Genomic DNA, 72,089 nt, shown 5'->3' on the forward strand with positions numbered 1-72,089 from the left:
TGGACAAATATTGCATCAGATATAACTTGGCAAGATTCTTTAACAAAACCTTATTTGGTGAAGACTTTTAATAGTCATGTAAAAGAATGCCTGAGAAAGTTGTAGATGCATGGTTATGAGTCTAAGTGGGAGATTGTTGGGGCATATACTATTAACCATGCATTTGGATATAGTATATTCTAATAATTATCATGGTTAAAAGTCTAAGTGGGAGATTGTTGGGATATATACTATTAACCATGAGTTTGGTTTAGATATAGTATTTATTATGAAATAATTGTTTATTCAGTTTTAATAAAGTTTTAAATAGATCATATAATAGTCTGTGTCCTTTGCTTATATAGTAGATGATTTAGTGTATAGAGTTTAGCTTATACACGGAAGATTAAATCATCGGTTCTTATAAGTATAAAGTTTGAGTTCACAATCTAATGATGGAATTGGACAAACCATCAGGAATGATTGTAGCACAAGATTAAATATAATTAGTCTTGATTATGGGAATGGTTTAATTCCAACTTCTTGTGCTAGTACATTTTGTATGTATTGAACGGACCAGGTAGAGATAGGTATTTTATACTGACTTAATAAAATAAACTCTCTAGTCATTAAATGTACTTATACTCTTAATCTTGATATAATTATTATTAGCTGTGTATATTATTATTGTTTTGATTTATTAAAAGGCGAGATTCTTTCGTGGGTCAATATGCCTGGTAAATTGGATAATAATAATATACATTGGCGAAGTAATAGTTAGTTGATGGAATCCATGTCTTGGTTTAGAGATTGATGATATACCTTTATGAAAGCTTATAAGTTTGCATGTGTAAACCCGACCGGTGGATTTTGTATCCGACACATGAAATAAGTTAAGCGAAAGTCTAAAGAAAATAATCAATAAATTAAATCGTCAGTAATTTAATTTAATTGATTCGTATCTGAATCTTAACATGGGGAGTTAAATAAGATTTAATGGATGAATTTCGAAATTGAATAAGGAGTGTAATTACGAATTTTTAGTGGAATAATTTGTAATTAATTATGGTGGATATTAAATTCGAAAATTACAAATTAATTCCATAATTGGAAGCCTTGTTAATTAAATTCTGTGGTCCCTATTGTGCCTAAATAATAGGAAATAAAGGAATCCTTTTTCTGGTGGAAAAGAAAACCCAACAGGTTTTGGAAAAAAGGGTCTTAACCCTTAAAACTTGTGCTATAAATACATAAGGTTTTCCACCTAGAGGGATGAGTACATGGTGGCTGAAATTTTCAGCCAAGTTTTCCTAGAAATTTCGCCCACACGAAATTGCTATTTTCGGGTATTATTTGGGTAACACAGTAGAAGACCGTGGAACGTTCGAGGATCACGATTGTGCGGGTGATGGAGATTCCATTGAGAAGTTATGGAACTGAAGGCTCACATGGTAGAAGAGATATGTTCACTCTTCAAGAGGTAACCCGTAAAATCCCGTTTATGCTAGTTGTCTAAATTACATGTGATTTTGATACCGGGATTGCTTCCGCTGCATATAATAATCCATCAGTAATCATTCTCTTGGATCACTCCCCAAGATTCCATCATGAGCAGGGAGAAGCTTCTCCATTAGCAGATTCAGCTTGCTGCTCAAATCCTCAAATTTCTGGTTCGTCGAGGCCATGTGCCCCTGTAATTAATTGTCCACTATTTTGATGATTTCTTCAATAGATTTCGATCTAGTCTCTGTAATTGTCATTTTTCTTATGGCCAAGAAAGAGATTTGATACCAATTGTAATGAACTGTAAAGAAATTCAGAAATGACATTTCAATAGTGATGATTAGCGGAAGTCAAATGGGTTTTATTAGCTCAATGAATCAAAGTACAATACATTGCCATGGCTACACTATTACAACTTCAATGGAGTTTGTAGAAAAGAAGAAGAAGAAGAAAGTAAGAAAGAAGAAGAATCGAAGAGAGGGAGAGAGAAAGTAGTTGAATCTGGTAAAACGTAACTGATTCTGTTGGGCCTTCTCCTACTAATAGATTCTAGAATATTCTTCCTTTGATTTCCACCCTTAATTCATAATAAGCTTGTAATCTGAACCACACATCTTAAATGATCATGGACGCTCCCGATGATGCCACGTCACTCTTCTTATTCTTTTATCCTAACCCTACTTTCCTTATTCATTTCATTCCCCTTCACTTCTTAGCCGACAACCTTAGGTCTTGACAAGTTTGCCTAATAGTCGAGTAGTAGTTGATGAATTCTACAAGTTGGTTGTCTTTGTGATGATAATACGTTGCTTGTTATGCAAACCTCATAGTGAAAATAATAAATAAATAAATAAATACTCCAAAATTAAATTTGATCATGGTTTTCTTCTGATGATGGTGTCGTCATACCACGTCATATCCCAAAGCCTATCTGAGATTTTGAACGCCACCAATATGTATGTAGTAAATAATTACTATTCCAATTTGTATGGTGATAATAAAAATAAAAGGACTATGATATTAGCCCAACAACAAGAAGTCAACAACTAACCAGCTACAACTTCTTCAATTAATTAGTCTTCTAGAATATTAGTTAGCACTCAACATTGAGTTAATTTCGTGAAAATAATACTCCTTTTGTTTTCATTTTATATGACAGTATTTGATTGTGTATAGAATTTAAAAAAGAAAGAAAATGTTATAGAATTTATATGTCATTAAAAATGAAATAAAAAATTTAAAGTTAAATTATTTTTAAATATATAAAATTAAATATATTAATTTTTTTTAAGCAGATTAGAAAAGAAAGGCTAGTATAAAAGAGGAGAAAAGCTTAATAAGGATGCTGGTAAGACGTAAAAAGAGGAAGTGGTTGCCTCGTCAATTTAATGGCTCCAAACGATAATGATTAGTTATAGAATTTGAGGAAAGAGAGAGCATCATTAAGGGCTAAGACATAGAATGACCTCATAACAGAATTCTCAGTGCTGCTATTTAGACTTCAGTAATTAAATATACATTGTGGTTGTGATAAATTAAGATGAAAATGAACACCACACTGTATTAAGAGTAATCATCAGACCTCTCTCCTACTTAATTTGTCAATACACCATTCGCCAAACTATGTCGGAGCGATAGGAGAATCATATTCTTTTGTCCTTTTTTCCTTTTTTCCTTTCTATCTTTGAAAATAAAAATATATACTTTAACGGGTCGTTTGGTACGATGGAAAAACAAAAATAATCCTGGGATACAAATTTAGTACCGCTTTATTCTTGTTTGGTTATTAAGCCTAGGACAAGTTATCCCAGTATTTAAAATAGTATCGGGATAATTTATACCATATGTCAGAAGGTGGAATAGTAATTCCAATATATGTTATCCAAGAATAAAGCTGTAAAATTGATAATCCCCGAGTTAATATAATATATCAAATAGTCAATAAATAATAATTTCAGTATAACTAATTCCAACATAACTTATAAACCAAACGACCCCTTATTTTGATGAAGGGATATATATCTGCAGCCAGGGGCAGAGCCATAATGTTAGTTGTGTGTTCGGTCGAACCCAATAGTTTTTGTTTAATCCCTATAATTGTATAAAAAAATTCAATAAATATGTAATAATTATTAATTTAGAACTCATAACTTAAAAGGATTATAATTCCGAACCTATGAGATTCAAATCCTATTTCCGACTCTATTTGCAGCAAGATTTGTCTGCAAGATATATTCTTGAAAAGAAAGAAAGGTAGAGGGTGGAAATATCGAAAAACGGATTGTTGATAATATACCTTAGAATTTTAAAGGTGAATTGATAGAGTCAAAGCAGCAGACAGCGATGAGGTAACACGTCCACGCTAATGACAACCACCTCAAACCAGCAATTACTCAGAAATGGGTGGATAATTAACGTGTTTTAACCCAATCTAAAAGATTAAATTGTACGAGAATATACTTTTAATTACTAAATTATGTATTCGACCATTTTCTCATCTTCTGTGCCTTCTTTCCCTATTTCATGACCCGAATTTCTCATCGTCGGGATCGTGATGGTGCCTAACTTTTCAGTTGTTAGGCAAACCAACAATTAGAAATTTAGTACGCCAACTCTTAAACGATTCAATAAATAACAACAATTATATCATAACAGATTTAAGAAGTGCGAAAGTTTATAATAACCCAAATATTTATACACAACTACCCAGAATCTGGTGTCACAATTCATGAACTTCTAAGAGTCACTACAAATATTGGCTGAAGGAAAGTACAACTGTTTTCGAATAAAAGAAACAGTAAGCTGAAATAATTAGAAGGGGATTTCAGAGTCTGCGAACGCTGGCAGATCTACCTTGGGTCTCCTGTGGGATTGAAGTCAGCAGCTCAACTCAGGTCAATACGGTCCAGTACCGAAATCTGCACAAAAAGTGCAGAGTGCAATATCAGTACAACCGACCCCATGTACTCGTAAGTGTCGAGCCTAACCTCAGCGAAGTAGTGACGAGGTTAGGACAAGACACATACATAAACCTATGCAGTTAAATAGTATACGAGCAATAACAACTAATAGAAGCAAAACAGATAATAACGGGAGGGGAAAAACATGTTGAGGGGAGTACAAGATAAAATAGTCACAACAAAGAAACACAGCAAACAACATGCTTTGCACCAATGGAAATATTAAACATAGCCAAAAAAGCAAGTGCACGACATCACCCTTCGTACTTTTACTCTCATCCTCACCATAATAAATGAAACAAATGATGATAATGAATATAAAATGACACAACATCACCCTTCGTACTTTACTCTCTTCCTCATATTGTAATGAATATGAAATGGCACGGCATCGCTCTTCGTGATTTACACTCTTCCTCACATGATAATGCATATAAAGATTGCAAGGCATCACCCTTCGTGCTTTACACTCTTCCTCACATGATAATGAATATAAAGATGGCACGACATCACCCTTCGTGCTTTACACTCTACCTCGCCAAAACAAGTACAATAACAACAGAGAGATAGAATTATCAATAACAAGTCTCACTTCAACATTTAGTTCCACAATATCAACCTCAATTTTGAGTCAATACTAAATCACTATCAAATTCCCTAAAACATGATAAGAGTTGCTCAACATAAAGAATAACTAGTCTAAGTATGAACAATATGATTAAAGAATGCCACAATTACAAGTATAAGACTCACTCGCATGTTATGGCTTGGCAACAACGCATAGGTACTCGTCACCTCACCTATACATTGTACTAAACAACCAAACACATAGCACATAGGCAACAATACCTAATCCCTCAAGCCAAGGTTAGACACAACACTTACCTAGCTCGAACGGCCAACTCAAAGCTCAATCACCGCTTTTCCCTTCACATAAACCACCGAACCACTAGAATCTAGAAATTTTACCAACCAAACAATTCAATTTAAGCTTTAGGAACTACCCACGATTGTAAGGAATTCAATTTAGGTCATTTTTGAAAATGTTAACACCCGGGCCCGCTTGGTCTAAACCCGAAATACAGACCAAAACCCAATTACCCATTCACCCACGGATATATAATTGGTTTTGGAATCCGACCTCAATTTGAGGTCTAAATCCCCAAATTTTGAAATCCCTAGTTTCTACCCAAAAATCCCCAATTCCACCATGAAAATCATAGATTCTAGGTTGAAATCTTGTTAAATGAAGGGAAATATTGAAAAAAAATAGTTTAGAATCACTTACCTATGATTTGGGGAAGAAATGGTCGTTGAAAAATCGCCTAGAGGGTTTCTTGTTTTGAAAATTTTGAGAAATGAGCAAAAATCCTGTCTAAGTTAGGTTTTACACAGCTGTAGATGTTGCATTTGCGACCTGAAAATGCAAAGAGACCATCGCAAATGCGAGGTCCTTCACATCTCTGTTGCTTTCGCAATTGCGAAGATAAGTTCGCAATTGCGATGTGAACCTCTGCAAATGCGACAAAAACATCGCATTTGCGATCACTGCCCCTCCCAGCTTTACTTAGCAATTGCGAAGACTGTATGTCCCAGCTTCTTTTCATATTTGAGATGAGAAGCTCGCAAATGCAAACCAAACAGTGGTCGCAAATGCGAAGCTTGACCTCGCATTTGCGAGTCTGAGGCCTACAACAAGACTAAAGAACACCAACAGTTTTTTCTAAGTTTCAAATCACTCCGTGGCCTATCTGAAATTTAGCCCAGCCCTCGGGGCTCCAAACCAAATATTCACACAAGTCTAAAAACATCATACAAACTTGCTTGCACGATCAAATCGCTAAAATAACACCTAGGACTATGAATTTAGAACTAAATCACATGAATTTCCCAAGAACACTTCAAAATTCCTATTTTCACAATCGGACACCCGAATCACGTCAAAATAACTTCGTTTCTCACCAAAATTTACAAACATGACTTAAATATTATATTGAACCTACAAAGGGCTTCGGAACCAAAATAAGGACCCGATACCAAAAAGACCAAACATTAATAATCTCTTAAAAACTATTAAATTTTCAGACTTACAATTTTTAATAAAGCTTCATAACTCGGGATAGGAACTTCTGAATCCGATTCCGGGTATGCGCCCAGGTCTCATATTTTGATACGGACCCACCGAGACTGTCGAAATACGAGTCCGGGTCTGTTTCCTCAAAACGTTGACCGAAGTCAACTAAATAAACTTTTAAAGGTAAAAATTATTATTTTCGTCAACTTTTAACATGAAAGCTTTCCACAAATATGCCCGGACTATGCACGCAAATTGAGGAGGGGTAAAATGAGGTTTTAAAAGCCTCGAAACATAGAATTTGGTTTTTAAATTATAAGATGACTTATCGGATCATCACATTCTCCGCCTCTAAAACAACCATTTGTCCTCGAATGGACATAGAAAAGTACCTGGGTTAGGAAAAAAGTGGGGATATTTGCTCCGCATATCGGACTCGGACTCCCAGGTAGTTGTCTCAACAGGTTGACCTCTCCACTGCACTCGAACCGAAGGATAACTCTTCGACCTCAACTGACGAACCTGCCAGTTTAGAATAGCTACCGGCTCCTCCTCGTAATCCACATCCTTGTCCAACTGGACAGTGCTGAAATCTAACACGTGAGATGGATCGTCGTGATACTTATGAAGTATGGACACATGAAATACTGGATGTACCGCTAATAAACCTGGTGGCAACGCAAGTCTGTAGGCCACCTCTCTCACTCGTTCAAGGATCTCAAAAGGCCCGATGTACCTAGGGCTCAACTTGCCCTTCTTTTCAAACCTCATTAAACCCTTCATGGGTGACACACGAAGCAACACTCGCTCTCCGACCATGAATGCAAAATCACGGACCTTACGGTTGGCATTACTCTTCTGCATGGATTGAGCTGTGCGAAGTCTATCTTGAATGATCTTAACCTTATTCAAGGCATCCTATACTAGATCTGTGCCCAATAACCGAGTCTCTCCCGGGTCAAACCATCCAATCGACGATCGACATTGTCTACCATATAATGCCTCATAGGGGGCCATCTGGATGCTCGACTAATAGTTGTTGTTGTAGGCAAACTCTGCAAGCGGCAAGAACTGATCCCAAGAGCCTCCGAAGTCAATAACACAAGCGCGGAGCATATCCTCTTATATATGGATAGTACGCTCGAACTGTCCGTCTGTCTGAGGATGGAATGCTATGCTCAGCTCAACTCGCATACCCAACTCATGCTGCACTACCCTCTAGGAATACGAGGTGAACTACGTATTGATCCAAAATGATAGACACGGATACGCCATGAAGGCGGATGATCTCACAGATGTAAATCTCTGCCAACCGCTCTTAAGAATAGGAAACTTCCACAGGAATGAAATGCGTTTTGGTCAGTCTATCAACAATAACCCAAACTGCATCGAACTTCCTCTGAGTCTGTGGGAGTCCAACAACGAAATCCATAGTGATACGCTCCCACTTCCACTCAGGAATATCTATCTTCTGAAGCAAACCACCAGGTCTCTGATGCTCATACTTTACTCGCTGACAATTTAGACACCGAGCTACATATGCAACTATATCTTTCTTCATCCTCCTCCACCAATAATGTTTCCGCGAGTCCTGATACATCTTGGCGTCACCCGGATGAATATAATACTGGGAACTTTGGGCCTCTTCTAGAATCAACTCATGAAGCCCATCCACATTAGGCACACAAACCTGACCCTGCATCCTCAAAACTCCATCATCTCCAACCATAACCTGCTTGGCATCCCCGTGCCGCATCATGTCCCTAAGGATAAGCAAAATGAGGGTCATTATACTGCCTCTCCCTGATGCACTCAAACAATGAAGATCGAGCAACTGTACAAGCTAGAAAACGATTGGGCTCAAAAACATCCAACCTCACGAGCTGATTGGCCAAAGCCTGAACATCTAATATAAGTGGGTCTCACACTGACTGGAATGGACGTGAGGCTGCCCATACTAGGTGACTTCCTACTTAAAGCATCAACCACCACATTGGCCTTCCTGGGATGATACAAGATGGTGATATCATAGTCTTTCAATAGCTCCAACCATCTCCTCTGCCTCAAATTGAGCTCTTTATGCTTGAACAAGTACTGCAAACTCCGATGATCCGTGAATACCTCACACGACACACTGTAAAGATAATGCCTCCAAATTTTTAGCGCATGAACAATGGCTGCCAGCTCTAGATCATGAATAAGGTAATTCTTCTCGTGAACCTGCAGTTGTCGCGAAGCATAAGCAATAACCTTGCCATACTGCATCAATACCGCACCAAGTCCAACTTGGGATGCACAACAATATACCATATAATATCTTGAACCTATGGGTAACACCAATACCGACGCCATAGTCAAAGCTGTCTTGAGCTTCTGAAAGCTCGCCTCACACTCGTCTGACCATCTGAACGGGTCACCTTTCTGGGTCAACCTGGTCAACGGGGCTGCTATAGATGAGAACCCCTCCACAAACCGACGGTAATAACCCGCCAATCCCAAGAAACTCTGGATCTCTATGGTTGAAGTGGGCTAGTTCTTGACTACCTCAATCTTCTTAAGATCCACCTAAATACCCTCTACTGATATAACGTGACCCAAGAAGGCAACTGAACTAGACCAAAGCTCGTATTTTGAAAACTTAGCATATAACTGGCTGTCTCTCAGAGTCTAAAGAACGGCCCGAAGATGTTGCTCATGCTCCTCTCGACTGGCGGAGTAGATCAAGATATCATCAATAAAAAGAATGTTTCTAGGGCATTTGTCAGCCCAAAAGACATAACTAGAAACTCATAATGCTCATACCGAGTCGAAAAAGCTATCTTAGGTATATCAGACGCCCTAATCCTCAACTGATGGTAGCCAGACCTCAAATCGATCTTTGAAAACACTTTGTCACCCTGAAGCTGATCGAATAAGTCATTAATCCTCGGCAATGGATACTTGTTCTTGATAGTTACTTTATTCAATTGCCGATAATCTATGCACATCCTGATTGACCTATCTTTCTTCTTTACAAATAACATGGGCGCACCCCAAGGCGAGATACTCAATCTAATAAATCCCTTATCAAGAAAATCTTGCAACCGCTCCTTCAACTCTTCCAACTCTGGCGTGGTCATGCGGTATGGCAGAATAGAAATGGGCTGAATGCCCGGAACCAAGTCAATATAGAATTTAATATCCCTGTCATGTGGAATCCACGATAGGCCTGCAGGAAATACCTCTGGAGACTCTCGAATAACTGGCACGAAATCCATGGAAGGAACCTTTGCACTAGAATCACAAACATAAGCCAGATAAGCTAGACAACCTTTCTCGGCCATACGCCGAGCCTTCATATAAGAGATAACCCTGCTGGTAGAATGACTATGAGTCCCTCTCCACTCTAATCGAGGCAACCCCAGCAAGGCTAATGTCTTGGCGTGACAGTCCAATATAGCATGATAAGGTGACAACCAATCCATCCTCAAAATGACATCAAAATCAACCATATCAAGAAGTAGGAGATCTACACGAGTCTCAAGACCCCTAATTATGACCAGACACGAATGATAGTCATGATCTACAAAAATATAATCCCCCACAGGTGTGGACACATACACGATAGCATGCAAAAAATCACGCGGCACAACTAAATATGAAGCAAAATAGGAGGACACATACGAATAAGGAGAGCCCAGATCAAATAATACTGAGGCAACCCTACTGAAAACTGAAACCGTACATGTGATAACCACATTAGATAACTCAACCTCAGGCCTGGATAGAAAAGCATATCATCGGAGCTAGGCCCCACCAGTCTGAACTACATCTCGAGAACGGGTCCTATTTGACTAGCCTCCACCTCTAGCGGCCTGACCTCTACCTCTAATGCGTTGGCCTCCACCTTTAGCTGTCTGACCCCTACCTCTAGCTGGCTGAGCAGACAGCGAAACACCCGGTGCTGGAACCATGGCACGAGAACCCTGCTACTGAGAACTCCTCGATACTCGAGGGCAAAACCTAGCAATGTGCCTTGGATTGCCATAAGTATAACAAGATTTCGGTTGTTGTGGCTGATGACCCTGAAACTGACCTTGGCAGCCTGAGTAACCATCTTGAAAACTCTAAAGCGGAGGTGCACTGATAGGAGCTGGTGGTGCACTGTAGGCTAGTTGATCATGATGTTGCATATGAGGGCGACGACCACCTGAAGCACCGTGAGAAGCCTGAAGTGCTGAATAAAATGTCTTGGGAGGATGGCCTCTGCCAAAAGTATCCCGGCCTCTAGATAAGGCCCCACTGAATCTACCATAGTGATGGGGCCTCTTGTCAGACCCCTAACCACTCCCCTAGGCTAAAACCATCTCAACTCGCCTAGCAACATTTGTTGCATATTGGAAGGAAATCTCACTTCCAGTCTCCTAAGCCATCTGCAATCTGATAGGCTGAGCAAGTCCCTCAATAAACCTCCTCACCCTCTCTCTCTCGGTCGGAAGTATAAGAAGAGCATGACGGGCCAAATCAACAAATCGAATCTTGTACTGAGTAACGGTCATACTGTCGTGCTGAAGATGCTCGAACTGCCTGTGATAGTCCTCTCTCAATGTTACCGGAAGGAACTTCTCAAGAAATAGCTTAGAGAGTTTGTCCCAAGTCAAAGCAGGCGACCTAGCTAGTCTAGTCAACACAAAGTCATTCCATCATCTCTTGGCGGATCCTATTATCTGGAACACGGCAAAATCGATCCCATTGGTTTTTACTATCCCCATGTTCTGCAGCACCTCATGGCAGCAATCAAGGTAATCATGTGGGTCCTCAGAAACTGCCCCACGGTAATGAACTGGAAAGATCTTGGTGAACTTGTCCAATCTTAATAAGCTCTCGGAGGACATAGCTGATCCACCAGCGGCCTGTGCTGCAACAACTGGCTGAACTGCTCTAACTGGCAGAGCTACTAAGTCTGGTACTGGGGAGCCATCTGCTCCAGAGTGTGAGTAGCAAGAGTCTGTGCTCCTTCTTTAGCCTGAAAGATGGCTGGTGCTACAGAAAATATGTTGGTCTAGGCCACACTCTCCATGAGGCCCACTATACGGACCAAAGAATCCCGGAGTACAGGGGAAGCAATGAAACCCTATGGGACCTGAGCTGGTCCGGCATGAACAGTCTGGGATGAAACCTCATCATCAAACTCCACCTGAGGCTCTGACCTGCCTCGGCCTTGACTTCTGCCCCTCGTAGGAGTTGCCACTAGGGGCTCTGGCTATTGCTCAGATGAAGACGTGGTATGTGTTCTTGCCATCTGCGAAGGACAAAAGTAGAAGAGTTTGATTAGCACCGAGAGAACAAAATTGCATGATAGAGAAGAACATAAGTGAAATTGTTCCTAAACTCTGTAGCCTCTGGGAGATAAGTACAGATGTCTCTGTACTGATCCCCCAGACTCTACTAAGCTTGTTCGTGAATTGTGAGACCTAAATAATCTAGTGCTCTGATACCAACTTGTCACGACTCGGATTTTCCACCGTCGGGATCATGATGGTGCCTAACCTTTCAATTGCTAGGAAAGCCAACAATTAGAAATTTAGTACGCTAAATCTTAAACGATTCAATAAATAACAACAATTATATTATAATAGATTTAAGAAGTGCGGAAATTCATAATAACCCAAATGTTTATACACAACTACCCAGAATCTGGTGTCCCAATTCATGAACTTCTAAGAGTCACTACAAATACTGGCTGAAGGAAAGTACAATTGTTTTCAAATAAAAGAAACAGTAAACTGAAATAACTAGAAAGGGACTCCAGGGTCTGCGAACATTAGCAGATTTACCTTGGGTCTTCTATGGGATTGAAGTCAACAGCTCAACTCGGGTCAATATAGTCCAGTATCGAAATCTGCACAGAAAGTGCAGAGTGCAGTATCAGTACAACCGACCACATGTATTTGTAAGTGTCAAGCCTAACCTCAGCGAAGTAGTGACGAGGCTAGGACAAGACACATACATAAACCTGTGCAGTTAAACAATATACAAGTAATAACAACTAATAAAAGCTAAACAGATAATAACGAGAGGGGGAAAACATGCTGAGGGGAGTACAAGACTAAGAAAATGGTAACAGTAAAGAAACATAGCAAACAACATGCTTTGCAATAATGAAAATATTAAACATAGCAAAAAAAACAAGTGCACGGCATCACCCTTCGTGCTTTTACTCTCATCCTCACCCTAATGAATGAAAGAAACGATAATAATGAATAAAAAATGGCACGACATCACCCTTCGTGCTTTACTCTCTTCCTCACATGGTAATGAATATGAAATGGCACGGCATCGCCCTTCGTGCTTTACACTCTTCCTCACATGATAATGAATATAAAGATGGCAAGGCATCACTTTTCGTGCTTTACACTCTTCCTCACATGATAGTGACTATAAAGATGGCACGGCATCACCCTTCGTACTTTACACTCTGCCTCACCAAATCAAGAACAATAATTAAAGGAAGATAGAATTATCAATAACAAGTCTCACTTCAACATTTAGTTCCACAATGTTAACCTCAATTTTGAGTCAATACTAAATCACTATATATCAAATTCTGTAAAACATGATAAGAGTTGCTCAACATAAAGAATAACTAGTCTAAGTATGAACAATATGATTAAAGAATACCACGATTATAAGAATAAGACTCACACACATGCTATGACTCAACAACAACACATAGTTACTCGTTACCTCACCTATACGTTGTACTCAACAACCAAACACGTAGCACATATGCAATAATACCTAATCCCTTATGTCAAGGTTAGACACAACACTTACTACGCTCTAACGGCTAGCTCAAGCTCAATCATCACTTTTCCCTTCACACAAGCCTCCGGACCACTAGAATCTAGCAAATTACCAATCAAACAATTCAATTTAATCCTTAGGAACTACCCACGATTGCAAGGAATTCAATTTAGGCCATTTTTGAAAAACGTCAACACCCGGGTCCACTTGGTCCAAACCTGAAATTCAGATCAAAACCCGATTACTCATTCACCCCCGAGCCAGGATATATAATTGGTTTTGGAATCTGACCTCAATTTGAGTTCTAAATCCCCAAATTTCGAAACCCCTAGTTTCTACCCAAAAATCCCCAATTCCACCATGAAAATCTTAGATTCTAGGTTGAAATTTTGTAAAACGAAGTGAAAGATTGAAAGAAACTAGTTTAGAATCACTTACCTATGATTTGGGGAAGAAATGTTCTTTGGAAAATCGTCTAGAGGGTTTCTTATTTTGAAAATTTTGAGAAATGAGCAAAAATCCCGTCTAAGTTAGGTTTTACACAGCTGTAGTGTCGCATTTGCGACCTTAGCTTCGCAATTGTGAATCTCGCAAATACGAAGGGACCATCGCAAATGTGAGGTCCTTCACTTCTTTACTGCCTTCGCAATTGCGAAGATAAGTTCGCAATTGCGAACATGAACCTCTGCAAATGCGACAAAAACATCGCATTGCAATCACTCCCCCTCCTAGCTTTACTTCGTAAATGCGAAGAATTCTTCGCAATTGCGAAAACTGTATGTCCCATCTTCTCTTAGCATTTGCGATGAGAAGCTCGTAAATACAAACCAAACAGTGATCGCAAATGCGAATCTTGACCTTGTATTTGTGAGGTTTGAGGCCTACAACAAGATTGAAGATCACTAATAGTTTTTTTCTAAGTTTCAAATCACTTTGTGGCCTATCTGAAACTCACCCGAGCCCTGGGGGATCCAAACCAAACATGCACACAAGTCTAAAAACATCATAAGAACCTGCTCGCGCGATCGAATCATCAAAATAACACCTAGAACTAAAAATTTAGCACTAAATCACATGAATTTCCCAAGAACACTTCAAAATTCCTATTATCACAACCGAACACCCGAATCACGTCAAAATAACTCCGTTTCTCACCAAATTTTACAGACATGACTTAAATATTATATTGAACCTGTATCGGGCTCTGGAACTAAAATACGGATCTGATACCAATAAGATCAAACATAATAATCTCTAAAAAACTATTAAATTTTCAGACTTACAATTTTTAACAAAAAATCATAACTCGAGCTAGGGACCTCTGAATTCGATTCCGGGCACATGCCCAGGTCTCATATTTTGATACGGATCCACCAACACTGTCAAAATATGAGTCTGGGTCTGTTTATTCAAAAAGTTGACCAAAGTCAACTAAATCAAATTTTAAAGGCAAAAATTATTATTTTCGTCAACTTTTAACATGAAAGCTTTCTGGAAAAACGCCCAAACTGTGAATATGAAAATTGAGGAGGGATAAAATAAGGTTTTAAAGGTCTCGGAATACAGAATTTGGATTTTAAATTATAAGATGACCTATCGGGTCATCACACCCTAGCTTAGGTATGTATTGATATTTGGCTAAAAATCCATGTTTTTATATGTAACTTACCTTGCACTTAGAGGTGGCAAAATGGTTCAAAGAAAACAGTTAACCACCCATATTATCTATTAAAAAATGGGTTGGATAATGAACTATTTAAAAATGGGTCAAATATGGATAAGAACCATATTATCCATTTAGAACCAATGGGTCTAGCTTTTATATTTGTAAAGTCTCAAATTGAGGGTTCCTCAAGTTAGGGAGACTAAGAATTCTCCCAAAAGTGATCATATGCAAGAAGTCATGGATAATATGGTTACCCATATTATCCGTAGTTAACCCGTTTTTTATCCGTCTTAAATATGGATCGGGTCGGATAATTTATCCGTTTTTTCATTATTCGTTTTTTACCCGAACCATATCCGACCCAACCTACCCGTTTGCCACTCCTACTTGCGCTATAATTCGATCTTATTAATTTTTGTGTGAATATTTGTGAATCGAGCTTAATAATATTATTTATATGTGTAGGATCACTTGGAAGTGATTCGGAAGTTTTCATGCAAAGTGAAGTAAAACAAGGAATAATCTGGAGAAACTATAAGTTTGGTTCCCAAGTCCGGACAGTGAAGAGAGGGTCACTTCGCATGACGGGGACTGAAGTAGAAGAGACCAGAAAAGTCCGGACAGCGAAGCGAGGTCACTTCGCGAGATCGGGACTGGAGCAGAAAATTTCAACTTCTCCTAGACGAATTAGGAGAAGCCCAAATCGCCACCACTAACCCTAGCTACTATAAATACATCAAGAAAATGTGTGTGGGAGGGGGGGGAGTCATACTTTGGACCGAGAGAGAGCACAGAGCCGCCGTTGAGGTCGGAATTCATCATATTCCATCTTTCTTCCATCAAACTTAGTAATCTTTACTTTTTTGATGATTTGTTATTTTGCTATCATGTCTATGTGGAGCTAAACTTTTTGTTGTAGGGTTGTGGTTGTCATGAATATTGTAGTTTATTAATTACATTACCGTTAATTCGAGTTATCATCTTTGGTTGTTTCTCTAATTTTGTGCATAATTACTTAAATATTTGGCCAGCAGTTGAGTTCTATTTACTATCTATGCTATGTTTGGGAAAGTCATGTTTAGATTAAAGTAGAATCAGAGAGAGCCTGTTTTTGAACCCGTGGCTTGAGGAAAGATTTCGCGGTTAGGATAGGAATATACCTAACAGTCTTGCTTAGTTGAATACCGTATAATAGATTCATTACCATAGTAATATAGTGTTGATATATTATGGATAGACGGATAGTATTATGGGAACATGCTATTTATATAAACGATCCGGTCGCAACCATTGATAATCTAGATTAACAAGTGTGGTTATTGAACCCAATATAATTGATAAATCGACCACAACCCTGGAATCTTTATCTCCTCTGATCAAAATCCAACCACAATCGCTTGCTCCCAATTAATTTTGCTAATTACTTATTTAATTTCCGCAATAGTAGTTTAGTAAAAAAATAATATTTTTGATTATCTTGGATAGTAATTGATTTTAATTAGCTTAGTTAACGATTAATCTAAGTCTTTGTCGGTTCGCCTTTCGAGTCACTTTATTACTTGACGGTCACGTATACTTGTGTGTACTTGGGAAACCAACATGTATAAACGTAACTCAATCTTTCGTTTTATATTATCTGTGATAAATATCCGAAAATGACTCCATGCAAGGCCAGGATTTCCATCGCGCATATTTTGAGTGCTACACTTCCTCAAGACGGTAGAGTTCCTACTATGTGACCAAGAGATAACGGGTTCGAATTATGGAAACAACCTCTTGCCGAAATGCAGAGTAAGACTGCATACAATAGACCCTTGTGGTCTGGCTTTTTCCTGGAGGGATTCCTCACATAACGAAAATTTAGTGTACCAGACTACCTTTTTTCACACTTTCTCAAGGCAGAAATGAAATTAAAGCTTTCTGGTTATAGCATGGAGGCAATTCAAATAGCCTAACTAGATTTCCATGGACAAATTATACTTGGTACGTATGTCACTAAGTAATTATGCAATATGCACAGTTTATGACGAAGTGTTAGATATACATGACCTTTTGAAAAACTAAAATCCTCAAATAAAAAAATAAAATAAAAAAGGAGGTATGCGATGGAAACATATAATGATGCAATGTGCTATACTAGTTGGTATTGTAGTGACTGAATTGGAACGAAGGTGGAAATAGCTTTGAAAGAAAATTTGTATCTTTATTTCAATTCTATAACTATCTGATAGACTATCATGAATTTGGAAAGCGCAATGCTCCGACCCCATCTCTATCTCTCTTTGTCGTTGGTGTTAGTTGCACGAGTAAAGTGAGAGATAGATGCATAAAAAGAGTGAGAAAACTACCAAAAAGTATGGTCTGATGGAGATTATATATAAGATTCTTCCACTCTTACTTAGAAGTTTTGAGTTTAAATCCTATAAATAAATAAATAAAATCCTAATAAGAAATAATTTTCTTTTAATAAACTTTTCATGCTACTTCCCTTCTTATTTATATTTTTATTAATGTGATACTTATGTTTTCCTGAGTTGAGTGTCTATTAGAAACATTCTTTCTATCCTCATAAGGTAAGGGTAAGATCTGCATATATACTACCCTCTTCGGACCCTAGGGTGTGGAGTAAGAGTGGATATGTTGTTGTTGCCATATAATTATAAAAAAGGAGAGACAGAGAGATTTTCTTAGGATAATGGTTGTTTAAGAGGGCTTTTCTAGAGATATTAAGGTCAAGGGTCATAGTTTCTTGATGCAGGATTACCCCACCACTGGATTATGGGAAGACAAAAAGCCCACTAAGAATATGTGGGACCCAATACTTCTACCTATAATAGGGCCCACAACCTTACCGGCTTACCCTTTTGGTCTGGTCTATTAATCTGTTTGATTTCATTTTTCTTTTTTTTTCATAAATATTGTGTAAAAGTCCTCTATTGGCCATGATACCAAACCTTTTCATGCATTTTTGGACCCAATATATTGTGTTCCTAACTACTGCATATAAATCATAGTGTTTCCTCCCTTGCCATTTTACCTCTCTTCTTCAACAATTTTCCAACCCTCTTCTCTACACTCACTTCAGTTGCTAGCTATCCATTTTAGGAAATCAAATTAAGCTCGATTTTTGACACAAAAGATGAATCTATCAGTTAATGGTCAATCACAAGTGCCTCCGGGTTTTCGTTTCCATCCAACTGAGGAAGAGCTTCTTCACTATTACTTGAGGAAGAAAATTGTTAACGACAAGATAGACCTTGACGTAATCCGTGAAGTTGATCTTAACAAGCTCGAACCATGGGACATTCAAGGTGAGACCCATCATCAAGTTGTGCATTTTTCCGTTTATATGATCCTATTTTCTGTATGGCTCAAAAAGATTGACCATTTTTTAAATTTGAAAATAATTTAACTTAATATGTGTCAGAGAAGTGCAAAATAGGATCGACGCCACAAAATGATTGGTACTTCTTCAGTCACAAGGACAAGAAATATCCGACGGGGACTCGCACAAATCGTGCCACTGCTGCAGGGTTTTGGAAGGCTACAGGTCGGGACAAAGTAATATACGGCAATTGTAAAAGAATAGGAATGAGAAAAACCTTAGTCTTCTATAAAGGACGTGCCCCTCATGGTCTGAAATTAGATTGGATTATGCATGAGTATCGTCTCGACGACAACAATACTCCCCAAGAAGCCGTCAACTTTTGTGTACGTACCCCAATCTTTCTGATGCAGTATATAACATGTCTTATTTTCGAGATTACAGAATTTCACTTTTTACATATTGTAGTCTTTTTTTTAAGATTACAGAATTTCACTTTTTACATATTGTAGCATGTAACCTGTCTTATTTTCAAGATTAAATTTTTTTACTAGCATGTACCCTGTCCTTTCAAGATTATAAAAGTACTTTTTATGGAGGGTTACCTATATATATCTTTATAGTGACCTGATAACGTAAGAACTCGTTTAATTTACATATCCAGGCCTCTGATTCAGCTGCTCAGGAAGAGGGTTGGGTGGTTTGCCGTGTTTTCAAGAAGAAGAATCACCATAAGGTACTTGAAAGTCCTCAAATCTCCTCTGTCGTCACTAGGACTCTTATTCAGAATCAAAACACCGATGGCGTACTTGATCAAATACTCATGTACATGGGAAGGTCATGCAATAAAAAACATGATCAAACCAGACACATGAGCAATATCCAGCAGTTCAACAACAATGAAAACATTCAATTTGATACTAATAATATGCAAATCAGCAGTCCTGGAATTAGTGAAGGGCGCAATTTCTTACACCTTCCCGAGCTGGCGAATCATCGTCAAGTTCATCAAGATTGCAGCTTTGATGAGATCATGTCGTCAACAGGAACTGATCAACATTATTCTTGCATGAATAATTACCACGAGGAGAGCGATAAAAAAGCCGACTGGGTAGCCCTAGATCACCTGGTGGCTTCTCAACTTAATGGCCATCTCCAAACATCAAGCAACAACTTATACTTTCCTCTATCTCATGAGGCACAGCTAACACAGAATGATGTTGATGATGATGTTGAATTTCTTACCTATTCACAATCATCACCATTAAGCAATTTGTTGGTATAAATCAAATTATATACTACACCAAACTTAGATAAACTAATATATATTACTACTATATCCAGTTAGAAGTATGTACGTGCGTAGTTCAAGTAGGTCCAGATAATAGCACCTATTCTGAGTGATGAGATAACGATACTACTTGTTTCCTTTATATTCAAATTGATTACGAGCCGTTCATATTTTCTTTGAAAGGGGACATAGTCAACTGGATTATCTTTTCCTAATAACGTTGTCCCCTGTTTGATCATTATATTGTCTATACACAAAGATACTCTCTTTCATGGTCTTTAATTTCGGTTGATGATTTGGTCATATTTCCCAATTATATCATGTGTAGTATTTATTTTGTTCATCTAGCACAGATTTGTCATGAACACAAAGATTATAAATTATTAGATCTCTACAAAAAATAGTATATAATCTATTAAATAATTAAAACTATTCCAGATAAACTATTAAATTTATATTATACCAACAAATAAATTATTAGATTCTCCAAATAGTAGGGTAGGTGTGCACAAAGGCAAGTAGTCGTGTTTAGCACGAGTAGGTACAAAATGGTCATGCTAAGCATGAGTATATTTCAAGTGGCCTTGCTGAATACGGGCAAGTTCCAAGTGCTCGTGCTAAGCACAGGTAGGTCCAAGTATCTGTGCTAAGCACATGGTAGGTTTCAAGTGGCCGTGCTGAGCAAATAGGTTCCAAGTGGTCGTGCTGAGCACAAATAGGTTTCGAGCGACCGTGTTGAGCATAGGTAGGTTCCAAGTGGCCGTGCTGAGCACGAATAGGTTCTAAGTGGTCGTGCTGAGCACGAATAGGTTCTAAGTGGCCGTGCTGAGTACTGATAAGTTCCAATTGATCGCGCTGAGCACGTATAGGTTCCAAGTGGTCGTGTTGAGCACGAGTAGGTTTCGAGTGACCGTGTTGAGCATGGGTAGGTTCCAAGTGGCCGTGCTGAGCACGAATAGGTTCTAAGTGGTTGTGCTGAGCACGAATAGGTCCAAGTATCTGTGCTAAGCACATGGTAGGTTTCAAGTGGCCGTGCTGAGCAAATAGGTTCCAAGTGGTCGTGTTGAGCACAAATAGGTTTCGAGTGACCGTGTTGAGCATGGGTAGGTTCCAAGTGGCCGTTCTGAGCACGAATAGGTTCTAAGTGGCCGTGCTGAGTACTGATAAGTTCCAATTGATCGCGCTAAGCACGTATAGGTTCCAAGTGGTCGTGTTGAGCACGAGTAGGCTCCAAGTAGTTGTACTAAGCACGGGGTGGGTTCCAACTACTATGTGCAAGGGTAGGTTCCAAGTGATCGTGCTGAGCACGGATAAGTTTCAACTTTCAAGTGACTGTGTTGAGCAAGGGTAAGTTCCAAGCAGTCATGCAAAGCACGTGTAGGTCTCAGGTGCACATGCAAAGCATGAATAGGTTAAAAGTATCGTGCTGAGTACGGGTAGATTCCAAGTGGCTGTGCAGAGCACAGGTAGTTTTCAAGTGACCGTGTAGAGCACGATAGATTCCAAGTAGCCGTGCAAAGCAGTGTTTGTTGCTCAATCAGTTTGTCCTTCAATTCAGGAAGTACCAATGAAGCATGCCTAGTTGTTCTTGCTTGTAAGGAGGTCATTTCACGAGTTACAACATTGTCCATTGGCATAGAATTACTATCTGCAGTTAATTACTAGTAACCTCATACACGCCATTAATTGTACTTACTGAATGAGATATGTAAATGCTACAAAAGTAGTCCAATAACATATCACCCTATCCATTGTCAACAATGATTAAACTGAAAAACATGCAAAAATTGACAGAGCAATTATTGTTCTTCACCAGACAAGATGCTAGTCCAAGAAATTATATGACATGCTTAAGTACAAATACATAGAAAAATTTGACAACACGTAAGTTAAACAAAACTTCAAAATAAAACTGATCTACAAGATTTGCACTTTAATTCTCACCATCACTTCAACCATTTCAAAGCTGATCATGAGATCCTTAATTCTTTTGGATTTGCTCACAATTCAAACTCGTCGTCCTTTAATGCCTCAGCCGCGGCCTCTTCCTCTTCGTCATCAATAACAAAGTATGGATTGTGTACCTCAGGCTTGAATTTATATCCAGTGAACAGATAAAAAGCCAGAGATGCAATTTCCCCTGCCACTACACTAGTCCAAAGATACCTATACGATGTAATTGTTTCTAACGCGTAAACCACAACCCTTGTAAAATAAATATAACATATAACCACGACGTAGTATTGCCTAAAGAGTGTCAATTTCATCAAATTCACTGCAGCTTTTCCATCAGATTTTGCAGCCTCGCGCAAATTCTTAATTGACCAAACTATAGGGAAAAGAACCGCGCAACAACAGATCACATCAACGAGCAAGAAAACCTGTTTCCATGTCACCCATTCTTCGCCATAAGGTCCATTTTCATCTATCACAACTTGAGCTATGTTTGCTACAACTTGAAGTGGTATCACAATCATCAAAACCTTCTTCTCCTTGTCCTGTAAATAAGGTTTGAGAAATGACCAACCCGTACCAATCAACACGATCAACGTAAACAACATTATCCCTTTCAAGAAACTAAAAATATAGAACAAAACATCCCATCCATGAGCACTACCCGTTCGTTTGATATAAGATTTGTCCTCTGCTTCACATAACAAATTCAACGCTTTTAATAAAATCACCGCTAGCATGAAAAAATGAATCGCGTGAATGGTAAGTCTCTTCTTATACAACACGAAAATCCAAAAGATCACCAAGGAGAAATAAACAAGCGAAAACAGGAAATAAATCCTAGGTAAAATCGCCTTGCCAGCAGAGAGATAATCGCGGTTGCCTGATTTGGAATCGAGATTGTACATAGCTGATCGAACGGACATAGTAACTTTGAGTTGAGGACAGCAATTAGCAAACACAAGAGAGTACTGATCAGCATCTGTTTCGACAAAAAGTGTGTCGAAAGAAGAGTTGTCACGAAGTTTGTCAAAGGTGTAGACAACCTTAACAATATCAGATTGGAGAGCACACGTTATTTCGGCATCCTCAATTTGTTCAAGAACATGCATCCACGTATCACGTGTACAAAGAAAGAAACCAACTTTGGATAGATCAAGATTTGCAGGACTGTTTGGGACACCAAGTGAAATTTTTGAGACATTGAGTTCTAATCTACCACGATGTGTGAATCCGAATTCATCGAATGGTATAATTGGACGATCATCTGAACGAAGGTCAGAATATCTGATTTCAGCTAGAGAAAATGGATAAAATGATGCAATAAAGAGAAAGAAGAGAAAAGAAATTTTGCGCAACATGATGTAATTAGGTGGATTGAAAATGGAGGATAAGCAAATTAAATGGTCTTTTAATTTTTCTTGTGATTTACATATTGGTTTTTGTGTGCAGTGTACGTTAAGAAAGAGAAGGGACACAATGTACTTCTCCTTCTGATTTGAGAAATGGAATTACTCTTTAAGGAAATAGGAGATGCTATAAATGGGAAAGAGATTAAATCTGTATGAATTTCCAGAAATGGAAATGCGGTTATGTTTAGTTTAGTTAGTTGGATGTATGAGGCAAAAATTATTTACATTTTTCCAATTGTGTCACCCGTTCGAATCTCATGGTCTAGAGATGAATCGTAGCATCACAAGTAGGATTTCCCTCCTTATTTCAGTGATTATAAAGTTTTAATCATAGTAATTATTGTCGAATAAGATTTTCTTACGTACTTGTTAGTTATGTAAAAAATAATAAAAAATGAATTACTGTCACATATGTACTGTTGAAGATGTCAAATTGTCCCACATCGGTTGGGAAGTAGAGTTGGGAGGATTTTCCCCTATAAAAAAGGTCTAATGTTTAGGATTTAGATACACCTCTCATTGCCTTCTTATCTTCTTAAGACATTTGTATCTTCTCTCTTTAGTATTATTTCACTTGTATTTTTGGAGTGGAATAAAATATTGGTTGTGTCCGAGGAGTAGGCAAAATTGGCCGAACCTAGTAAATTCTAGTGTTCCTTTTGTTGTTGCTTTATTGTCTTATTTATTATTTGGTGACTGTCATAATTTTTGGTATAGTAGTTGTGACTTATTCACACTATATACATTTGGCTTCCGCAACAATTGGTATCAGAGCCAAGGTACTGTCTAAGTATGCTATGTGGTTGCAGCATAGTCTGATCTTCCACATCAAAAAAGATTTATCTTGGTAACTGAGTTAAGGTTCTGTCTGAGTATGCTCTGTGGTTGCAGCTTAGTCTGATCTTCTACATCAGAAAGGAAATAATCTTGATTTGTGTCGTCAGCTATTAAATAATATTTGTGTCAAATATGGGAGACAATAAACAAGAAGAATCTACATTAAGTGTCAACAATACGTCATCATTGACATCTTCGCTTATGACAAGAATTGTGTAAAATGCGAAATTTGCGGTAGAAATATTTGACGGGTCCGGACATTTTGGGATGTGGAAATGCGAGGTTCTAGATGTCCTTTTTCAACAAGGGATAGATCTGGCCATTGAAGAAAAGAAAGCAGATGTTATTGGAGAAGAACATTGGAAGATTCGCAACCGTGTTGCTTGCGGTACCATTCGATCCTACCTTGCTAGAGAGCAGAAATATCCATACACAAAGGAAACTTCTGCAAGTAAATTATGGAAAGCACTGGAGGATAAATTTTTGAAGAAAAACAGTCAAAATAAATTGTACATGAAGAAGAGACTGTTTCACTTCACCTATGTTCCTGGTACCACGATGAATGAACATATCACCAGTTTCAATAAGTTGGTCACAGATTTGCAAAATATGGATACAACTTATGATGATGGTGACTTAGCCTTGAGGTTGTTGGCGTCACTTCCTGATGAGTATGAGCACCTTGAAACTACTCTACTCCATGGAAATGACGAAGTTTCTCTCAGAGAAGTTTGTTCGGCTTTGTACAGCTATGAACAAAGAAAGCGAGAAAAATAGAAGGGCGGAGAAGGAGAAACACTATTTGTAAGGGGTCGTCCTCAAAATCAAATGAGGACAAAGAAGGAAAGATCCAAGTTAAGATCCAAACCCAGCAAAGATGAATGTGCATTTTGTCGAGAAAAGGGGCACTGGAAGAAAAACTGTCCGAAGTTGAAGAATAAGGCCAAACATAACAATGGAAAGGCCATTATGGATTCAAATGTAGCTGATTGTGATGATTCAGACTTCTCATTAGTTACAACAGAGTCATCAACATCATCAGACATATGGTTGATGGACTCGGCTTGTAGCTATCATATGTGTCCCAACAGGGACTGGTTTGTGGATTTTCAAAAGGGAAAATATGGAGTCATCCACATAGCGGACAACATCCCTCTTAACTCATATGGAATTGGTTCAATACGATTAAGGAACCATGATGGAATGATCAGAACATTAACAGATGTTCGATATGTACCGGATTTGAAGAAGAATCTCATCTCTGTAGGAGCCCTCGAATCAAAAGGGTTCAAAATCATTGCAGAAAATGGAGTGATGAGAGTATGCTCCGGTGCACTAGTGGTAATGAAGGCTAATCGGAAGAATAATAATATATACTGCAATCGTGGCAGTACAGTTATTGGGACAGCGACAGTGACATCCAGTAAAGACAAAGAGGCAGAAGCAACCAAGCTATGGCACATGCGCTTGGGACATGCTAGAGGAAAATCCTTGAAAACTTTGTCAGATCAAGGATTGTTAAAAGGAGTAAAGGCTTGCAACTTGGAGTTTTGTGAGCATTGTGTCAAAGGGAAACAAACAAGGGTTAAATTTGGTACAACGATCCATAATACTAAAGGCATTTTGGATTATGTACACTCTGATGTTTGGGGTCCTTCCAAAACACCTTCATTGGGTGGGAAGCACTATTTTGTAACCTTTGTTGATGATTTTTCCCGAAGAGTGTGAGTGTATACAATGAAAAGCAAAGATGAAGTGCTGGGAATTTTTCTCAAATGGAAGACGATGGTGGAGAATCAAACAGGCAGGAGGATCAAGTGTATTCGCACAAACAATGAAGGTGAATACAAAAATGATCATTTCAATAAGGTCTGTGAAAATGATGGCATCGTCCGACACTTCACTGTTAGACATACACCACAACAGAATGGAGTGGCAGAACGTATGAACCAGACCTTGCTGGAGAAGGTACGGTGTATGTTGTCCAATGCTGGCTTGGGCAAAGAATTTTGGGCTGAGGCAATTACATATGCATGTCACCTCATTAATCGTCTACCATCTGCTGCTATTGATGGCAAGACACCATTTGAAAAATGGTATGGAAAGACTGCTGTAGATTATGACTCTTTGCATGTGTTTGGCTCAACTGCATATTATCATGTGACAGAGTCAAAATTGGATCCAAGGGCAAAGAAGGCTATTTTTATGGGAATTACTTCTGGAGTCAAAGGATATCGCTTATGGTGTCCTATGACAAAGAAAGTAATATTCAGCAGGGATGTTACCTTTGATGAATCTGCTATGGTAAATAAGGTAACAGAAGATACCAAACAAAATGAAGATGCTTCTAAGCAGGTGGAGTTTGAGGGAAAATTTATTTTTCCTACACAAGAAGCAGAGGAGGAAACAAATGAAGATTATCCTCTGGAAGGAGAGACAGTAGAGGAGATTTCAACTCAGGAACCTCAACAACAACTTGAATCAATAGCAACCAGCAGGCCAAAAAGAACAATAACGAAACTTGTTCGTCTCATAGAGACGGTTGCTTGTGCAACCTCATTTGTAGCTGATGATGTTCCTACCACTTATAAAGATGCTGTCCAAAGTTCAGAAGAAGATAATTGGAGGATCGCCATGAATGATGAAATACAGTCCCTTCATCAGAATCATACATGGAGATTGGTCAATCTCCCGAAGGGAAAGAAAGCAATTGGGCACAAATGGGTATTTGCAAAGAATGAAGGATTTCCTAACCAAGTAGATGTTCGCTACAAAGCAAGATTGGTGGCCAAAGGATATGCTCAAAAGGAGGGAATTAATTACAATGAAGTATTTTCTCCAGTTGTAAAACATTCCTCCATTAGAATTATGTTGGCTTTGGTAGCACAATTGGATTTGGAACTAGTTCAGATGGATGTAAAAACTGCATTTTTACATGGAAACTTGGAGGAGGAAATCTACATGACTCAGCCAGAAGGATTCAAAGTTGTTGGAAAAGAAAATATGGTGTGCAAACTTGAAAAATCGTTGTACGGATTGAAACAATCTTCTAGACAATGGTACAAGCGATTTGACGAGTTTATGTTGCGGCAATGGTACAAGAGAAGCAAATACGATCATTGTGTATATTTGCGCAAGCTTAAAGATGGTTCTTTTGTATATCTTCTCCTATATGTTGATGATATGTTGATAGCTTCCAAGAATTTGGAAGAAATTGATAAGTTGAAAATTCAACTGAAGAAGGAGTTCGAGATGAAGGATTTGGGTGAGGCAAAGAAAATTCTTGGCATGGAGATAATAAGAGATAGACGTTCAAAGAAACTCTGTTTATCTTAGAAAGAATATTTGAAAAGAGTACTACAAAGTTTTGGCATAGATGAAAAGACTAATCCAGTTAGTATTCCACTTGCTCCCCATTTTAAGCTAAGTACTACTATGGCGCCAAATGATGAAGCTGAACAGGAGTATATGTCAAGGGTACCATATGCAAATGTTGTTGGTAGCTTAATGTATGCAATGGTCTGTACGAGACCTGACATTTCACAAGCTGTTAGAGTTATTAGCAGATATATGCATAATCCCGGAAAGGAGCATTGACAAGTTGTGAAGTGGATTCTACGATATATTCATAATACTGTAGATGTTGGGTTAGTTTTAAGCAGGAAGACAATCAGTCTGTAGTTGGATATTGTGACTCAGATTTTGCGGGTGATCTGGACAAACGAAGATCAACTACTGGTTATGTGTTTACTTTTGCAAAGGTACCAGTCAGTTGGAAGTCTACTTTGCAGTCAACAGTTGCTTTGTCTACAACAGAGGCAGATTACATGGCTATTACAGAGGCTGTAAAGGAAGCAATTTGGCTTCAAGGATTGCTAAAGGAGCTTGGTGTTGCACAAAAAAGTATCACATTTTTTTGTGATAGTCAAAGTGTTATTCAATTAGCAAAGAACCAAGTTTATCATGTAAGGACGAAGCACATTGATGTTCGGTATCATTTTGTACGAGAAATCATTGAAGAAGGTGGAGTCACGGTGAAGAAAATTCATACTACAGAGAATCCTGCTGATATGCTGACAAAAGTGGTGACTACGATCAAGTTTCAACATTGTTTGGATTTGATCAACATTGTTGAACACTGAAGATTGAAGATGAAGACACAACCAAAATTTGTTATTGAGAGAGAATTGAAGGTATGGAATTTTGCCAAGGTGGAGATTTGTTGAAGATGTCAAATTGTCCCACATCGGTTGGGAAGTAGAGTTGGGGGGATTTTCCTCTATAAAAGAAGGCCTAATGTTTAGGATTTAGATACACAACTCATTTGCCTTCTTATCTTCTTAAGGCATTTGTATCTTCTCTCTTAAGTATTATTTCACTTGTATTTTTGGAGTGGAATAAAATATTGGTTGTGTCCGAGGAGTAGGCAAAATTGGCCGAACCTCGTAAATTCTGGTGTTCCTTTTGTTGTTGCTTTATTGTCTTATTTATTATTTGGTGGCTGTCATAAATTTTGGTATAGTAGTTGTGACTTATTCACACAATATACATTTGACTTCCGCAATATGTACCATAGTGTCAAATCCTTTTATTGATTTCTTTCTTTCTTGAACCATTCCAAAAATTGAGACATATTTATATAAAATAATTTAAAACATTTTTATAGGCTAAGTTGCTCGGACTCAAATGTCGAATCTTTCATGATCTAAATTTTAAGATTGGAGGTTCGGATCAGGCACGTATATGGGTGCATGGATTTGGCTAAAAATAATTCAATAATCTAAAAGAATTATAAAATTAAATTTAAATTTTGAGACATTATATGAAAAACTTACAAGATTTTCTGAGAAGGAAAAAAAAAATAGAAATTTCTACTTCAATTTCACTCTAACTTTATTTTGATTTCAAAAATTATTGTATCTGACATCTATCCCGAATTTCTCCAGTGTTTTAACTTTTAAGGAAGCATATCATATAACTCATTCACAATATAGAGATTTCACATCGCTCGTTTCTACTACTATGCATTCACATTTCCATAACTTTATTCACTTTCATTTGTGTGGATACATATATAATATTGTACGTGTATATTGGACTAGATTGCAAAAGATATGTACTATACTAAATTTGGCTCCATATCGATGATTGAATATGCTCATCTTCACCTAATTAGGCTTGGAGTTTCGGACAGAAACTTGAGCTGGGATTTGCAATGGTACCTGCGTAGATAAAGACATCTTATTAATTTGTTACTAATTTGGCTATCTTTTTATCCCAAATGAATGAATTAAATTTGGAAGACTTACATATATCAGCTAAACAAGGTTGTTTGGCCACTGGATCTTCTTCAAATGGAGGTGGTACTTGTCCGTACACCATTTCACAACTCATATCTTCAAAATCTGCATTATTGAACACCAATTGGACAACAAATATTAGATATTAATGTTATTTATATTTCGTGTCAAAAAATAATTAAACCTAGCTTGTCCGTGACGTACTTGGATTCATTGTTAATGGAAGTCCAAATTCGTTTGTGAAGAAATCTTGTGTTGGTATTTTGCACATGTTCACACACATTCCTACACACCCACTGTTCTCCAAATACCTTTGACATCATAAAAACAAAATACTTTAATTTTGTCACACTAAAGTACTTGAATTTACCAATTATAATTATAAAATTATTATTGTCACAGAATATTATTCACTATAATAGTGTCACAAAATTTTACCAAAATAATCTTACCTGCACTTTTTAATGTGAACCCCACTTTTCTGCTTTACCCCATCAATCTCCACTTCCACAACCTGTTGATAAATTGCACATAATTAAAGTTATTAACACTAAGATAGTAATTATAGAAAGAAAAAAAGGTAGCCCGGTGCATTAAATTTTCGTTATGCGCAGGGTCCGGGGAAGGGTCGGATTACAAGGGCCTACGTACATAGCCTTACTCTGCATTTTTTCAAGAGGCTGTTTCCACGGCTCGAACTCGTGACCTCTTAGTCACATGACAACAATTTTACCAGTTATACCAAGACTTCCTTTCTAATAATTATAGATTTTTTTTTTCAAAATACAGTGATGCTTTTATCTATTTGTTGTATAGATTATAAACTGATTATAGGTATAGTTCCAAAAATTGGAAATTGTAGTATATGAGAGTGGTTTGATTAATGTACCTCAGACGGACCAACTAACCAGAAGAAGAAAGGCACAGTAATTGCGGCATTGAATTCTGCTGCCCATTTCGTTGGTGGAAACAGTTTCCTAAACTGCATAAAATATGAATTAACGATACATTTTAGTCCAATCAAGATTCATGAACCTTTCATATTGTAAATGGAAATGATTATATATTACTTTATGGAATATGGATTTCCCAAAAAGCTAAGCTTATATAGATTCAACTCAACAAATTTGAATAATTTTTATGAGAATATTATAGAGTTGAAACTTTTATAGTGTACAGAAAAGTTTATGTTACTATTTTATATTTTCCTATTAATAAGATGATAGAAATATCCTAGCCATAGCAAACTAAGCCTAATTACTATAAGCTATTATTATGATCAATCAATCAATTAGTACTTCTCAATTCCAAATATGCTAAAATTTGTTGTATGGGCCTATTACTATACTTTTTTAACCATCCGGACAAACTCAGATTTGTGTTGTATAGTCCATTAGAGGGGAAAGAGTTCTTTATCAAGAATTTTTTCTCTTCAACCCGAAGCATCTAATTAAGGAGGTAGGATTCTAATCAATCCTATGATATCAAATTAAGTCTTTTGCTATCGATATAATTAACCCTATTCATAGAATTAGTACGCGTTTGGACATAAGAATTGTAAAATTTCAAAAAATGGTAAAAATAAATAAATTTCAATTTGGGTTGTTTTTGAAGTTTTGTGAGTGATTTGAGTAAAAATTTTGAAAAACAGCTTTTTAGAGTTTTTCAAATTTTCGAAAATTTCCAAAATACATATTCAAGTAAAAATTGGAAATTTTATGAACAAACGTTGATTTCGAAAAAATATAAAAAATAAAAAAAATTATGTCCAAACGGGCTCTTAGTATGTACCAATACCAGAATTTTCCATTTTGATTGTTTCTTTCTCATATTTAAACCTATGATTTTGGGACTATTTGAGACTCAGGCGAAATCAAGATTCCCAATTATGGATTTTAGAACGACAACATAAAGTGCTACTAAGTTCTAAATTTAATATTTTTACATAATTAATAAATTATTTAACACAAATATACTGTTTGATCAAAAATTAACTGGTTCAGCCAAATTCTTAGTCGGGCTTCTAGCTCTGCCCCTAGCTTGATATTAGCAGTGAAACATGGAGGAAGAATAACACTAGTACCTGAGCAGGAGCACCAGGAGGAAGCATTGACATGAGTACCTCACGAACCACTTGCTGCTGCTGCAATCTTGACCTCCCTTGCATTACTTTCCTCGACACATCTACAAAACTATCATAATCATATTCAAACCAGCCCTTCTTCTTCTCCTCTTTCTGCGAACCATTTTTACTCGCAGACTTAGCCGCAAAATTCTCCATTTTCCTTGCAAAAAGAGTCATGAATGCCTTCTCAAACAATCCATCATTGTATTTTGTCTTCTGTCCTAATGGTGCTGGTTCCCCTGATGGTTCCGCTATCCCACATCGGATAACATTACTACGAATTTTCACACATCGTCTCTGGTTCTGGTTCTGGTTCTGGTTCTGGTTTTGGCTCTGGCTTTGTCGCTGAGAGCGATAATTAAAGGTGTAATTATTGAGAGTTGGGTATGAAGAGGGAAGAGTTTGGATGCTAAGTAGCACCATGAATTAATAATTTAACGTAATTAATCAGCTGCTCTCAGATGCTCTTAATTTGGTTCAGTGTAATTAGCAGTGATAGTCGATGCATATCGTGGGACTTCTACGGTCGAGGCAATGCCCACGATTTCTTTGTTCTTTTCTTATTGTTTTTCATCCTTTCTTGCGTTTTCTGTTTTGCACAGAAAAACCTCTGACCACACAAATGTGATCGCAGTATAGTCTTTAGCAGCCTCTCATTTCACATAAACCAGAAAAATATAAAAACATAATGTCTAAGTCACAACCTGGGGATGTAGCTCAGATGGTAGAGCGCTCGCTTAGCATGCGAGAGGTACGGGGATCGATACCCCGCATCTCCATTCCGTTTGTAGTTTTTTCTTTTTAGATATTGCAATATGATTTCATCTCAATATGCTAGTTGAGATTGCTGTTATATTTTGTATTTTGCTGCAATATGATTTCGTATTTTGTATTTCATATCCATTATATTGCTGTTATTTATTATGCATTTTTATGGTACTAATATATCGGCTCCTATTACCTTTTTGAGCTGAGGGTCTCCTGGAAACAGTCTCTCTACCCTTCGGTGTAGGGGTAAGGTCTGCGTACATATTACCCTCCCCAGACCCCACTTGTGGGATTATACTGGGTCGTTGTTGTTGTTGTCGTCGTCTCAATATGCTAGTTGACTAGTTTTGGATCCTTTTGCCATTTTATTGCAAAGATTGTTTCCTCTTACTCCTGTGTCTCCACTGTCCTAGTTTTTGCATTCTGCATAACGATGTCATCCTTAGAATACTTGGGATTTTGCAAAACCATTTCATTCATAGAATACTTTTTTGTGGATTCCTTTGCATAACAAGATGTTGCCTTTTAATCCAAACTACTCTATAACTGAATATCAGCTTTAATAATCTTAAAGTATTACAGCATCAGCAAAGGCCTTTGAATATGTGGCTCATTATAAAATCGTACAAATAACCATTTTCTGGGATGCTATTTAGGGATTAGTCAGTATTTGTATATGGTAAAATATGCTATGCTACGTGACCGTCCGAAAAAGGGACACGTAGAGCCCAAGACGGGGGAATGGCCAAAACCGAAAGCAACTGTTCCGTCTGTCTCCGGGAAGGATAGCGCTCATATGGATGTAATAAATACTCTTCACCCAGTAGCATTTAATAGAGAATATTCCACGGCATTAAGTACGATTAGCCGTTACAAGGAATCTGTCATTTATACTCACCGTTACATCTTCATCAATGGCCCTCATAATTAACATTAAAGAAGGCCACGATCCTAGGACCTCCTATCCCTAGACGTAACTATAAATAGTGAACTCAGTTATCATTGTAAAAGACACGAATTTTCTAGCAAACTTACGCTACACTCTATCCAAAGCTTAATACAATCTTATCTTCTTGCTTTTTTGATGTCATTGTTGTTGTGCCTGGAAGCCCTGCTCCCGGCACTACTATTTTTGCTATTTCATCTCCATCTCAAGGCTAAGTATTACATATTCCTTCAATTATCTTATTATTCCAAGATCAAATTAATTCACTTGTCTAGAAACCACGTGTAAATTCTAATGTATCGTTTTAAGGGTAAAAATCTTAATTTCAGGATCAGGACATTTTTGTCATAATTGAAATTCATGACGCACTGGCTTATTCCTAATATAGTAGCCTTTAGAGTGGCTACCTAGTGTCATCTACTTTTTTTATTATTTTTTTTGCACGGGCTGCTGCAAAATGTACTTTCGTGTCCAAAGAAGAGCTAGAGTTGGGCTAGCTAATTCAATGATCCAGTTCCCCATATCCAGCCCAAGTTGTTGTAGTTGTTGTTCAGAATTGGAAAAATAAAATAAAAAAGGAAACTTAATTGAATGGAGAACTGGCATGTGACAAATACGAAAAGTGTATTTTTTTTCTTCTTTCGAAAAGGAAATAAGGGAAAATGAAATTCATAAATAAAGAGAAAAAATTTCCAGAAACAGGACAATAAAGTGAATTAATTTGTGATAATTTTGGTCACACTAAAACAGGTCACATTTCACATGGCAGTTTGAAGTTAGAACTTTCTGGCTTTCTGATTTTTAAATTCTTGAATTAATTAAATATTATACATATTACTGAATTTGTTCGACCATCTCATCTAAAAGTATAGATAATAAGAAAAATCATACTTTTATTACTTAATTCTTTCTTTTACACACTAATAATATACAGACAGGATTATTTTGTAACAAGCTTAGTACGTGAAGTAAAGATGATATTCGAGTCAGGGTATTTAGTATTGATGATCACAACAACAACAACAACAACAACCCAGTATAATCCCGCTTAGTGGGGTCTGGGGAGGGTAGTGTGTACGCAGACCTTACCCCTACCTTGAGGTAGAGAGGCTCTTTCCAAATAGACCCCCGGCATCCTTCCTTCCAAGAACTTCCCATCTTGCTCTTGGGGAGACTCGAACTCACAACCTCTTGGTTGGAAGTGGAGGTTGCTTACCATCAGAGCAACCCCTGATGACCATCTTATCTAAACGTTTTTATTATATTATCAAAATATATATAAAATAGAAGAGGTTGCCTGTTTGAAATAGTCGAATCTGGGCAGAGGGACACCATATCCCATTTAGAAACAGGACAGATTGGCCCAGGTTCAGCACAGCGCTTAACATGCATTGGCTTCGGCATTTGCAACTTACAACAGCTAATCAGGCTTCATTTACGACACTTGCTAATTTTTCTTTTCATTGTTTTTCCACGACGAGTACAGTAGCGGAAGCAGAATTTTTATTAAGATATGTCAAAATTTAATAAAGTAAATATACAAATTAGTCAAGGGAATTCAATACATAGTATATATACATTAAAAAAAACTAATTTTTACCTATTTAAATGGTGTAATTTCCTGGCAGATGGTGCCCGTTGACACCCCTTGAAGCAATGTGGCTCCGCCACGGACGAGTAACGGTTGGTTTTGTTACGGGTTGTGAACGCCTTGGGAGTATAAAGGTACTATACTTTTTGTGAATCCTTACAACTATCAAATTGGAGCTATTCTTGTGTTAGTTGGCCAAACTTATTTTTGGCCAAAAGTGTTTTTTTTTTTTTTGCCAAAAGCACTTTTGGTCTCAATTTGAGGTGTTTGGCCAAGCTTCTGGAAGGAAAACAGCGCTTTTGAGAGAAGCAGTTTTGGAGAAGCAGAAAAAAGTAGCTTCTCTCCAAAAAGCACTTTTTTGAGAAGCACTTTTGAGAAAAATACACTTAAAAGTAGTTTTTTAAAGCTTGGTCAAACACTAATTGCTGCTCAGAAGTGCTTTTCAAACTAATTAGCCAAACACAAACTGCTTCTCACCAAAAATACTTTTGAGAAAAACACTTTTGAAAAAAAGCACTTCTCAAAATAAGCTGAATTTTGCAGCTTGGCCAAACGGGTTATTATACTATAAGCAAGTCGTTGGATTCTTAAGTGCCTATTCGGCAGTTTTTGAATTCATAGCAGAGTTACTGATCCAGACAACAGAGGTGGATAAAATAAAAAATAAAACTCCATTTGTATAATTGAGTTGACCTGGTCTCGCATTCATTATTTGTGCAATTAATAAACTGTTGCCCTTTGACTTCCTACTCTACCTAGAATTGTCTGCAAGTTTAATCTTTTTATTCTTGTTTTCCTTGTTTTTTTTTTACTCATTTGAGGAGGGAGCATAGGTAATGGCATTAAGGAATTCACGTCTACTTAAACATTTATAGTACTCGATTACTTCTTTCTTTTCATTTTACGGAGTAGTATTTGACTGAATATAAATTCTTTTTATTAAAAAAAAAAAAAGAATGCTTCTTGAGATTTGATCTTAAACATATGCAATGGCATTTCTATAAGTATTCAAAAGAAAATAGTGTCATACAAAATGGAACAAAGATAGTACGTATTACTTATTATAGCTAAGTAGCAAGATATATAGGTAATAATTAACTCGAAATCGATATATTATTCAATGGAACCATAATGGTGAAGCTGACGAATGTTAATTGGAGAAATTACACTAGGATCACCATTCAAGAATTTTTTAGCAACTATAACATTAGCAGCTTCAGTAGGATGATAGGCATCCCAAAACACATATTTTCCTCTATCATCACACATCACAGAACTTGTATTTGCATTTTTCCCCTTATAGCAAACGAACGGCGGAAAATATCCACCACAACATGGCGCATCTCCATTCTCAAATCCTACGAATTTCACAAAACAAAACGTTGTTAAACCAATCAGGTGCACAGAACATATCGTATTCAGGGTTCGAAAAAAAGCCGCATCGTTACGGCTAGTTAAATGAAATTAAGACTTACCATGCTGTTTATAATTTAGTATAATGTCTCTGAAAACATCGTAGGAATTTGCATATAAGAGGATGGCTTTAGGTCCCATGTCTTTATTCAGACGATTTAACTCTGCCTTGAGTTTTTTATTGTAACTCCTGATTAATGTATTTACCTCCACAGAGCATTTACCCTCTGATATTAGTTTGATGGCACGAATAAATGGAATGCACCCAAGAGGTCCAACACCAACAACTACGAATTTTCGAGCCCCTAATCCATGCAGTCTCTTCTTGCAAGAAAAGAGAAAAAGGTTAATTAACATATATTATCTAAAATAATTACCTCGTATGTTTCATTTTATATGATACTTTCCTTTTTGGTATTACGTGGGGTCAAACACACACATGGCAGATTCTTATTTGTTTGCTTTTTTACACAAAAAACATTTATGATCACGCGCCTGAGTATTTTCTAGAATTAAAAATTTTGTGTTTAATAGGTACACTTTGGAGCATGTTGCAATATCTAGTGTTAGAAAAATAGTATTCTTAAAAGGAAGTCTCCAGATTTATATTTTATAAAAATGTCTAGGTTCATTTTGTTGGACATTTAGTGTCTTTATTATTTCATACAATATTATTAGATTTTTTTAGCAAGAATAAATCTTTGTTAGTTTCTGCCCCTAATTTTATACGAGAATAATTTATTGAATCATGGCGATCAATAAAACTAAACCGGGTGAAATATCCTTAAGGACAGTATTTTTAACACGGCTCAAGCTTTGAAAAATTTCTTACAAGTTTTATGATCAAGTATTTTCCGTAAGATTTACAAACTAATAAGAATAAGCTATAGTTAAGGTGCAAAAATGAAAAAATTTGGCAACTTTAAGGGGCTACTTATATATTCGACCTTTAAAAATTCTTTAACTGTAAACTTGTCTTTTATCTTATAGCCACAAAAATATTATACCGTCTTTAAAATATGTTAAAAAGTTTTTTATTCTTTTCTTAAACTTCATGCTGATTCAAATATCAACATTTTAAATGAAATAGAGGGAGTAAGTATAAAAAATGAACTAGTAATTGTACCTGAAGGTTCATAGTCAAGTTAGAAACTAGAAAGTCTTGGAAAATGGTTGGAGAAACCTTTTCATAACTCAGAAAAGGAATAGATGGTTGGAAATAGTTAATAACATCGTTCGAGCCAATTGTTATAGAAAACATGGCTTTCATTAAAAATTTCTTTGCATTTTTCTCTCCCATTGCATTCACAATGTATCTTCTGCTTTCCTCTAAATTGTTGATTTGTTCTCTTAATGGCACTCTTCCTATCTGCAGCATGCACATGCAACATGTGTTATAGCAACTCATCAAAAGTGAAATTATTCTAGAAATTAAAATATGTTATCTGCTATAACAAGTTATATACATTGAGGGACCGTTTGGTAGAATGTATTAGGGAAAAATAATACATTTATTTAGAGGCGTATCTAGTGTAGAAGTTATGGGTTCAATTGAACCTATAGCTTTCTTTCATACCCTGTAGTTTTGCCTAAAATATTATTAAATATGTACAAATAATAAATTTTGAACCCATTAAGTTAGATGATATGTGATAGAATTGTGAATCTGAATCCATAAAATTTAAATTCTTGATCCGCCTCTGCACGTATTAGCATTGATATTATTAATGGCTTTGTTTAATAGTGGTTTTCACCCTATGTATAGCTAATATATGTATTAATTGTACATCATATTTGGTATTATCCTATGTATAACTAATACATAGCAAACCACGGCATTAGTAATACCATAGTTTTTAATACATGTATACTATGCAATGCATATTATTTTTAATACACCAAATCAATATTAATTAATCACAACATAACTAATCCAATATTACTAATATATCTTATTTAATACTATTCTTATAGGTTCTACCAAACAATCTTTGATAGTATAAAAATTCTTTACACTGTCGCTATTTATAAGTTAAATCTTGGACGAAAAACGAAAGATATAAAAGGGATGGAAGAGAGACAAATACTAACAAAAACAGTTCCGGTTGCATCCAAAATTCCTGAAGCACCAGAAGCATAATTAATTCCAATATGTGTGGCATTTGACTCCACATTAGGTGCTAAATACGGCGGAGGAAATGAGTTTGCTCCAAGAGCTTGACCTGTAAAAAAAAAAATATTATCACTTTTAGCCCGTGCTAGAAATTATTTATATCTGATAGTCGAAAAAGTGTATAAAATTTGTATAATTTTTGTATATAACATACATAATGTATATATATACAAAAAATATAAAAAATTTATATATATTTTTGACTATTATTTTTACAGCGGTTATACAGTGTCATTTTTCCAAAAAAGAATAACTACTTTACTGCCTATTGCGAAAGAATGTATGTGACCTAAAAAATACCTAATTGTCATGCTCTTTTAACTAAGATAAAAGATAACTTTCACAAAAATAAATAGAATTTAATTTATGTTACATACGCTTGCAGTGGAAAGATTTGTTGCACTATTAATGGTTTTTAACATGTAATAATAGGTTAATTAGTTACTAGTTTTATCAAATTATCAATTAATGAATAGAATTCACATACAATTATCTTATAACAACAACAATAATAAACCCAGTGCAATCCCATAAGCGGGTTCTAGGGAGGATAGAATGTACGCCGACTTTACCTAGAGGCGGATCCAGGATTTAAAGTTAATGAGTTCCTACAACGATCTTAGCTTAATATACAATAGTTTATGGGTTCACAATATAATATTTATAGATATTTAATGAATACATATACAATGTATAAACAAAAACTATTGGGTTCCGATAAACCCGATCTTTGTACTCTGGATCCGCCCCTGATTTTACCTCTACCTAGTGAAGGTAGGGAGGCTGTTTTCAAAAGACCTTAGACTCAAGAAAAGGGAAAAAAAGTAAGCAGTAGCAACAAACAGTAACAACAACAGAATAATAAGGTAACTGAAGCAAACGAAACAACATGCTGTAATAGAACATATAATTATTTTATAAGCGACTTGATTTACAGCTCAAGTATCAAATAACTATGAATCAACTCGCAAAGTTACATTGGCAAAATTACCAACAATATCTGAAATGGTGCGACCATTAGTGAATCTTCCAGTAGGCTGGCCATGGGAAGGTTTGAAGTCTATGCCATATGGAGGAGAGTTGGCCTTTGAAAGCGTAAACAAGAAATTATTATTCCCAGCATCAACCAAAGAATCTCCAAACACAAAAGAGGTAGCAATACATGAACATATGGGAAATACATAAAACATTTGGAAAATAAATGTCAAAGTGAAGTAGGGGAAAGTTGCAAGATAATGAAGAATCTCCATTTGTCCTATGTTATTAGTACAAGAATGAACCATATATACATAGTTGAATATCATGAATTATATATGTACTTTGATGGGATATGAAATGGTAAAATGTCATGCACTTTGCATGAGCTGTTAAAATAATGGTAAATTGGTACAACGTTTGAATTAGTCATTGTAATCTTCTGAAATTGATATGTATTTGAAATCCAACGTCATGTTTGGAGCTGTTTGGTATTTGGAATTAATTAGCTCAAGCACAAGGTCCTTCTTACTCACAGACTCAAGATTTGATACAGCAGTTAAGATTGTGGTTCTAATTTTATACATGTATGGAAAAGAAATATTCTTCAAATTTCTGGAAGCAACGTCATGCTATCTTTTTCCTCCTAGAAGAAAAGAAAGTTTAATTGGTGTTGTGACCAGGTTTAGTGATAAGGTGAATTATTTCCGTTGCATAATCTATATTCTAGCTAGCTAATTGAGTAGTCTTCTACAATTATATATGGTACATTTCATAATTGAAGAGAATATATTAACAAGACTTGTGTGCATGTCTGTTTAACCAAAAAATGTGTATTTCGGTCAAAGTCTATTTTTAGAAAAATTCGGGTTACTGATAAAAAAAAATTCTTACTTTCTCAATTATATGAAAGGAAAAGACAAAAATAAGTAAAGAAATAATTGATTGCAAAGTCAAGATAGCAGAAAAGTACAGTGAATATATTTCAATATAATCTCAGATGATCCTTAAAAATGAAATTTTCTTCTCTTTTATAGGGGTTTACAAATATAACGGTTTCTCCCTTTTATGGCTGAATCATTATGACATTAATGACACTAATGATCCGTTATAATTAACAATCGTACTGTTTGTGGAGATTTTGTAACGGTTCCAATTCTTATTCCTCATTAATTAGAGGTTCGAGAATATTTCCCTTCTTATCGTCTTGATTCATTCAACCCATATGTACTGAATGATTTAGACACGAGCAACTGCATCCCTTCATCCCGTGAGTGATTTGCACGTGCCTCTTATATCTCGTGCATCTTCTAATACAGTATTCCAGCTGTCATCTTCTTAGTGATCCACGTATCATGTCTTGTCAACAACATGTAATTTCACGTGTCATATTTATTTTTTACTAATACAGATAGTCCCCCCACTTGCCGAATATTCTGCAATTGAATATTCGGGAAGCGGTATATATTTACGGCGGGAATTTTTGCTACCATTTCCCATGTATCATTATGTCTTCTTCAGAACCAACGCATCGTGTGTCACTTCCATTTAATGTATGTGCCACATGGCCTTCGCCAATTGGGTCTGCGACTCTTTAGTGTTTTATAGGGCTTTTTTGCGGCTGCATCAGTCACAAAGTGACTAGTTCATTATGACGTTTCCATCATAACTCTCTTTACATGACGGTTGCTCCTTCTTATAAATACCCCATGTGCTTTTAGTTTCACAAAAACCTTCAATCTATAGTATTCTTCTTCTCTAATTGTTCTTATTCTTCAGTACACATTACTTTCTTGCATCCATGTCTTCACCAAACCCCAATCGTCGCAGAACAATCATCGTGGATTAACTTCCTCCTTCAACTACTCCTGTTAGGAGTAGAAGAGGCGGTATGTTACGTAGCTTAGGGTCTTTATCTATCCGTGGTTCTACTTCTCAACCCAACATTGTTACCCTTTCTTCATATAGGACTAAGGCTTCTTCAACCCATAGATCTTTTGCCAAAAATAAGGAATCACGTGAACCCCTTGGAGAGCCTACAATTGATGAAATTATCCCTGCAGAATTTTCTTTCTCCACTGATCATGAATCAATTAGAAACCAATTTACTTCTATGACTTCTCATGATCGTGCTGATGTCTATCTTTCTCAGATTACCGATGGTTTGATTTCTCTTGTGCGAAGAGAATGCTACGGGAAACTTGATTTTCCAATTTTAATCAATGGTCCAAACCAAAGGATAACTTCGTTCCGATCTGGTTATTTTTTCGTTTACACATATCCTTTTACTTTAGGTTTCAGACCCCCTATCGACCCAGTTATTATAGAATTATGTCGTTTCTCCAATGTTTGCTTAGGACAGATTGGTCCTATCGTATGGAGTGTCGTTGCATGTTTACGATACTTATCAAATGTGGCATCTTTACCCTTCACTTCTCAACACTTACTTCATTTGTATTCCCCTAAGTTGTTCCGCTCAGGGGTTTTCACTCTTGCTGCCAGGAGCAAAAGGGTTTTGGTTAGCCCCGAAGATGATAAGGACCGTGGCTGGTATACCCGTTTCGTTGCTGCTCCCACAAGTGGTTTAGTGGGTGAAGAGAACATGCCTTTTCCAGAGAAGTGGAATTTTGCACGTAAGTTTTTTTTTCATATTTTTCTTCTTTTACGAAAGAGGAAGAAATTGACGATCTCATGGACGTTTTTTTTTCTTTTTTTAGCAACTATGGAAGTTTTTGATGAAATACCATACTTCTGTGCTTGGGTAGAGCAAATGTTATCAGTTGCCCCCATGGAAAGAAGATCTTGGAAATACCTTTCTCATAGGCTTGACTGGAAAGTCAAAACTCATGGTATACTTTCCTTTAATTTCCTTCCTTTCTTTTGTATTTACTTGGGGATTTCTAACTTTTTCCTTTGTTAGGTTTTCCCATTCGAGGTGTCAGTGGCACGTCTATTACTTTATCAAGACTTTCTTTATCTCTTGCTCAAGAAATAATTTTAAATTCTTCATCAAAGAGAAAAGCTGAGAGAGCTCATGGCTCCGATGGTGAAGTGGAACAAGAAGAGGGTTCCTTAGTACGCAAGCCTCGGGCTAGAAGGCGCGTTATTTTGGATGATGAAGTCACCCCACATCCAAGTTCAGTTCTCGTGAATGAGCCTAAAAGTGTTGTTTTAACGAGCTTTGATGAAGAGATGAATGCTGCACCTCATGACTCTACTGATCAACTATTTTCCAGTGGGTTTGATAATGATGATTTTGACCTTGTTTCTGATGAAGCACCCCTCGCCTCATTTCCAGTGTCTGCCCCTACTGGTTCTCAAATTCTTGCTCCTATCGTTGCTGCTACTGCTCCTCATATGGTTGTTTTCACTTCCTCAATTGTCCCTACTTCTACCACTTCACACGTTGAAGTTTGTTCTTCAAGTAGGAATAGGATAATGAAAAAGGTTACCATTGAAGTCCCCGAGGATGGCAATATTTTGAAAAAGTCCGGCCAAGCCGATATATGGCTAAAACCATTAATTGGCCCAATTGAGAAGTCTAAGTTGGAAAGCCACAGTTCTTTAACATGGATGAACGATATTGTTCATTTATCTTTAAAGGTATAAACTTTATTTTTTTTTTACTTCCCTCGTGATTTTTATCTTTTCTTGATAATCACTTCTTTCCTTTCTTGTGAAGATCAATAATCTGATATGCATAGAGCTTATGAAGAGAATCATCAATACAAAGCAGCTAGTCAATGATTACCGTACAGAAGCATACAATTGGAGGGAACAATACGAGAGTCTTTAATTGGAAAAAGAAGTTTTGGATGAAAAGAAATGTGCTTTGGAAAAACAAATACAAGTGATGACATTAGAATTGGCAGTTGAAAAAACCTCTTCCAGTCAAGTGGGCAAGGACAAAGTCATTCTTGAGTCTTCATTCGTGCAGCAGCTTTCTAAAGCTGCCGAAGAAATTAGGGGTTTGAAAGATTTGCTTAACCAGAAGGAGATTTATGCTGGGGATCTTGTTCAAGTGCTCACACAGGCCCAAGAAAACCTCCGTGCAACTTCTGACAGGGTCCGATTCTTGGAGAGATAATTCGCCCCTTTGAAGGCTTCTTATGATGCTTCTTTAGCTGAAAGTGAAGAGTTGGAGGCTGAAATTGAGCAATGGGAAAAGGATTACGAGGCCCTTGAAGATAAAGCAACTCTTAATGTAAGTTGGGATTTTTTGAATACACGCCTTGAGACTTTGATGGAGGCTATCCAGGAAGGCTTTGACTTGACTGCTGAGATTGCAAAAGCTAAGGAAACTATTAAAAAATCTCAGCAACGTCAGAACTTTTCCTCACCTGAAGTCGGCGTTCTCGAAGGTGATGAACTTACTCCTGGTGAAGTTGATGTTCAAGCCTCTTCTGCTCAAGTTGCGTCTTCTCCCGTTGCTATTGACTCCTCATTGGATTCTGCCTCTCTTGTTGCTGATAGTTCTGCTTTAAATCCTGCCCCATAGTATTGTCTGAACTTTTTGTTCGGAAGTTTGTTTCCTTTTTTTTTATTTTTGAAATAGTTGACAAGTTTTTACCTCTGGCCTGTTTTGGGGTTTATTGGCAAAGTTCCTTGGCTTTAACTAAGTTCATACTTAGTTTTGGACAAGTTTAATATATATAATATTTTATTTGAATTTCTGTTCTACTTTTTAATTTGTATTTAAAAATGCTTTAGTATTTCGCGATTTTTGAATAGACACGAATTTTATCAAAGAGGGCCCTTTTATGAACAACACTAATGAAGAAGACGTCTCAACTTCATATTGGTGTAAACAAATGAAAGAACTTTGAAAATACATATTTCAAAGAAATCTCGTAAATAATTTGAGGAAGTTTTATAATTTGGACTTTCAAATTATATAACACTTTACATGTATTCAAGTAACTTTTTATATAACATCTACAAACTCTTTCATAACTGTTTTCTTTATATTAGATTTTACAAATTTCTAGGGTATATTTTGCAACCCATAACTAATCATTGCATGTAACCTTAGTACTCGTAGGATCTTATAATTTATGTCCACGAGTTTACACTTTATAAAAGTGTCACGACCCAAACCGATGGGCCGCGACGGGTGCCTGAGTCCTATTTGTCAAACACCCCTAAGCATGTGTCTAAGATATGAGCCTGAATAACATCTGCTGAGTTACGAAAATAACATACAAGAATAAACCTGCCTTTAAGGCAAATGTACGTATACAGGCAGAATACAGTGGGCGAGCCGGCAAGGCTGCTATAGACAATTATACATCCAAAACTGAAAGCCGTCAAGGCCAGATACAACCCAACTAGACATACTGTCTATAGACCTCTAATAGAAACATAGCTGTACGAAGACGGGACTGAGCCACGTCATACCAATATATATATATATATTACCAAAATCAAAGCAGCTCCAGATCAAGTGGAGCACGCTAACTCTCACTGATCAGGGATCCTAAGGAGGGAGACCGTCAGCTTGCCTACCTGCACCTGCAGGCATGAAATGCAGGCCCCGTGAAATAGGGCATCAGTACGAAAAATGTACTGAGTATGTAAGGCATGAAAATTAGTACGTAACAGACATAGATGCAACATGGAATATAGAAACACATCTTTAAATCTGAAAAACTTTGTAAATTCTTAAACATTTATAACGTCATGCACATGAGTATAAATGTCATGTCATACATAGGTATGGTTGTACATAATATCATCAAGCCATTGAGGGCATCCCATCATATCGTCTCGGCCACTGTGGGCACATCATCAATATATACCAGCTGATCAGGTGGTGGTGCGTATATAACGCTGTAACCTTTTCCCATATCCCATATACATATATTTACATATATACGCATATATAACGTCATCTATTCATAGGTCAATGCACTTGTATAAATATGTGAAATGCATAAAAATACGTAATGATCTCAATATTCCTTCCGGATAAACTTCTTCAACTGTGTATTATTCTGAGACCCATGAACAGAAGATAATAATATTTTTCATAGAGAATCAAGAATATAGACACCCCTAGTATTTCTATAAATAGAGTAATTTATGAAAATTGTCCGTTTGCTTGTTTTTTCAGTATAATTTGGACCATGCCAAAAGAAAGAAGGGATGACCTTAACATACCTGGAGTAGAAAAAACTCCGTATAATATTCCGTTGGAATTCTTCATAGATTGAACTTATAACCTACAAAACGGATTAAGCTTTTGCGCTTTGTAATTGAGGAACGAAATCTTGCTTTGATTTGTTGAAGTTTGGACGAAATTGCTTCTAATGAAGCTTTTGTCTTGAAAAGGAATGTTTCTTATTCAACGTCCTTGGCTTTTAAGCCAAAGACAGATTTTGATTTTGAAGCCTTTACGAGGCATTCCCACTAAAATGTCATGGATAAGATTTACAAGTCTTTAAGACTTGACTTAAGTTATGGCTTGGTTAGATTATTAATAGCCATCTGGAAAAAGTGACCAAGAGTCACCTTTTGCCATTGTGGCTTTATGCCATGTGGGAGGGTGGTTGAAGATTATTAATCTTCACCCACTTATTAGTTAACTGGCTAATGTCCTGTTACCTGGTAATTAACTAATTACCTGCATAGTTTAAAAGTTGCCTCAAATTACTTAAAATTCTATTTATTTTTAATATACTATATATATACTCTATACATTATACTACTATGGTCATGTGGTACATTTATGGTACTATTTCATAATCATCGGGTATTATCGCTCAACCCGTATTTTATTCCAAATTGGCACTTTCAACGAAACTCGTTTTCTTTAATTCGTGTACCTTTTGTCCTTTAGGACAATTATTTATCACTTGTTAAAAATAATGTAAATACGTTAACGTTAAGATGATCTCATCCTCGAGTTTACATCTATTAACTGAAAACAAAATTTTAACGTACGAAAAAACGAGATGTAACATCTTTCTTCCCTTAGAAACATTCTCTCTCGAATGTTTAACTCTCCGGGATTTATATAACTTTGGTAGAGTCACCTTTGTAACAACGCTACTACCAACTCTTATTGTAGAAACCCAGTAATTTAATGCCACATAGGACCGCAATCATTAATAACGATGATGGCCTCACACGACCAATAACAATAGCTAGCACAAGAATTCGTACACGCACCTTAAGGTTATGACGTCTCAGTCGAACCCTTCTCTGGAGGAGGAAATAAGTAGGTATATCTAGATTTCATGTCTTCCTCGGCCTCCCAAGTCATTTCTTCCACATTGTTATTCCTCCAAAGTACTTTCACGGAGGTTACCTCCTTATTTCGTAGCTTGTGGATTTGTCGGTCTAGAATGGGCACCACTCGGGTAGGATCGCCAATGCACTTCCGTAACATAGATACGTGAAAAATCGAATGGACAGACTCCAATTCCAAGGGCATTTCTAACTCATAAGCTACTTGGCCCACTCTCTGAATGACCCTATAAGGCCCAATATACCGTGGGCTAAGTTTGACTTTCTTGCCAAACCTCATCACACCCTTCATAGGTGACACCTTTAAGAATACCCCGTCATTAACCCCGAACTCTAAATCCCGACGCCACACGTCAGAATATGACTTCTGACGACTCTGAGCTGTCAATAGTCGATCCTGAATCAACTTTACTTTTTCTATGACATGCTGAACCAGGTCTGGCCCATGTAATCCAGATTCTCCAACATCAAACCACCCTATAGGCGACCTACACTTCCATCCATAAGAGCTTCGTATGGAGCCATCTGAATACTGGAACGGTAGCTATTATTATATGTGAACTCAACAAGAGGCAGATGATTATCCCAGCTATCTTTGAAGGCCATTACACAAGCTCGTAACATATCCTCCAGTGTCTGAATAGTACGCCCAGCCTGTCCGTCTATCTGGGGATGAAATGTTGTACTAAGACTTACTTGAGTCTCTAATCCTTTTTGGAAGGACCTCCAGAAGTTAGCAGTAAATTGAGCTCCTCTATTCGATATAATAGATACAGGGACACCATGCAGTCGTACTATCTCCTTGATATCAAGCCTCACATAATCCTCTAAGGAATATGTAGATCTAACGGGCAAAAAAATGGGCTGACTTTGTAAGCCTATCCACAATCACCCATATCGAAATAGAACTTACGCTGGGTACGAGGTAAGCCTACGATGAAGTTTATATTGATTACTTCCCATTTCCATGTTGGAATCTCCATAGCCTGCAATAATCCACCGGGTTTTTGATGCTTAATCTTAACCTGCTGACAATTAGGATACTAAGCAACAAATTCTTCTATATCCTTTTTTATTCCGTCCTACCAATATACTTCCCTGATGTCATGATACATCTTTGTTGCTCTTGGATGGATAGAATAACGTGAATAATGAGTTTCTCCCATAACCTGCTGATGCAACCCTGCAACATTAGGCTCACATAATCGCCCTTGATATATGAGGACCCCATCTTCTATAATTTCAAATGGTGTCTTCTCCTTCTGAAGAGTGGTATCCCTATAATAAACTAGCACAGGATCCTCGTACTAGCGTTCCTTTACATCAGTTACTAAAGAGGATGTTGCCGTATCCTAAAGAGTAATTCCAATGTCACCTGAGTCCAGTAACCGAACTCCAAGACTAGCTAGCTGATGAACCTCATGGGCTATTCCCCACTTTTTTTGGATGTATATATAATGGGATAACCATATATCTATGGCTGAGGGGGTCGACTACTACGTTCGCTTTCCCCGGATGGCATGAAATATCAATGTCATAATCTTTAAGTAGCTACAACCATCTTCTTTGACGTAAATTCAATTCTTTTCTTCTTTTTTTTCATGGAAGATATACTGGAGGCTCTTATGATCCACATAGATACTAACATGAATGCCATACAAGTAGTGCCTCCACATCTTTAGTGCATGAATCACTAAGGCTAACTCTAAATCGTAGGTCGGGTAGTTCTTCTCGTGCTTACTTAGTTGTCCAAAAGCATAAGCTACAACCTTACTAAGCTACATCAGCACACGATCCAATCCCACGCTTGAAGCGTCACAATAAATAACATAACCATCGATCCTTTCTGGGAGCAGTAGAACCGGTGCTGAAGTTAATCTGTCCTTCAATGCCTGAAAACTCCATTCATAAGGATTGGTCCACTGAAACTTAGTTCCCTTCTGAGTTAACTTACATGGGTATCCTAATTTTTTTACAATTCAGGAAATTCCCCTCTTTGGAGGCCCAAACTTTATCATTTATCCATCACAATTACGCCCTTATCCCACTATTAGGGTAGTATTTCATCTATTCTAAAATGTTACTAATCTTAGATTCCTTTAAGTTCTTTCAGGCCATACTGAGCCTTCTATAACTTAGAGAAACTATCAGCTCTCTCATGAGCTTAACCCTAAGGACTTATCTATTCTCGCCACCTTTTCACTCGTCTTTTCTTATCCTTCTTTGTATCTTCCTAAAACTTTGTCAAGGTGCTGAAAGGGAAGAAAATCCCTCTACAAATCCCCTGTAATAACCTACCAAACCGAGAAAGCTACGAACCTCCGTCAGTGTTGTAGGTCTAGGATAAGTCTTCACTGCCTCAGTCTCTTGTGTATCCACTCAGATGTCTTTACCCGAAATAATATGCCCAAGGAAAGCTACAGAGTTCTACCAGAATTCATACCTTCTTGTAGAACTCTGAGCAAAGTACGTAGATGATCTGCATGCTCAGCCTCTAAACGAGAATATACCAATATATCATCGATAATTACAATTACGAACGGATCTAAGAAAGGCCTGAACACACGGTTCATCAAATCCATAAATACTGCAGGGCATTGGTCAGACTTAACGACATAACCCGAAACTCAAAGTGACCATATCTAGTCCTGAATGTTGTCTTCGGAATATCTTCATCCTTAACCCTTACCTTATGGTACCTGGATCTCAGGTCTATCTTTGAAAAACACTTGGCACCTTGTAACTGATCAAATAGATCATCAATTCTCGGGAGCAGGTACTTATTCTTGATCATCACCTTATTCAGTTGCCTATAATCAATACACATTCGTAAGGAACCATCTTTCTCTCTCACAAACAACACAGGTGTTCCCCGTGGTGACGACTAGGTCTAATAAAACCTTTTTCAAGCAAATCCCTTAGTTGTTCCTTTAACTCTTTCAGCTCTGTGGGGGCCATTCTATATGGGGGAATAGATATTGGATGAGTATCTGCTAGTAGGTAAATGGAAAACTCAATTTCTTGCTCTGGTGGAAGACCTGGAAATTCATCGGGAAAAACATTGGGAAACTCACTAACCACTAGGATGGACTGAATGGTTGGTGACTCTACTTCTATATCTTGAACCCGAACTAAGTGATAAATACACCCTTACTGATCATCTTCCTTGCCTTGATATAAGAAATAAATCTGCATTTTGGCGGCGCCATATTACCTTACCACTCCAAAACAGGCTACCCTGGAAATTGAAATTATCTTTTATCTACACTTGATGTTAGCATAACAAAAGTCCAACCAATCCATACTCATTATAATATCAAGTTCTACCCATCCGAACACCACGCACCTTATCCTTGTTTATTATCAAATCTATCATGGGCCATTTCAGCCCAGATCCATATATATAGGTAACAATATTAAAACTTGACTTGCATAACTAATTTAGAAAAAGGTTTACATACATAGGGGTTGACTAGGCTATAGATATATCATACCCAAAACTATATACAGGATACTATCTGCAAAACCTCTAAGTAGGCATAACCATAATATATACAAGTCGGGACGGGGCTCCCTACATCCTCATAAAACAACCAAACACATTTAGAACCCTGACTTGGTAATATTCCAAGAAGAGGTGGAACTCACCAACCAAAAACGGACACTTTGAGGAAGTCTATAGTATAGGGTCCTTGCCTCGTCCTATATAAGAACCTCGATCGGACACACTTCGAAGCGGAATCTTCATGTCCTTATCAGTTACCTTCCTCCTTTTGGCTCGACTACTATCTTCTTTCTTTGTGTATCCCATTACCCTGATAAACCTTGATTGATGGACTCCCAAGATTTCGCACTATTCGGAATCTCAGAAGAGCTGGTATCCGCAAATACCTTGACATAGTTTTGAGCCTGAGGGAATCCCAGTTGTGCCAATCCATGCACTACTCCCCCCATACCCTGATCAACAGGCTGTGAAATTAAGGGCCTTGGTGAGGTCGGAACTCCAAACTCCTCTCATCCTATCTACTGTCGGAGTGGTCGAAACAGCTCGAACGGATGACTCATATAGATCCTTGGATGGATCTTCCTCAATAAAACCCATGATCTCCAATGGGTCTGAATCCATAGTATAACTTATCTCTCTTTCTAACACCTTCGTAGCCTTCTGACCCATGCTAGCGGTTGTAGTCTTCGAAGGCATCGCTGAAAAAATAACACATCGTTAGGAACATGAATGCTTATATCACACGATCTAAGATAAGAAGAGAGGATAACATCTTATATGTCATTTTGCCTATTGCCTATAAGTGTGGTGCACAATACACCCATAAACAAGACTCTACTAGACACGGTCTGTAGACAACCCTAGGACCGAACTGCTTTGATACCACTTTTGTCACGACCCAAACCGATGGGCCGCAACGGGAGCCAAAGTCCTACCTGTCAAACACCCCTAAGCATGCGTCTAAGATATGAGCCTAAATAACATCTGCTGAGTTACGAAAAACACATACAAGAAGGAAACCTGCCTTCAAGGCATATGTACGTATACATGCAGACTACAGTGGCCGAGCCGGCAAGGCTGCTATAGACAATTATACATCCAAAACTGAAAGCCGTCAAGGCCACATACAACTCAACTGGACATATTGTCTACAGACCTCTAATAGAAACATAGTTGTACGAAGACGGGACTGAGCCACATCATACCCATATATATATATATACATCATATTCATATACATATATATGTACAAACGTATCGTACCAATATTGAAAGCAGCTTCAGATCAAATGGAGCACGCCAACTCTCGCTGACCAGGGATCCGAAGAAGGGGGACTGTCAGCTTGCCTACCTGCACCTGCAGGCATGAAATGCAGGCCCCGTGAAATAGGGCGTCAGTACGAAAAATGTACTGAGTATGTAAGGCATAAAAATTAGTACGTATCAGACATAGATGAAACATGGAATATAGAAACACATCTTTAAATCTGAATAACTTTGTAAATTCTTAAACATTTATAACGTCTTGCACATGAGTATAAATGTCGTGTCATACATAGGTATGGCTGTACATAATATCATCAAGCCACTGAGTGCATCCCATCATATCGTCTCGGCCACTATGGGCACATCATCAACACATACCAGCTGATCAGGTGGTGGTGCGCATATAACACTATAACCTTTTCCCATATCCTATATACATATATTTACATATATACACATATATAATGTCATCTGGTCATAGGTCAATGCACATGTATAAATGTGTGAAATGCATGAAAAATATGTAATAATCTCAATATTTCTTCCGGATAAACTTTTTCAACAATGTATTATTTTGACGCCCGTGAACAGAAGATAATAACATTTTTCATGGGGAATCAAGTATATAGACACCCCTAGTATTTATATGAATAGAGTAATTTATGAAAACTGTGCGTTTGCTTGTTTCATCAGTATAATTTGGACCATGCCAAAATAAAGAAGGGATGGCCTTAACATACCTGAAGTAGGAAAAACTCTGTATAATATTCCATTGGAATCCTTCGTGGATTGAACTTAGAACCTAAAAATCGGATTAAGCTTCTGCGCTTTATAATTGAGGAACGAAATCTTGCTTTGATTTGTTGAAGTTTGGACGAAATTGCTTCTATTGAAGCTTTTGTCTTGAAATGGAATGTTTCTAATTCAACGTCCTTGGCTTTTAAGCCAAAGGCAAATATTGATTTTGAATCCTTTACAAGGCATTCCCACTAAAATGTCATGGATAAGATTTACAAGTCTTTAAGACTTAACTTAAGTGAGGGACAGTTACTGGCCCCTAATAGCCATCTCGCAAAAGTGACCAAGAGTCACCTTTTGCCATTGTGGCTTTACACCATGTGGGAGGGTGGGTGAAGATTATTAATATTTACCCACTTATTAATTAACTGGGTAATGTCCTATTACCCGATAATTAACCAATTACCCGCATAATTTAAAAATTGCCTCAAATTACTTAAAATTCTATTTATTTTAATATACTATATATATATACTCTATACATTATACTACTGTGGTCATGTGGTACCTTCATGGTACTAGTTCATAATCATCGGGTATTGTCGCTCGACCCGTACTTTATTCCAAATTAGCCACTTTCAACAAAACTCGTTTTCTTTAATTCGTGTACCCTTTGTCCTTCAAGATACTTATTTATCATTTGTTAAAAATAACGTAAATACATTTACGTCAAGATGATCTCATCCCCGAGTCTACGTCGATTAACTGAAAATGAAATTTTAACGTACGAAAACGCAAGATGTAACAAAAAGCTTAATACAAAAGGTTTTATTGATTGAGACTTGTTTTCTTGGCTCTTGATTGGATCTTGGCTTTTGATTGATCTTGACTTTTGATTTTTGGGTTTTTGGGTTGATCCTGGCTTGAACTAACTTTTAGTATTTTTTCTTCTTTGACTTGCAGTCTTCTATGCCTGCTACCTATAGTCCCCCAAGTGTTAGAGCTTTGAAGTGTGAAATCTCGAGCACTTGATCATTCCTTCCATTTGGTCCATTTCCTGAAAAGGAAAATATACACGGGACTCGGAGGTATAATTTTAGAGGATGACTACTTAACCCTTTTTATTTCCATCAGAAAGGTTGCAACCCAGACCGGGGATGATTTTGTATCATGTGTGTCTTTTAAGTCTAAAATCATCATTTGGTGTGGATTAGCTCTGTGCCTATCATCTAAAATGGTTATTATAATTAAAAAAGAATACATTTAAACCTTGCATAAACGATACCTGACCGGAAATTTTCCCTTTCAGAAGTAATGCTTCTTCAAATGAACAACATTCCAATTTGATGGGAGTACTTTACCGTCCATTATTTCTAACTCATATGCTCCCTTTCCAGCAATACCTCGAATCCTATAAGGTCCTTCGCAATTTAGACTCAATTCTCCTGCATTGGCCGTTTTTGATGATTGAAAAACTTTTTTGAGTACGAAATCCCCAATCTTGAAGTATCTAAGATGCGCTTTCCAATTGTAATATCGCTCAATAATCTGCTTCTGCGCTGCCATCCTTATTAGAGTTGTTTCTCTCCTTTCTTCAAGCAAATCGAGATTTATTCGCATCTCTTCCTCATTTGATTCTTCGGTTGTTTGGGTGTATTTTATACTTGGTTCACCTATTTCAACTGGGATTAATGCTTCAACATCATACAAAAGTGAGAATGGGGTCTCTCTCATACCTGTTTTTGTTGTTGTGCGGCAAGCCCATAAGACTCCTAGTAACACTTCGGGACACTTACCTTTTGACTCCTCTAATATTTTATTCAAGTTATTAATAATAACCTTGTTTGTTGATTCATCTTGTCCATTAGCCACATGATGATAAGATGTTGAAGTTATCCTTTTAATCTGCCAACTCTGAAAGAATTCTGTGATTTTCGCACTTATAATGTCACGACCCAAACCGAAGGGTCGCGACGAGCACCCGGTGCTTTACTCAACCGAGTACCAACGTAACATATCTTTCTTATCATATTATCATGAGTAAATGAGCCAGAAAACCCGTCATGAGATAACAAGAATAAAACATAAGGGAATACTCAACATATGAAGACCCAATATGATATACAAACTTATATATGTGACATACGGGCCTATAAGGCCGACATGACCATTAGTAAACTCGAAACATAGGCCGACAAGGCCATACAAGTATCCATACACCTGACATCTGTCTACAAGCCTCTAAGAGTACATAAAATCATAAAGGTCGGGACAGGACCCCGCCATACCAATCAATACATATCCAAATCATACTGACCAAATAGGCAACTCCGGAGCAAGTGGAGTGCACCAACACCTTCGCTGAGCTGATAGCCTACTGGAGGACTGCCAACCTATCAATCGAGACCTGCGGGCATGAAATGTAGCGTCCCCAGGCAAAAAGGACGTCAGTACGAATAAAGTATCGAGTATGTTAGGCAGGAAAGCATAAACAAGAACAGTAATGTAAAGAGAGAGATAGAGGAGATACAACCTGTAACATCAGAGTGCCTTTGGGGGTTACTGATATGAAATGCATAATACATATATATACATAAACTTTTTAAAACATTCGCCTCTGTGGGCATCATCATCATCATATCGTACCCGGCCTCAAAGAGAACTCGGTAAAAGCACACCTGACCATCATAAGGTTCGGTAGAATCATACCCGGCCACGTGGAGCTCGGTAAACCCAACTGATCAGTGGTTTCACAATAGGTACCGTACCCGGCCGACTATAGCGCGGCTCGGTAGAGTAAAATAGATACTATATATAATGCATGCTAGACTCATGGAATCATCTTCTAAACCTTTTGGAGTGACTTAAGAACATTATGGACATCCCTACCATCAATATGAACCTTAGTAAGATTTAAGGATCATACACACTTGTTTAGAATAATTTTATAAGGAAAGAACAACATGGACAACCTTAGTTGCTAGGAGTAGAGTCATTATGAAATAGCGTATCATTTATGTTCATTTCCTTTTAGATCATGCCAAAAGAAAGAATAAAGTGCCTTAAGATACCTTAAACCCGTTGAGTCCCTAATCCCTTCCAAGCAACTCTTCAAACAAGTCAACTCAATCTATCATAGTATAAGGAGATTCAAAATCAGTGCTGAACAAAGGCTAAGTCTATAACTTAAGCTAGTAGCTCGTTTACGTAAATTTGGGCAGCATCTCCCTTGTAACAAGGGCCTCCTCCAATACCATATACAAACAACAATTACCAGAGCAATCCATCAATACATAATTATCAATATCAAGACACCATATAACAACAACACGTCACAACTACATTACGACGGGCGGCAAGCTCCGATTGAAATCCGTATACCCCTTATCAATCCTTATAGACTTATTACTTCAACATAAAAGTATCATTAACATGATAATGAAGTCATTAATCAATGATCCCAGCCTTATACCATATATTTATAACAACGAAAATAATCTACAACTTCAACTATCCTCAATTAGCAACTTTATTCACTAGTTCATGTCTAGCCCATCCATTTAACTTAATCAACATCAAGATAACCTTAGGCACAAGCAAGATCACAATATACATACCTTATACAGTAACTTCAATCCAAAATCCAAGTTATATTCAGTTTACAACAACCCTTAATAGCAATACAACACCATAGAAGTGACTTAAGCTAATCCAAGTATTATCTTGTAGTTTATCATCCTAACAACTTAACCAACATACAATCAAGCTTAAGAACAATTAGTAGGCTGTTATACTCACGTTAGACAGCAGCAACAACTTGGAATTTCATCCAAATATAGCCCACAACAATCCTCAATGACAACACTACCTCAAAGAGGTGTTGTTCTTCACTAGAACTAAGTTTTGATGTTGAAATATGGTGTAATCACTTTGGAATCACTTAAAACCCTTGTGGTATATGTTTAGGAGGGTTAAGAGAGGTTTGGAGACGAATTATAGTTAAAAAATGAGCAAAAATAGGTGTCCAAATCGTTTATAAATTGAAGTAGGTCAACCACCGCCTAAGTGGGTCCCATTGGGAGCTGCTTGCGTGGTCTCGTGAAAATACAAATATCTCTCTACTCCAATATCGTATTGATGAAAGGTTTAATGAGTAAGAAACTAGACTCTTAGACCTTCAATTTGGTAGGTAGAACACCCCATGATTCCAAATATATTTGGAGAAATTCTCAGATACATTTGACCTAAATTTCAGCAAATTTATGAATGTAACTTGTGATGACCTTTGCCAACTCTTGTTCCACAACTTGCTTGCCTTCAAAATGTAGAAAATGAATATCATACGACCAAAATAACTCATAGAATAACCTCATTATCATGTTAAGAACCCTAGTCTCACCCCAAAGTACATGTTATAACATTCGAAACTTGTCGACTTTCGACAAAACTTATTTTCTTCAATTGGTTTAGCTTCTAAGATTTCCAACCCTCTTGGTACTCGTTATTCATGATCTTAAATATTTGTAAACTCCAAGGTAACATAATTAACTTACTTTATTTGCTTCCAAATAGAATCTCATTTCCGAGCTTACATCAATGACTTACGACGTACTCTCACGTATGAAAACTTGGGGTGTAACATCATTCCCCCTTTGGAACATTCGTCCTCGAATGTTGACTGATGCGCTTATCAGTTTCATAAACTATGGTTGTTATGAATACTTTAATGCTCATATTTCCATCTAAGCAACTGTTTTGTGAATAAATCCAAATGCTTGGGCATTCCCCCCTTTTAGGCCTCTTTGTCACACCATGACATGTGGTTGGAATTCTTCCAACATCGTAACATTTGATACCTTATGTCATGCAGTATGTATGACTGTGTCCTTGTATGAGCGCCTAGCGACTCATATTCTCTTTTTCCTCCATCTTTTAGCCAATCTCTAAGCCTCACTTTATGAACATATACAGAATTATGACAAGCTGTCCCTCTAGCCATCTATAGGTGTACTGATGTCTTTCGCTTGGTACTTTATCGAACTTAAGACTATTTCTATCTCTTGTTTCATAGCCTTGTATATCTATCCTTATGGATTTACTATATCTAGGTAGGTTATACTATACCATAAAACTTACTTCGGTTTATTATTACTGAGGTTTGCTACCCAACTCCAAGTTACTCTCTCGCTGCTTATCCTATATGTATAAATCAAAGTCTTTTAGTACTTCCTCATTATTATTCATCTAAGAATAACAAACAAATCTCATCTCGAACTTTGGAACTTGTACCCATCTATTGTTTATTCACCTTAATGTTGATCTATAATCTATCACTGATAACTTGCAACCTCTTATGTAATACACTATTACTAGGGCTCACATCCTATCGGGAAACATATGAAGTGATTTTCCCGATCCACCTAGGGATAATACTATACTTCAATAACCGTATTTCATTGCATCCCAACGCGATTCATCTTATGAGGGTATTTTAATCCCGTGCAATTAATGAAATCCCTTTCTCGTTAAATCATTACTCAATCAAAGGCCTGAGAATCATCCTCTTATCTATCACAATTACACCCTTATTCTACCACCAGGGCAGCATTCCATCTCTTCTAAATGCACCTAGTCTCAGACTCCTCTGTGTTCATTCAGGCTGTACCGAGCTTTTTATTACATATGGAAATCATCAGCTCCCTTGTTTTGATGGGTTTAATCCCGAGGACATACATATTCTCGTCACCTTCTCACTCACCTTTTCATATCCTTACTCCTATCTACCTAAAACCTTGTTGCTCTACAATATTTTACCTTAGGACCTACACCGATCTATTTATACTACTCGCAACCTTCCTTTAACTTGCTAGCACCATAAATTTCCTTTCGTGCCGTCTCAGTTGTCCTTAAATGAGCAATTACTTTTGCTGGTCGTTCTATGATCTCAAACATCACCTTTGATGGCTTTTTTTTACCATTCATTAGCCATGATAGGTGCCACTTTCTTATGGAGTGTATACAATATTGTAGTGAGACTGTTGTTACAGGATAATTTACTCTTTAGCTCACTATGCTTAGGTGGAAACCTTCTTCCTTATTTCCTCAGCTAGTCTTTCATTGTAGTACTTAGGGAGACCTTCTGGCTCTTGTAAAGTTGCGAGCTTGATATATCGTACACCCGAAGGTAATTTTCGTTATTCTTACTCGCCCATAATAATCCTTAGTTACATAAATTTATGCCTTTGTGCTCGTAGGGTTACTTCTAAGCTCAAATTTTTATTGTCTCCTTAGTGCCACTCTCTCTTATTTTTATAAACCTTAAAAATGGTACCTTTAATTGCCTCAACTCCTATCTTAATTTTTTTTCAAATGATTGCGATCTCGTATCTGTGAGACTGAATTCACTATGCTGCGGTTCACTGCATTTATCTTTCATGATCTATTGATTTATCCTTGACCTCTTGTCTAGCCATAACTGGGCTCTTCCTGAATCAACTATTAATTACTCGTTGGTCCATTCTCATATATATATATATATATATATATTCTGCATAATCCCTCTTGGGATATATCCTTTGTCTTAACTTATCTCTCGCCACTAGCTCCTGATGTATCAAGTGTCCATTCACACTTATTTATCAATAACATCCTGGCCGGAAACTTTTACTGCCTCTCCCCGGTGTCGTGCTTGTATAATGTTCTGGAGTCGCAACATATCTACAGGAACTGAATAAATGCAACATCATCCCTTTCTCCTTTTTACCACATTCTTCCTTTACCATTCCATAGTTAACTAAACCGCTTAACTCCGACTTAATATCATATCACACCATATTCCCCCATTCAGGGGAGTACTAAGATTTAGTACTACGACGATCTACCTATAGTTGTTTTACCTCTTCATCTTTGGCGTCTTTTCACATTATCAAAGAACCTTAATCACCTTATGGTAACCTTCTGTACCAGGGATAACTAAATTTCTTACGCACGAAGGTGACACCTACGGTAACTGGCACACTTAGTCCCTTAAGATTAACTCTGCTCAGAGTGCTTGCTTTAGGTAAGCGACTTCCTAAATAACCTTTAAAGGTTATTCGTCTGTTGTCTATTCCATTATTGTTGGAGCACGATCTTTGAAATTCTCACGATGTCGACCATTATCAAATCCTCCGGTCCCTAATTCATGTTCAATTTTATCTTATTCACCAGCCCATACTAATTTCTATTACTCCGGGGTCCTACCTTTCCTCCTGGTAATCACGTTGAAGTCATCAAATCATTTCTCGAAATAAGGATATGACTTTATGGCTTATACTCTTTTATTGCCTCAAGGCTTGTCACCTCTTGTATTTTCCTTCACTTGACTATAGACTCTGTCATCATGTCATATTTTGATTTACTGTTATCACTCATATATCACATCTTACTCATGATGCATCATTTATTTTCTTCTTATTCTCCGGATAATATTTTTTTTTTGTCTATCACTTTATTCTGAAAACTTCAACAAAAAGTTCTTTCCCAATAAGCTCCCCTAGCTTCATCTCACTGGCTCTTGGGAATGCCTAACATTCTTTTTTTTACTTCGGGCTAGAGTCATACTAAGGTAAATATTTGTCCTTTCTAGGATCCCACTGCCTATCTTCTGAATTTTTTTGAATATTCTAGTATTCATATCTGATTGTACAACTCTAGAGTTCACTATCTAGGTGTCTTAGAAGGAGATCTATTACCATATTTGCACCATCTTTGGAAACATTAGTTAATGATAACAACCCATCCACAATTTTTGGGTTACTCTAACTCCAACTGGATCCTGATATCCCATCTTTCTCTTAAATAATATCTGTTAGCTCCCATAGAACATAACTGAGATGGGTGTGGCCAATTGTACTTACCTCTTTCATTGATGAAGGTACCAAAATGCTTATATTTCTCTGCCTGATTTGAAAATATTGATAATCTTCATTATCTGGGTGCCTCGTACCCCTCTTCACCTTACTTCTTTTACTTGTTAAAACTTGTATCTAGCTTCTGAATCCCTCATAGCTTTTCACCATATTCGTGAATAGATATCCTTGCCTTAAGGCTCCTTATTAAGAAGCTTACACATCTTAGTACACACATGATCTATTGAAGACCTCACATTTACTCATCATAAGCATGATGTGAAATCGAGGACTCATCATAAGCATGATGTGAAATCAAGGAATCATCATAAGCATGATGTGAAATCGAGTTCCTCTGACTCAACTCTTCCACATCCATATGCAATCTCTTACCAACTGTCTTTGTGGATGCATGTATTGTTGTATTACGACTAAAGTCGAATTTAGGAGTTTGAATTCTTACAACTGAGCTCTACTGCACGATCTAGAGTAAGAAGAAAGAGTGACAGACCTAAATGCCATGTAGCCTCCTGCTTATAAGTGTGGTGCACAACACACCCATAAACAAGACTCTACTAGACACGGCTTGTAGACTCCCTAGGACAGAACTGCTCTGATACCACTTCTGTCACGACCCAAACCGAAGGGCCGCGACGGGCACCCGGTGCTTTACTCAACCGAGTACCAACGTAACATATCTTTCTTATCATATTATCATGAGTAAATGAACCAGAAAATCCGTCATGACATAACAAGAAAATAAACATAAGGGAATACTCAACATATGAAGACCCAATATGATATACAAACTTATATATGTGACATACGGGCCTATAAGGCCGACATGACCATTAGTAAACTCAAAACATAGGCCGACAAGGCCATACAAGTATCCATACACCTAACATCTGTCTACAAGCTTCTAAGAGTACATAAAATTATAAAGGTCGGGATAGGGCCCCGCCATACCAATCAATACATATCCAAAGCATACTGACCAAATAGGCAACTCCGGAGCAAGTGGAGTGCACCAACACCTTCGCTGAGCTGATAGCCTACTAGAGGACTGTCAACCTATCAATCGAGACCTGCGGGCATGAAATGCAGCGTCCTTAGGCAGGAAAGCATAAACAAGAACAGTAATGTAAAGAGAGAGATAAAGGAGATACAACCTGTAACATCAGAGTGCCTCTGGGGGTTACTGATATGAAATGCATAATACATATATATACATAAACTTTTTAAAACATTCGCCTCTGTGGGCATCATCATCATATCGTACCCGGCCTCAAAGAGGACTCGGTAAAAGCGTACCCGACCATCATAAGGTTCGGTAGAATCGTACCCGGCCACGTGGAGCTCGGTAAACCCAACTGATCAGTGGTTGCACAATAGGTGTCGTACCCGGCCGACTATAGAGCGGCTCGGTAGAGTAAAATAGATACTATATATAATGCATGCTAGACTCATGGAATCACCTTCTAAACCTTTTGGAGTGACTTAAGAACATTATGGACATACCTACCATCAATATGAACCTTAGTAAGATTTAAGGATCATACATACTTGTTTAGAATAATTTTATAAGGAAAGAACAACATGGACAACCTTAGTTGCTAGGAGTAGAGTCATTATGAAATAGCGTATCGTTTATGTTCATTTCCTTTTAGATCATGCCAAAAGAAAGAAGAAAGTGCCTTAAGATACCTTAAACCCGTTGAGTCCCTAATCCCTTCCAAGCAACTCTTCAAACAAGTCAACTCAATCTATCATAGTATAAGGAGATTCAAAATCAGTGCTGAACAAAGGCTAAGTCTATAACTTAAGCTAGTAGCTCGTTTACGTAAATTTAGGCAGCATCTCCCTTGTAACAAGGGCCTCCTCCAATACCATATACAAACAACAATTACCATAGCAATCCATTAATATATAATTACCAATATCAAGACACCATATAACAACAACACGTCACAACTACATTACGACGGGCGGCAAGCTCCGATTGGAATCCGTATACCCCTTATCAATCCTTATAGACTTCTTACTTCAACCTAAAAGTATCATTAACATGATAATGAAGTCATTAATCAATGATTCCAGCCTTATACCATATATTTATAACAACAAAAATAATCTACAACTTCAACTATCCTCAATTAGCAACTTTATTCACTAGTTCATGTCTAGCCCATCCATTTAACTTAATCAACATCAAGATAACCTTAGGCACAAGCAATATCACAATATACATACTTTATATAGTAACTGCAAGCCAAAATCCAAGTTATATTCAGTTTACAACAACCCTTAATAGCAATACAACACCATATAAGTGACTTAAGCTAATCCAAGTATTGTCTTGTAGTTTATCATCCTAACAACTTAACCAACATACAAGCAAGCTTAAGCACAATTAGTAGGCTGTTATACTCACCTTAGACAGCAGCAACAACTTGGAATTTCATCCAAATACAGCCCACAAACAATCCTCAATGACAACACAACCTCAAAGAGGTGTTGTTCTTCACTAGAACTAAGTTTTGATGTTGAAATATGGTGTAATCACTTTGGAATCACTTCAAACCCTTGTGGTATATGTTTAGGAGGGTTAGAAGAGGTTTGGAGACGAATTTTAGTTGAAAAATGAGCAAAAATAGGCGTCCAAATCGTTTATAAATTGAAGTAGGTCAACCACCGCCTAAGTGGGTCCCATTGGGAGCTGCTTGCATGGTCTCACAAAAATGCGAATATCTCTCTACTCCGATGTCGTATTGACGAACCATTTAATGAGTTAGAAACTAGACTCGTAGACCTTCAATTTGATAGGTAGAACACCCCATGATTCCTAGTATATTTGGAGAAATTCTCAGATACATTTGACCTAAAGTTCAGCAAATTTATGAATGTAACTTGTGATGATCTTTGCCAACTCTTGTTCCACAACTTGCTTGCCTTCAAAATGTAGAAAATGAATATCATACGACTAAAATTACTCATATAATAACCTCTTTATCATGTTAAGAACCCTAGTATCACCCCAAAGTACATGTTATAACATTCGAAACTTGTCGACTTTCGACAAAACTTATTTTCTTCAATTGGTTTAGCTTCTAAGATTTCCAACCCTCTTGGTACTCGTTATTTATGATCTTAAATATTTGTAACCTCCAAGGTAACATGATTAACTTACTTTATTTGCTTCCAAATAGAATCTCATTTCCGAGCTTACATCAATGACTTACGACGTACTCTCACGTATGAATACTTGGGGTATAACATATAAATTGTGGGCCATTGCCTTATACGATTTCCTTTGGTACTCCAAACCGACATATGATGTTTCACCGAATGAAGTCCCTGAATTCCTTTTCCCGCACATGTTTGAAGGTAGTTGCTTCTACCTACTTGGTAAAAAAATTGGTTAGTACTAGTAAAAATCGTACCTTTCCTTTGGCTTTAGGTAGTGGACCCACAATATCCATTCCCCACTTCATAAAAGGCCATGGTGCAATAACCGGATGCAATAACTCTATTGGGTGATGCATATTATTACCATATTATTGGAATTTGTCGCATTTGGCCACAAAGCTTTCTGCATCTTCTTCCATTTTTGGCCAATAATACGCTGCTCTAATTAGAGTTTTACCAAGGATCTTCCTCCTGCGTGATTTCCATAGTGTCCCTCATGTACTTCTTTCATCACATACTCTATTTGAGAAGGTCTGAGATACCTTGCTAAAGGTCCATCGAACATCTTTCGATATAGGTTGCCTCGATCCAAACAATAACAGGCAAATTTCCGTCGAAGTGCCTAAGCCTTTTTCTTATCTTCAGGTAAAATCCCGTACTGAAAATAATTAACGATCTCGTTTCTCCAATCCCAAGTTAAATTATTGAAATTTACCTCGTTTTTGTATTGATCAAGTGTCGAATGAAACAAATGTATTACAGAAGCATTTTGTTCATTTGTTACCTCTGCTACAGATGCGAGATTAGCCAACGCGTCTGCTTCAGCATTTTCTTCCCTGGGTATTTGCATGATTTTCCAAGATTAAAATTGTCTAATCAAGTTTCGTACCTTTTCCAAATATTGTTGCATCCTCGCTTCTCTAGCTATATAATTCCCCTGCATTTGATTAACCACAAGCTGGGAGTCGCTCTTGATTACAATCTGCACTATTCCGAGCTCTCGTGCCAATTCTAGACCTGCAATTACAACTTCATATTATGATTCATTGTTAGTAATGGGATGACACTTTATTTTCTGCCTTATATTTTCTCCCAAGGTGGGATTAGAACAATGCCTAAACCCGCTCCTTTAACATGTGAGGAGCCATCAGTAAATAGGTTCCAAGTACCCGAATTAGACCCATTGAATACTTGCAGTTAGGGGTGTACATAAGTCGGGTTCGTTCGGATTTTACAATTACCAAACTAAAATAATTATGTGGGGTTATTAAATCTAAAGACCAAACCAAACCAATAAAACTCGGGTTTTTCACTCTCGGTTTTTCTCAGGTTTTCGGGTTATTCGGATTTTTTTCGGGTAAAATATTCGTAGAACAAAACATATAAATTGTGCTCAAAATATTCTTTTATACTATTAAGATACAACTATATAAAGTATTTTTCAAGAAAATAATACAAAATATGAGATGTGTCATGGCATTATCCTTTAATATTCAACAATAAAGATAATAAAATTATGTAATATAAATATTGATAATTAAAAAGCCATAATAAAAATAAACATAATCTAAAAGTACTAAGTCATGCTAAAATAAATAGACTAATAAGGGAGTATTAATTACATGACTAAACGCAAAAGAAAAAATAAAAATAGGTTATGCATTTTTATCTAAATTATTGCAAAACAAAAAATAGATATTCAATACATTTCCGTTCGTAATATTGAATTGAATGTCTTTTGTTAGCATTAGTATTGATTTGATTTTGGTTGGGCTTTTGTTAGTATTATTTAATTTACTAATGTTAATGGATATAAAACTTATTGGAACATTCAAAAGTTCTAAGTCCAACCTTGAAATAATACCTTAAAAGATAAAGTTATGAAATTTTTTAAGAAATATTTATAAATTACATCACAATAAGTATATTTATATATTAAATATATCTAAAATTACTATACAAGTAATGTCGGGTTGGTTTGGTATCAGTTTGACTTTCTTTAGTTAAAACCAAACCAAACCAATTATGGTTGGGTTTTTTTTCCAACACCTAACCATAGTCGGGTTTTTTTTCTCGGTTTGACTCGGATTATCGGGTTGGTGCAGTTAGTCAGTTTTCTTTATACACCCCTACCTGCGGTTCTTTTTCTGCTTCTATTACTATCCTTGGACTGAAATCTGCCACGAAATCTGCGATTTTATCGAGGTTCTAGGTTGATATGTGATATCATATTCACTCAGTTCTATCGCCCACTTGGCTAATCTACTTGATAGTTCTTGCTTATGCAATATATTTCTTAAGGGGTAAGTGGTCACTACAGAGATAGGGTGACGTTGAAAATAAGGCCTCAACTTTCTAGATACCATGATTAGTGCTAAAGCAAGTTTTTCTAAATGAGGATATCGAGTTTCAGCATCCAACAAAGACTTGCTAGCATAATAAATTGGAGATTGTTTACTTTTGTCTTCTCGAACTAAAACTGCACTTACCGCCATTTTTGACACAGCGAGATAGATGAGTAGCCTTTCTCCATCCTTCGATTTAGCCAGCAACGGTGGATTTGACAAATACGTTTTTAGATTTTTGAGTGCTTGTTGGCATTCATCAGTCAACTCAAATTGGATTTGCTTTTTCAACACTGAAAAGAACTTAAAACTTTTCTCCAAATATTTAGAAATAAACCTTTCCAATGTTGTTATCCTACCTATAAACCTCTGCACCTCTTTTTTGCTTGTGAGTATATCAGGTATTTCTTCGATGGATTTAATTTATGCTTGATTTACTTCAATTCCTTGGTTAGAAATAAGGAAAACCAAAAACTTACCTGAAGATACGCCAAATGCACACTTTTCGGGATTTAACTTCATATTGAATTTGCGGAGAATCTGGAATATATTTGACAGATGTTGGATGTGATCCCCCGCCTGTGTTGACTTGACTAGCATGTCATCGATATAGACTTCCATAGTCTTTCCTAGATGTTCTTGGAACATATTCATTACTAACCTTTGGTACGTTGCTCTAACATTCTTTAGACCAAAAGGCATGACTTTATAACAATAAGTTCCCCTGTCCGTAATAAAGGAAGTTTTTTCCTCATCTGGCATGACTTTATAACATCTTCCTTTTATTTTGCTTGAAAGATGGATATGTTGGATATTCATTTCGCTTATGAGTCATCACCTCCAGTGGTATACCTGTCATATCTAAATGCGACCAAGTAAAGTAGTCTACGTTAGCTTTTAAGAACTCAATTAACTTACCTTTCATCTCTGCACTAAGGTTAGTTCCGATGTAAACTTTTCTGTCCGGCCAATGTACAAACAACAACACCGCTTTGAGTTCTTCAATTGTTGTTTTGGTGTTTTCGTTCTCTTTTGGATTTTGGATGATATCAGGACTTGAGTCTACATGCATTTTCCCATCTCCATTTGAGGTTTGAGCTGCTAAATCCTCAACTGAATTATGTAATTGCTATTTTTTGTCTGCAGTATCATTCTTTATGCTTGAATCACCCACTAAATTGATACTTCTTGAGGCCTGCTGATCACTACGGATTTGTCTAATTCCCCATTGTGAAGGAAACTCAATAACCCGATGTAAAGTAGATGGAACGACATCCATCTCATGAATCCAAGGTCTGTCGAGAATCATATTATACGCCATGTCTGTATCTATCACTTGAAATTTTGTATCTTTGACTACCCCTTTTACGAATGTCGTAAGCATTATCTCCCCTTTCGTAACAATGCTTGAATTGTCAAATCCATATAAGGTACGTGCTTTGGGTACCAATTTATCATCGACTTGTTTCTTGTTTACCACTCTAAAAAGAATGATATTTACAGAGCTGCCTGGATCAATCAAAACTCATTTCACATTAGTATCATGTACAAGTAAAGATATTACCAGTGTATCATTGTGTGGAACCATCACTCCATCTGCATCTACATCATCAAACATTATGTTGTCTTCTTCCAAAACTTGGCGAATTCGCTTTTCGTAGGTTACTGTGACTTTTGACATCTTTTTTGCAGCCGTATACGTTACATTGTTGACCCCCTCTCCTCCGCTTATCACATTAACCGTTCTTTTTGGTGACGGAGGTTTTGGTGGCTCCTGTCTATTCTTCATATACACTTGCTTTCCATTCTCGCTAATCAAACCAGTTAAATAAACTTGTTTTAACAAGTGCTCTACTTCACCTTGTAGCAATCCACACTCTACTATTTTGTGACCATGATCATTATGAAACTAGCACCAAAAATCTGGGTTTCTTCTACTAGGGTTTGATCTCATTTCTTTTGGCCACCGTACCTTATCTCCCATACTTCGTAAAACAGCTACCAACTCAGATGTACTAACATTGAAAATGTAATCACCAATCTTTGCTTTTGTACTAATATTGTTGTCCCGCGTTTCTCGCTCCTTTCCAAACTTGGATGACGAATCTGTATCTCTGTCCCTTGATCTTGAACCGTACCTCGGGTTCTCTTATTTAGAACGTGAATCCCTTCCTGTTGGTCCTATGTAATGTTTGTACCTATTCTTACCGGACCTCTTTTTAGTTTATGGTTTCCTCGAACTTGTTCTTTTATCTCCCCCTGACTGAGTGATAGTATCATTTTCTATCCGCAGCTTTGTGCTATACCTATTGTAAACATCATTCCAAGTTGTTGCAGGGAATTCTCAAAAACATTCTTTGAGTCTCCTTGTGGATTCTAAGCTTTTTTCATTTAAGTTACTTGCAAACACCATGGCCGTCCAATTATTCGGTACACGCGGTAGCATCATCCTTTCACGCTGAAATCTATCCATAAATTCCCTGAGTAGCTCTGTATGTCCTTATTTTATTTTGAAGATGTCTTTCATCCTCTTTTCAACTTTTTGAGCTCCCGAGTGTGCTTTTATAAATGAATCTGCAATCTCAGCAAAAGAATCAATAGGATTTTCTGGTAAAAGAGAATACCATGTTAGTGCTCCTTTTGTGAGTATTTTGCCAAATATTTTGACCAAAACCGACTCAATTTCTTGCTTGGTCAAGTCGTTTCCTTTCACGCTAGTTGTAATTGCAGTTACATGATCTCGTGGATCAGATGTTCCATCATACTTCAGAATATCAGGCATCTTAAACTTTTTTTGAATCGGTAAGGGAGCGATACTTGGCTTCCAGGGCTGTTAAGAGTATTTATCAATATTCACTCCTTTAATCATGGGTGGCACACCAGGTATCTTCTCTATGCGATCATTCTATTCCTTGAGCTGTTTCTGCAAAGTTAGTACTAAACTTTGTAAATCAGAATTATTTGGGGTACCTAAACTTCCATCGCGAGATTCGTTGGGAGTTCCTCCACTACCTGAGTTAGCAAGTCCCGAGCATGGGTTCTCTATGGTTGTGGTGTTGTTTGGAGGTGGAGTTAGTGGTACAATTGGTAATCCACTAACGAAAGCTTGAAGAGTATTGTTCACGTGTTCTGCAATTAGTTGTTTCAATGCATCTTCAGCAGTTTGATCGTCCCATTGTTGATTATTCGTATGTGATGTTGATCTTTGAGGTGACCCGTCTCAAAAGTGTTGGGGAGAATTTTGGGGTAAATGGATTGGAGTTTCACCGTCTTGTTGATTCTGTTGGTTCAGTTGGTTTTGTTGGTTGTTGTCGTTGGCAATCGACATGATTGTTTGACAAAAAAATTAATTTGGAAAGTAAAAATATTATTAGATTTCCGGTAGCAGAACCAATTTCTTTAACCAAAAAATATGTATTTCAGTCAAAGCCTATGTTTAGAAGAACTCGGGTTACTGATAACCAAGAAATTTCGTACTTCCTCAATTATATGAAAGGATAAGACAAAAATAAGTAAAGAAATAATTGATTGCAAAGTCAAAATAGTAGAAAAGTAAAGTGAATATATTCCAATATAGTCTCAGATGATCCTTAAAAATGAAATTCTCTTCCCTTTATAGTGATTTACAAATATAACGTTTCCTCCCTTTTATTGGCCGAATCATTATGATATTAACGACAATAATGATCCGTTATAATTGACAATTGTAACTCTTTGTGGAGATTTTTTAACGGTTCCAATTCTTATTCCTCATTAATTAGAGGTTCGTGAATATTCCCCTTCTTATTATCTTGATTCATTCAACCTATATTTACTGAATGATTTAGACACGAGCAACTGTATCCCTTCATTCCGTGAGTGATTTGCACGTGCTTCTTGTATCTCGTGCATCTTCTAATGTAGTATTCCAGCTGTCATCTTTTAATGCTCAACGTATCATGTCTTGTCAGTCACACGTAATTGTAAGCACGTGATTTTTGACCCTCCCCGAGAATTTTCACATTTTTAGCATGAATATGTGAAATTGGGTCCAGTATAGCTATTTTAACTATTTTTACTTTATTTCGTTGCAAAAAGAAAAAATTTCAAAAAATATATATATAAATTTTAGTTTATGTATCTCTCATAAATTTGAAAAATACAAAAATTGCACTTTATTTTTGTACTTTATATAATTTCGAAAATTACAAAAAATATATAGTTCTATTAAGGTTTTATAGTCATTTTTAACTTCGAAAAATACAAAAATATTACTTCATATTTTATCTTAATATTTTAAAAACGAAAATTACAAAAATAATTTCATTAATATTTTGTAGCTATTTTAAATCTTGAAAAATATTTAAAAAGATATAATTTTGTTAAATACTAGTCTTATTTTTGGTAGTTATTTTTGCTTACATAGGACTAGTTAAGCAACGTGTTCCTATTTCTCGGGCCCGGGCAAAAGAATAATATTCGGGTTCAAACTACTCGATTTTAGGCCTAATTTTCGGACCTAGCCCACAATAAACCGTGTCCAGGACACGTGGGGAACCCCACCACGCGTGGGGGACATATGCCTCGAACCCCACCACGCGTGGGGCTCATTTTCATGGGCATTGTGTTACAAAACACGGACAAAAGCCAACAGAAAAAGGGGGACTTGAAAAAATTGGAAAAAGAGGACTGTAGCCTCGTCTTCTTCTTTCTGAAGAAACAAAAGAAAACCCTACGGAAAAACCAGGCAAAAGACCCTCCATTCCCGACGTCCCCTCCAAAACCTCATCCCTTCCGGTTACCTCCACGCCCAAAACCTCCATCGCCGACCGCCCGTCACCTTCCCCGGCACCCTCACTGCCCATAACCACCAGTTCCCCTCCCCTCGTCACCACTGTTCCTCCGTCTTCTTTGAGGAAACAAAACAAAAAAAAAACTACTGGAAAAGAAAACGAGCCCGACCCCCCCTTTCACCGGAAAAACCAGACCCATCGTCAACCTCCGAACAGCCCCCCACCATCAACACTCCATGGACGACCACTGTTGAATCTTCTTCTTCAAGAAGAAGAAGAAGCAAACACCCAAAAAACCCTAGCGGAAACCCAGCAAAACCTACTATAAAAGAGGGACGACCAGCCTCTTCGTCACGACGACCAAGCTTCCAAAGACCTCCATCAACAAAAACCTCCCAAACTCCGTCGCAACCAACTCCCTCCACCCCGTCCAGCATCCTCGTCGACCACCTGCCCCGACGCCATAACCACCAACCTTCGACGTAAAATCAGTCGCACCCCGTCTACTACTAACTCCTTCCACCTCCGTCACTATCGAAACACCACCTCCAGCCGCAACCAGTCGATGACCAAACGACCCAGCTCACTCGCCATCGTCAAACACTGCCCGTCGATCCCACAGTCGTCGACCAAACAGTCCGTCAGTGAGGTCGAGTTGAAGTCGAGTTCCAGTCCAAAGTCCAAAAGCTGAGTCGAGGTCCGGTTCGTCGAGTTTGTTCCGGGGTTTTCGTTGTTGAGCCTTGTTCAGTGAAGTCCGGTTCGGGTTCCGTAGGAAGCACTGTTCGTCGTTCTAGGATTATCGAGGTTCGAAGGTTGGTGTTCTTCGTCCTTTGTTTCATTTCATTCATTTTTGCATATTATGGTTCAAGGTAATAAATGAGAATATTCGATATATATGAATGTCGACAATGCAATTTTTGTTGTTGTGTTGAAAAATGTTTATTCTATGTTAGTTACTGCATGCTTAAAGTAAATGTGAGCATATGAACGAGGTTATTCTATTTTTTTCATTTTTACCCTGAATATTATTACCTGTTAGAATCGTTGTTTTTTTTGTTTAACCTCGGATGATTTCATTGGTAGAAAATCGTAGTTGCTTTAAGTTTGCCCTCAAATAAATAAATAAAAACGAGACTAGCTTCGACAAATAAAAATGTACGGATTGCGAAGCCCTCACAAAATATATGTCTTAAATACTTAGATTCCGGGAGGGGCCGTTTAGCAAATTTCACGGCCCTACCCCAAAATAATAATGCGTTGCTTGCTTTAGGCGCGTTTTAATAATGTTATCTCCCTAAACTCGGGTGCACATTTATGTGACCCAAATCCAAATCTCAACGGAGTCGAAATATGTCTTTAGTCACGGGCGCATTGATTGTGGCGTGGCCCGAGATGCATTTCCATGACGTTGCAAATTCCTTTAAAAAAATAAGAATGAGATGAGCCTCGCCGAATAAAAATACAAATTGCGGGGCCCTCAGTAAATACTTGTTTTAAATTACTTAGAATTCAGGAGGGCCGCTTAGTGAATTTCGCTGCCTTCCCAAAATAATAACACGATAGTCTCTTTAGGCGCGTGTTTAATAATCTATTTTATTAAACTTGGGTGTGCATTTCATGCGACCCAAATCCAAATCTCAAAACATCAAATAAAATGCGTTCCGGATTGTGGGTGCATTTCATGTGACGCAATCCAAAGACGTGTTTTAAGCGATGTTCACATTCTTTTGAAATAACAATAATAAAGCGGCAAAAAGTTAAAATTGGCACATTGGTTCATAATTGTATTTAAAATCAGATAAATAAGCCAAATATAACAGTTGAGCGACCGTGCTAGAACCACGGAACTCGGGAATGCCTAACACCTTCTCCCGGGTTAACAGAATTCCTTATCCGGATTTCTGGTACGTAGACTGTAATATAGAGTCATTATTTTCCTCGATTTGGGATTAAAATTGGTGACTTGGGACACCCTAAATCTCCCAAGTGGCGACTCTGAAATAAATAAACCAATCCCGTTTCGATTGTCCTTTAATTGGAAAAAACTCCCCCTGCCCCCC

General features: G+C 37.2%; 5 protein-coding genes and 1 non-coding gene across 6 annotated transcripts; 2 read left to right on the forward strand and 4 right to left on the reverse strand.

Annotated features, from left to right (window-relative positions):
* The first annotated feature begins 17,931 nt into the window (after positions 1-17,931).
* LOC107827435 (NAC domain-containing protein 43-like) lies at positions 17,932-19,866 on the forward strand. Its single transcript, XM_016654581.2, has 3 exons — positions 17,932-18,279; positions 18,396-18,679; positions 18,958-19,866. Exons 1-3 carry the CDS (start codon positions 18,108-18,110, stop codon positions 19,576-19,578), a joined length of 1,077 nt encoding a protein of 358 aa, XP_016510067.1. The 5' UTR covers positions 17,932-18,107; the 3' UTR covers positions 19,579-19,866.
* A 1,496-nt stretch (positions 19,867-21,362) lies between these two features.
* Positions 21,363-23,026, reverse strand: LOC107827433 (protein CANDIDATE G-PROTEIN COUPLED RECEPTOR 7-like). The gene has a single exon (XM_016654579.2). The coding sequence runs from the start codon at positions 22,896-22,898 to the stop codon at positions 21,585-21,587; it is 1,314 nt and encodes a 437-aa protein (XP_016510065.1). The 5' UTR covers positions 22,899-23,026; the 3' UTR covers positions 21,363-21,584.
* A 5,771-nt stretch (positions 23,027-28,797) lies between these two features.
* LOC107788269 (beta-carotene isomerase D27, chloroplastic) lies at positions 28,798-31,811 on the reverse strand. Its single transcript, XM_016609944.2, has 6 exons — positions 31,170-31,811; positions 29,976-30,068; positions 29,539-29,600; positions 29,291-29,397; positions 29,096-29,191; positions 28,798-29,008 (listed from the first exon to the last, which is right to left on the reverse strand). The coding sequence occupies exons 1-6, from the start codon at positions 31,632-31,634 to the stop codon at positions 28,959-28,961; spliced, it is 873 nt and encodes a 290-aa protein (XP_016465430.1). The 5' UTR covers positions 31,635-31,811; the 3' UTR covers positions 28,798-28,958.
* Positions 31,812-31,917: 106 nt separating this feature from the next.
* TRNAA-AGC (transfer RNA alanine (anticodon AGC)) lies at positions 31,918-31,990 on the forward strand. The gene has a single exon. It is a non-coding gene; the product is annotated as a tRNA-Ala (tRNA).
* Positions 31,991-35,629: 3,639 nt separating this feature from the next.
* On the reverse strand, positions 35,630-39,435 carry LOC107788268 (GDSL esterase/lipase At5g41890-like). The gene is made up of 5 exons (XM_016609943.2): positions 39,094-39,435; positions 38,021-38,151; positions 37,056-37,298; positions 35,992-36,250; positions 35,630-35,874 (listed from the first exon to the last, which is right to left on the reverse strand). Exons 1-5 carry the CDS (start codon positions 39,404-39,406, stop codon positions 35,630-35,632), a joined length of 1,191 nt encoding a protein of 396 aa, XP_016465429.2. The 5' UTR covers positions 39,407-39,435.
* Positions 39,436-66,386: 26,951 nt separating this feature from the next.
* LOC142181302 (uncharacterized) lies at positions 66,387-68,039 on the reverse strand. The gene is made up of 3 exons (XM_075254316.1): positions 67,882-68,039; positions 66,822-67,068; positions 66,387-66,725 (listed from the first exon to the last, which is right to left on the reverse strand). Exons 1-3 carry the CDS (start codon positions 68,037-68,039, stop codon positions 66,387-66,389), a joined length of 744 nt encoding a protein of 247 aa, XP_075110417.1.
* Positions 68,040-72,089: the final 4,050 nt, after the last annotated feature.

This window comes from Nicotiana tabacum, chromosome 5 (genome assembly GCF_000715075.1).
Source record: "Nicotiana tabacum cultivar K326 chromosome 5, ASM71507v2, whole genome shotgun sequence".
NCBI lineage: Eukaryota > Viridiplantae > Streptophyta > Magnoliopsida > Solanales > Solanaceae > Nicotiana > Nicotiana tabacum.

Excerpts from the sequence above, each read along its gene's own strand:
- LOC107827435 (XM_016654581.2), top strand. The coding sequence starts at position 18,108 with ATGAATCTATCAGTTAATGGTCAATCACAAGTGCCTCCGGGTTTTCGT. Across the intron at positions 18,280-18,395 it reads CGAACCATGGGACATTCAAG|AGAAGTGCAAAATAGGATCG; the intron begins GTGAGACCCATC and ends AATATGTGTCAG. Across the intron at positions 18,680-18,957 it reads AAGAAGCCGTCAACTTTTGT|GCCTCTGATTCAGCTGCTCA; the intron begins GTACGTACCCCA and ends TTACATATCCAG.
- LOC107827433 (XM_016654579.2), bottom strand. The coding sequence starts at position 22,898 with ATGTTGCGCAAAATTTCTTTTCTCTTCTTTCTCTTTATTGCATCATTT.
- LOC107788269 (XM_016609944.2), bottom strand. The coding sequence starts at position 31,634 with ATGGTGCTACTTAGCATCCAAACTCTTCCCTCTTCATACCCAACTCTC. Across the intron at positions 30,069-31,169 it reads CTCCTGGTGCTCCTGCTCAG|TTTAGGAAACTGTTTCCACC; the intron begins GTACTAGTGTTA and ends TATTTTATGCAG. Across the intron at positions 29,601-29,975 it reads GGTTAGTTGGTCCGTCTGAG|GTTGTGGAAGTGGAGATTGA; the intron begins GTACATTAATCA and ends ATTTATCAACAG.
- LOC107788268 (XM_016609943.2), bottom strand. The coding sequence starts at position 39,406 with ATGATATTCAACTATGTATATATGGTTCATTCTTGTACTAATAACATA. Across the intron at positions 37,299-38,020 it reads ATGCAACCGGAACTGTTTTT|ATAGGAAGAGTGCCATTAAG; the intron begins GTTAGTATTTGT and ends TGCATGCTGCAG. Across the intron at positions 36,251-37,055 it reads ACTTGACTATGAACCTTCAG|AGACTGCATGGATTAGGGGC; the intron begins GTACAATTACTA and ends TCTTGCAAGAAG.
- LOC142181302 (XM_075254316.1), bottom strand. The coding sequence starts at position 68,039 with ATGCCTGATATTCTGAAGTATGATGGAACATCTGATCCACGAGATCAT. Across the intron at positions 67,069-67,881 it reads ACAAAAGGAGCACTAACATG|CGAGAATGGAAAGCAAGTGT; the intron begins GTATTCTCTTTT and ends TGGTTTGATTAG. Across the intron at positions 66,726-66,821 it reads TTCCACACAATGATACACTG|AAACAAGTCGATGATAAATT; the intron begins GTAATATCTTTA and ends GTGGTAAACAAG.